The sequence below is a fragment of the Lactuca serriola genome, chromosome 6 (assembly GCF_051521515.1).
Source record: "Lactuca serriola cultivar US96UC23 chromosome 6, Lser_US96UC23_V15, whole genome shotgun sequence".
NCBI lineage: Eukaryota > Viridiplantae > Streptophyta > Magnoliopsida > Asterales > Asteraceae > Lactuca > Lactuca serriola.
In genome coordinates, this window is record NC_136413.1 from 167,674,462 (window position 1) to 167,746,550 (window position 72,089).

General features: G+C 38.8%; 1 protein-coding gene and 1 pseudogene across 1 annotated transcript; both read left to right on the forward strand.

Annotated features, from left to right (window-relative positions):
• Window positions 1-33,469: 33,469 nt before the first annotated feature.
• On the forward strand, window positions 33,470-36,702 carry LOC145060385 (uncharacterized). Its single transcript, XM_079008066.1, has 6 exons — window positions 33,470-33,648; window positions 33,694-33,843; window positions 33,886-34,169; window positions 34,278-34,346; window positions 34,575-34,864; window positions 35,620-36,702. Exons 1-6 carry the CDS (start codon window positions 33,470-33,472, stop codon window positions 36,700-36,702), a joined length of 2,055 nt encoding a protein of 684 aa, XP_078864192.1.
• Window positions 36,703-36,754: 52 nt separating this feature from the next.
• On the forward strand, window positions 36,755-37,387 carry LOC145060386 (secreted RxLR effector protein 161 pseudogene; annotated as a pseudogene).
• The last annotated feature ends 34,702 nt before the right edge of the window (window positions 37,388-72,089 follow it).

The window sequence follows — 72,089 nt, forward strand, 5'->3', positions numbered from 1 at the left end:
TGTTGGTTCTTCCAACACGCCATGTCCAATCATCAAAAGGGGATTTATTCCCAACATTTGTTCCTCAAGATTCCGGGTGTTACAATTTTTTTCAGGGTTTTCTTTATAAATATAAAGAATAATTCTTTTTTTTTTTTCAAATTTTCATGATTGTGCTCATTTTGTATAAAATTAAATTTTAAAAACTTTGAACTTTTCAAAAAAAAATTTCAAAAAAAAAAAAGTTACGGCCGAAAAACTAAGTGGGTGGAAAAAAATACACTAGCCAGGGATGTACACTTGTCATGCTGGGTGGGGGCACGTGTCAGTTTCTAAAGAGGCCTCATGGGACAATTTTTATTTCATTTAATCATTCTGCATTTGTCATTTGTACCCTCCAAACAATTAACTTTCCCCAAAATTTATCACAATCTCGCAATTAATTACCAAAATGTCATATCATCTCGCAAGATTTTGACGATAAATAAAATTAAATCCATTCCATTTATTTTTTTAATCTTAAGGCGAAAAATTTTCCTCACGATTCTTACCATTTTTTGAGTTTTTACTTATATATATATATATATATATATATATATATATATATATATATATATATATATATATATATATATATATATATATATTCAGGTTCATTTTAGACCATGCTAATCTTGTGAGACCGTGAGACCAAATATAAAAATAATTTTAAAATGCAAAATAAAAGGAAAAATCCAAAAAAAAAAAAAAATTAGTTATTATTTTCGAAACTTTAATTACCTAAAAAATAAAAAAATTAACGATTTTTTTTTGAAAATACGTGAAATATTCAAATAGAATATTACACTGTAAATATTTTAATGTGATTTGTATAATGTTAGAATATTATGTTAGATTTCTCAGATATTTAGAATATTCTACTTATTCTACTACAATATGTAAGAAAATGTATTTTTTTAATTTTTTTTATATTTTTTTGGTACTTTTTTTTTGGAAAATATAAATTTCGAAAATTATATTTGAAAAAAAATTTAGAAAATTTTCAATTAATTTTCATTTTAAAAATGTTTTTTGTTTTATCTACCAAATAAATGGTTAGAATTGCGTCTCACGGTCTCAAAAAATTAGGCAGTCTCACATTAACGTGAACCTCTCTCTCTCTCTCTCTCTCTCTCTCTCTATATATATATATATATATATATATATATATATATATATATATATTTCCAATTTATATCCTTTTGAATTTTGAAAAATTATTTTCAAACATTATTACTTTGATTTAATATATATATATATATATATATATATATATATATATATATATATATATATATATATATATATATTAAATCAAAGTAATAATGTTTGAAAATAATTTTTCAAAATTCAAAAGGATATAAATTGGAAATAAGCTTTAATTTTAAAGGGCAAAGATATAAAAATTGTTTAATGTTTTATAAATTAATTCTTTGATAGGGTGCGATCCATTAACATGATTCAAAATCTCAAATAACAATATTGCAAAGTTATAATATGGCAACGATATGTAATTGTTATAAGGTTGTGTTTGGCACGCCACAGCTAGCTGATAAGCTTGCTTGTTTTTCGAGTTTTTTATGTTGTCGGGTTTGGTAAGCCAAAAAGTAGCTTATAAGTTACTTAGACTAGCTTTTTAGGAACTTTTTTAAAAATTTTCAGATACACCCCTTAATTAATTATAGAAACACATCCTATCACATGTCCTTTTATTTAATTTTATATATTTCAGCTAGCTTTTCAGCTTGTTTTACCTAACGCCATTTTTTATCAGCTACTTTTTATTTAACAGATAGCTTTTCAGCTATTAGCTAGTTTTTCAGCTAGTACGCCAAACATAGACTAAGTCCCATCAAATTGGTTTATTTAACCCCAGTCAAAAGTGGTTTTGTGGTCGGATGACAATAACAACATCCTTTTTTTCATAACCAATTCAAATTGCATATACAGTCTTTCATCCCACATAAATGCCTACACTAATTGAAAAAATAAAAAGTAGCTAGAGATTGGAGTTTCAGATCATTAGAAAACAGCAGATTTTAAGCTAAAGATACACTAAATAATATATATAAAGAGATGGGGATAGGAGATGATTCTTGTTGTTGGCTTCGCCTTGAATCATGTATCTATAGACATTCTGGGAAACCCAAAATTGGCGGCGGCCGTGGAGGAGTAGAGGGTGGCCAATAGATCATTTGAGACTCCAACCATAACCTCGATTCCATTGCCCATGAGAGCTTAGAGACATTCTGGGCCAACATCAAAAAGTTTCACCTTTTGAATCTTGTGGTCGATGGTTAAATATGGTACCCCAGTTCACTCTATTTTAGATTCCACCATTGTGGCTGAGCCACCCAACACCACCTCCAACACGGGTACCACCGCCATAACTTTGGGGGTGAGGTTTCCTTTACCCATTTGAATAACTAATTTATAGTGATCCATATTAGTGTTTGTGGTTATCAGGAAAGTCCATAAAAGTGATGTATTAGACCAGCTAGAAACCGGATGGTGGGAAGCTAAATCAAACTCAAACTGAATCAAAAGTAATGTCACGGGACAGTCACTTCTTTTTTTTGTCGAAATCGAGTTTTGAGATGTGTTTAAAAAGGAGAAGGTGAAACTTCAATCAAATTAGAAGACTAAACAATAGCCGGAAGAGATTAAGGATGCCCATTTTCGGTCAAAGGCAGTGAGAGAGTCGATTTGGGGTTCGATTGGTTGGATGAAGGAGGAACGGTGGTATAGTCATCGCCATGTCAAGAAGACGAACACATAGCATTCAAAATTGACAAGGAAGAAACATGTAGCATAAAGATGAGACAACAGTGATAGCGAGATGGAGTAAAAGTGTAAAACCATTGGATGCAATAGTGGTGTAGCGGACGGACAACGAAAGAAGAACACGTTCACAATAAAAACTACACCGGACACAATTATGTCACTATTATTAAATGGGAAAAATTGGACGAATAGGGATAGCACATTGTTTATCATGGTTTGCATATATATATATATATATATATATATATATATATATATATATATATATATATATATATATATATATATATATATATATATATATATATATATATATATATATATACGAAAATAATCAAATGAGAACACGTAAAAGGTTAAGAACGCCAGAACAGTTCTGGACCAATCAAAATATAAGAGTATATTAGTAATTAAGTATATTAATTAAATTATAATAAAATTAAACAAAATTGTATTTTCAAAAATCTAGCGATTCTATTACCAAAAAAAAGAATTATTTATTTATTATTGTTTTTTTCTTTATTAATATTTTGCAAAAATTATTTTATTAACTTTTTTCCTTTCAAAATAAAAGCAACGCTTTTTCCTTCTATAATTTGATTTATTTGTCATCTCATTTCATAGATGAATATACAATACAATATGACTTCATAATTATATTAATTTCTTTTAACAAAAATAAAGATTCAACATATGTATTCATTATATTTGGAAGTTCTATCATACATAAATATATCGATTCATAAATGAATACATATGACATAATTATTACATTTATTTTCAATGAATATAATACAACTGAATTCATAAACTTATATTAATTTAGTTGTATCCATAAATAAATATATCAATGACCAAATTCATTCGTTTATACTACAAATTCATATATTTATATTACGACTGGATCCAATACAATTATGATCAGAAATGAATACACTAATACTATATTCATAAATGGATATACTAAGACTAAATTCAATACAATTATAATCATAATTTAATAAAATTTAATTGCGTCGCTCGACTTCCTTTTTCCATAACCTTCGGCAATATTTTTTTCGGATCGCACTTCCTTTTTCCATAGCCTTCGGGAATATTTTTTTCGGATCGCACTACTCTATCGGTATCAACATAAAACCCAATATTTATATATGAATAAGAAATGAATGAGAAAAAAATGTAATATATTAAGCCAAACTGTGATATCCACTATTCACAAATAAATAAGGTGTTAGTAGAATGATAACTTATTATGTAATCATTTATGATTACAGAATATATAATCATTTACAAAAACATTAATGATTAATATAAAACTAAGTGATAAATCATTTACGAATAAAAGTAATCTAAATGTATTTCAACAATATAATTTTGATTTAACACATACCATGTTTTTGTCATAATGTACAAACGAAAATTCCCAATCCTCAATAAATCGAGCATAGTTCTTGCATACACGTGATAAAAACATCATGTAATAAAAGATTTTGGCTTAGTTGTGTTATTTCTTATTCAGAATTTCAAAAAGTTTAATAATTTAGTACAACATAATCGGCCCCTTTTTCAATGTTTTTTTTATTTTTTATTTTTAATTTTTTTATTTTTTAGTTTACAACTAAACATATTTAGAAGCCATCCTCTGAACCATAACCAAATCTTTTTCATTAAGGCAACACAAACAAATAAAATACAGAAGCTCTTACCACCTTCTTGAAATCAAGAAATTAAATATTTTTCTTAAACCAATGAACAAGATCGAGTTGCAGGTGTAGATTTTTCTGCTTAAAATCAAGTTGTAGGTCTTAAAATCGAGACCCATTCCATTTATGCAAGTTCAAGAGCAAACTGGAAGATCATTATAAGGATCGATCGGGGATGCGGAGAAGGCGGACCATAGGTGTGTTGGAGGTGAACATCACCTTCTTGGTAGTGGTAGGTGATGATGGTGGCACACAATGATGGTGGTAATTGATTTCACGTTTTTTTTAGAACGTGGTCTCCTCCCGTCGACGATGAAGGCTATGGGGAAGATGATGAAGGCGGGCTGTTGTGAGATGAAGATGGAGATGAGTGCATATGGTGAAGAGGGTAGAGGTGTGCGGATGGCGTTCTCAAAACAATTAGATTAGGGTTGCACATGAGTTAAAAAGAAAGAGAGAGAAATAAGGATTTTGTTTATTATATCTATTATACCCTTATCACCATTTCAAAGTTACATATTTTACACATTATTTTTATAATTTACACAAATGGCCCGATTAATAATAGCCCTAGATCTAATACCTTTTAGGTGTTCTCATTTGATTTTACTCCTATATATATATATATATATATATATATATATATATATATATATATATATATATATATATATATATATATATATATATATATATATATATATATATATATAGGAATGAGTTCTATGGAAAACAAATAACTAAGACAACATCTACTGGAACCAATAATCAAATGACACATGTCCATTTCTTTCTTCACAAGTAATGTATTGTGGAAGTTATTGTGGAAGTGATGTGTTATTATGTTTTCATTGGTTCAAATATGTGTTGCCCTAATCATTCATTTTCCGTATAACTCTTCCCTATATATATATATATATATATATATATATATATATATATATATATATATATATATATATATATATATATATATATATATATATATATATATATATATATATATATATATATATTAAACCATATAACTCTTACGAACAATTTACTTTCTGACCTTTGGAATTTAACCACAACTTTTAGGGATTGTCACTTTTTATCCTTCATTTGTAGTCTTTATGTTTTTACCACAATCATTTGTGCATATTTATTTATTTATTTTTATTAATTATCGGTTGTTTTTACCCTTCAACTGCTTAGTCATCGCACTCAACCGTGTAAGCCAATAAAAATGAGATTGGTGTTTCTGTCTTCCACAAGCTAATCCAATGTTTTAAAACCGGTTTTTTAGTTGAACCGGTATAATGAATGGTTTCCGGTTCAACCGGTTTATAACCGTTTCGACTGCTGAATAAGCCGGTTTTTATAAATTTCATAATTTTTCATATTCTCCTACACATAAATACATACACAAAGAAATAATTTAATGTCCACAAGTGCAAACATTAAAATACACATGAAAATAAGTTGTAAATCAATCTAAATATATTAAAATAACTCATAACCGTAAGTTTTATATAAGTCCACAGCATTAAAAAGATAATGTCCTAGATGAATATAAACACATCAAAAAATTTCATAACATTTATAACGTGTTTTTATTAAGAATTTTTTTAATAAATGTGAAAAAATACTAAAGATTATTATGAAAAAAGTTTCATATCCATGTGTTTTTATTAAATTTATCCTCAACCGGTTTAATTGAACCGGTTTAACCGGATTTTTGTAAAAACTGGCCGGTTTGATCCGGTTCAGAAATAGACATAAAACCGGTAATATTTGAACCGTTTTCTTCCCCGGTTTCCGATCCAACCAGTTCGACCGGTCGGTTCAAACCGGTTTTTAAAACATTGAGCTAATCTTCGACCACCTCCTGCCATTTCTCTTGCCTTATACTTCCAACTTCGAAATACAACTCTCACCGGTATTCCCTCTCCACCGTTTCGCACGTGTAGAAGAAGCCCCAGAGAGTCAGGCGGAAGAAAGATGGGATAAAACCCTATCCCTCTAACCCACAACTATCTTCTTCGTTCCGAGTCAATTAGGGCTGAGAGGAAGGGCCTGAAAATCGGCAAGGACACATCCTTCATCACCATAGTAAAGTATCAACACTACTACAAAATCACAAATAGAACGTGGTTAAAAATGCAATTAGAATACGCACAATGAACCGTAATCTAATAGAGCGTGTTCTTTAAGAAGCAATAAAATACGGTTGCAGAATCGTAATCTATTAGATGATATAGTACGACAAACTATGCATAGAATACAGTTGTAGAACTGTAGTCTATAAGATATATTACACTAACCTAAGCAATAAATATTGTTGTAGACCTGTAATGTATCCTAATTAAAAAAATCAAATAGGAATCAATCTTGAAGCAGGTTACTCATCTTCGGGTTGAAGCACGGATATTCCAGTCTCTAAGGTCCTAAACTTTTATCGTGAGAAATTATAGAAATAGCAATTACAATAAAAACAAAATAAACACAAAGACATTAGCTGTTACGAACGATATATAAAAACAAATCATTTCAAACAATAATAAGTAACTATTACAAATTTTGAACCGCAATGTTTGCTTAAATTAAACTATTCAGGCACAATCATGCTTATAATCATTCAAAAGACAAGAGAAGGACTATCCTTTTCATTACAAGACTGATACCTATAAAAACAAATACAAAGAAACATCTTCTATTGGTTTTGTATTTTCTAATCACTATGGCTCCAACATTCCTTCAGAGTTAGCATTGACAAGTGAACTCAGAACCAAACACCAACAATGAGAAGCTGATCTAGCACCAAAAACAAAGAGGAGTCAAGATTCTATTTTTCTATGTGAAAAAAGGGAGGATATATTATATCAGACTCTGTTCAAATTTCAAAGTCCAGAAGGTTAGAAAATTTTGGAACAAAATAATTAAGATCTTAATGTAAAAATCATAAACAAATATTCAACTACTATAAAGAACTTAGACGTCAATAAAACGTTACTAGAAAAGCAAAACAAACAATTATGTACTTCTTGTCTTCCTGTAATGCATTTTGCAAGCCATCAACATCTACACTAAACAACAAGATATAACCTAAAACAACGACTAGACTCAAAAATTAATTACCAAAAATAAATTCATACCCTCACATAGACTTCCATACAATATAAACCAAGAAACAATGATCACAACCTACCTCCTACCTGGACAAACCATTTTTAATCATCTTTGAGATTACCTTTGGTTACACTAGTAAATAAATAAAAAGCAAAGTGGTACTAAAAACTGTAGGTAAATGTTATTTAACCAAAAAGATGATTTACTACAATATACAAAATGAAAAACGATCATACAAAAGTTACTTACATAAGAGAACGCAGGTTTCTGATACATCACAAGTTCACACATCCATTTTAATACATAGTAGCCACACTCCCGATTTGGATACATCATAAACTGTTACATTGTCAAATGACCATATCCCAACAATCATACCAAATGAAAACTATAATGAAAATGAGATATATGACTACCTGAGATGGTCTAACCACATGTACCTTTTCAAGATCTCAACTTTAAAAAGAAAACTTTCTTGCAAAGAAATATATATAACTGCTCATATAAATATAGCATAAAAGAGAAAAAAGGTTTGATCGTAGATATGAAGAATCTTTTGGATAGTCGGCCTACTGAGTTAAAAAAAAAAAAAAAAAAAAAAAATCAGATTTAAACATCAGGGGAGGCATTGAATCCAAAAGCAAAAACACAAAAATAACAAAGAGGAAACAAATACATAAGGAACTCAACGTAAGTACCAAATGATTCCATTTCAGCACCTCTTTCACCAATGATTTAACTCTAACCCCTTCAAGCCAATTGTTAGTGACAATATAATTGTCTGCGAAAGTTAAGCATTACAAGGTTTAATTTCATCTAAATATTGATAAACCACATAGATATTAACTCTGAAGATGACAAACATTCTCACACAAACCTGACTAGTCTCATTATTAGCATCTATTACTAAAAATGTGTCCCAAATTTCATATCCTTCTGTTAAATACAAAGACATCGGAATTAAGAGTTTGACAAGAACTACAAAATAATTAATTAATAAGTTGTTGACATTTATACCTAAATTGGTTTTTTGAAAACAAAAATACCCAGATTTTAAAATATACAACTCCTTAAACTGTGTTCGACTCTTCAGTGCGTAAGAACTCGGCACTTGCTGCTCAATGCTTTACCTGTCAGAGAATGTACATGCAGCGGCATGAAATATAAATACATGAGACAAATAATATTAAGCAAAATGAAAATTACGAACAAAGACTATAAGAGAACGTCAAACGAGGAAATCAAAGGGCGACACATATCTTTTATATGGCGTTTTCTTTTCTCATTTTGTAGTAGTATAACTCATTCCTTCTGAATATGGTGCATGATTTATCCCGTGGTTTAGGTTTTCGGTTGACGGTGATTTCCGACTATCCACCGATTTTGGTATATTCGACTTTTCTTTTGAGTAATTACTATGTTCCTTCCGCATCAAAACCGTTTATATTTTTTTTCCCTTTTTATATAACAGCCAACCTTTTTTTTTTTTTTTGAAGAAGGCGAATATGTATTAATATTAGACCAAATGGAAGCAAGAAGCTAAGTTTGGTGGAACAAGTAGTCAACAGGGATATAAAAGAAACAACAAGAATAAAAACGGGAGTACAATTCTTAAAGGATTACATCTCCATTCCACCCAGCTTCTACTATTATTTCCCCGGTATTTGCTCCATTCAAAAGTTTGTGAGATGATAATATCCACCGTTTTGTAGGGGAGACCGCCTTAATTTTGAAGAATTTGTCATTTCTTGCAAGCCAAATATTCCATAGTGTGGCATAAATGATCATTGTGAGAGTTTGTTTCTTCCTTGCGGTTACCCCATCATGCAACATAATCTAAGAGACCCCTTACCGTATTAACTTGCAAGTTTTGTAATCCACACCATCTATTGATCCAATGTAGTACTGTTTTGGAGAAGTCACATTCCACCATTAAGTGATTTACTGATTCGTTATGATTCCCACAGAGTAAACAGGTTGAGGATTGGACCATTATACCCCTATGAGAGAGTGCCTCGGAAACTGGAATTTTCTCTACATAGCCCGCCAAACAAAACATTTAACATTGAGGGGGATTGGTTTATCCCAACATATTTGATAACTACAAGTGGAATGGTTTAGCTTAGAATCAATGATCCTTCTCACAATGTTAATAAGATACATGCCATCTTTGTTGAGATTGAACCAGAATCCGTATTTTTTCAAAGATCTAAATTCCCAAGAGTTAAGGAGGTGAAACTGATGTAATTCAGCTGCAGTTTCTTGATTCATCGAGGTTTTTTTCCATTGCCACCTGAAGCCATTATTGCTTATTCTTTCCGTGAGCAAACATCTTTTCATTGTTTCCATTTCGTACAGAAGAGGAAAAAGGATTTGTAATGTTGCGTTTCCACACCAAACATCCTTCCAGAACAGAATTTTGCAGTTCGGTCTAGGTATAAGAGAGAAAAGGTTGTTTTTGTCTGTATTGATTTTTTATAGACTATCGACAACTTTATAGATGTTGCTCCATACCCCTTTTGTGTCTTTTCTCATGAGGTAGGTGGATGGCTTTCTCCATTCACCAGACCAAAGTCTTCCTTACTCTTTTTTAGTTGTTACCACCACTTGATGAGTAAAGCCACATTTTGAGCCTTCAATGTACCCACTCCAAGGCTTCCATCTTTTTTTTCTACAACAACTTTTGTCAACCGACCCAATGTATTTTGCTTTTTTAACCTGTGCCACCTCATAGGAATCTGCACCTGAGTTGTTCAAGAGAATCTAAAATAACTTGTGGTGCTTTAAATAAGGATAGATAATAGGTAGGAAGGATTCTAAGTACGGATTTGATGAGTCTCAGTCGCCCCCCGAATGACAGTGTATTTGCCTTCTAAGAGGAAAGTTTTCGCTGAAATTCCTTCATTATGGGTTCCCAATTATTTTTTACCAACATGTTGGTGCTAACAGGTACGCGCCGAGGTATGTAAAAGGGAGCGAGCTCTTTAGACATCCAAGAACTTGATCCATGCTTTGTAGGTCAATATTCATAGTGCCAATTCCGAACAGACAAGATTTGTCGAAATTTACTTTCATCCCTGAGGATATTTGAAAGCATTTGAGTATACATGAGAGATTTTGAATGCTGCCTCTATCCCAATTTCATACAAAGATGGCATTGTCAGCATAAATGTAACACCCGGATTCCCAGGTATTATTTTTTATTCTTTTATTTTTGGGTGATGTGAGGAGACTCGGCGAGTTGGAGTCTAAACTCGCCAAGTAGGATCGCGATTTTGCACGCGGGTTCGCGTCTGGACCCGGCTAGTCCAAGAGTGGACTCGGCGAGTCCACGCTGTTTAATGAAAACCTAATTTCCAGGGTTTGAGAAGTATTTAAAGGGGCTTATGGCCGTCATTTGCGGCCACCAACCCCAGAGAGAAATGCTAAAGAGATCTTGAGCGTTTTGGGAGAGAGAGGAGGCCATTGTTAACCTTTGAAGCATTGTTTGGCAAGGCAAAAGAGGTTCTAGCTAAGAGGAGGCAAGGGAGGTGGACATCCTTCGAATTTGGAGCTCAGAGCATCACTTTGGAGGTAATATTTTGGCTCCCTTTTTGTTGTTATGGTGAACATGGGGGTTTAGGGTTTCTTGACCCCTTTGTTGGTTAGATTTGATGTCCATTTCGTCCCTATTTGTGATGAGGCTTGAAATGGGATCCATAGAGGTCCAGAGAAGCTTTATTCCTTAAGCTTTATGAGGATTCATGGGAGTTTTGACCAAGGGTTATGAGATATGGGGCTAAAACATCATACAGGAGCAAATAGATGTTGTTTGAGCATCAAGGTTTGGACTTTACATGATTTTCATGCTTGGGGAGGCCAGATCTATGATTGTATGGAATAGATCTGACCTCAGAAGTGGTTTTGAGTTTATGCATGGCATGAACTCGCCGAGTCTGAAGAACAGACTCGGCGAGTAGTATGAAGTTTGCTCGTAACCACTCAGTGAGTGGTCTTGTCGAGTTGAGGGAACGACTGAGTGAGTCAGGGTGAGTCGGGGGGACTCAGTCAAGCCGGAACTCGCCGAGTTGTTCTTGAGACTCGGCGAGTTGAGTCGTGGTGGCCCCGTGATTCATGCCAGGTGGAACTCGTCGAGTCAGGGAGGTACTCGGCATGTCAAGAGAGGATCCAAGAGAGTCAGTGGACATGTATAGACTCGCCGAGTCGCCCTAGTGCGCTCGTCGAGTCCGGTTAAAGTTGAATGTTGACCTTGTTGACTTTTAGGGTTGAGTGCAGTTGCATTTACGAGTATATTACTTTGTGTGATTAGGCGGAGGCTAGATAACATTTATTCCGAGAGATATATTTACTGAGACATCGAGGTGAGTCTTCTCACTATACTTACCTAGAGTGGTATATTGTGTAGACCAGAGAGTCTTATGTGTTATGTATGAGATTATGAGCTATGTGTTATGTGTATGTTGTATGTTGTTATAGACCGGACCGAAGGGTCCAACGATACAGACCGGGCCGGAGGGCCCAACGAGCTATGACCGGACCAGAGGGTCCAACGAGCTACGAGACTGGAGGGTGCCGCTGAGACATATCGACCGGAGGGTCGTATTATAGCCTTGAGTGGTGTATATGTTGTATGCGGTATATTTGGGGAACTCACTAAGAATTTATGCTTACAGTTGTTGTGTGATGTGTTTTAGGTACCAGTGATGAGCGCGGGAAGGCGCCGGCATGATCCGTACACACTTGAGGAGTTTATGTTTCGGATTATGGGGAGATGTCTTTGTGATAAATACATTTGAAACAATATGTTGAGGTTATTTTGTGAAAAATGATTGTTTTGAAAATGAAAATTTTGTTTTGAAAATTTACGTTGTTACAAGTTGGTATCAGAGCCTTGGTTTGAGGGATTCATATGCATTTTCGGGCGTATCTGAACTCAAACTGAAGAATTGAGAAGAATTTTATAATAAAGTAAAATTTTTGAAAAGAGTAACAGAGTTTTGAGACAAACAAAGCAGAGCCGTGTGTACGATCAGCCAGCGCCCGAACGACGAATGCCCCAAAAGTACCCTTACTTTATGTGTTGTGAGATATGTTATATTATGCATGCTAGAGTAGGCTAAGTATACATATTAGGACTAGAGTGGCTTGATTTGTGATGCCTTAGCCTAGGAGTTTTATGTTGCTGAGATGCTTTGAGGGCGAGTGATAGCAGTTAGGAGCTCATGAGAATAGAGTACTTGTAATCCAAGATCCAAAGAGGAGGACTTGAAGTGAATGCTGGTGCGGTGTGGTCAGTAGTATTGGGCCCATACTACTGAAGACACCGGATCAGTGGGCATTTCAAGTAAGAATCTTTTGGACGACGGAGGACAAGTAGGGTTGCGTCATCGAGTATGAGCATGTTCGATCGAATCTCTGATAATTTTTGTTGTATTTTAGAGACATCATGGTTAGGACTCGACACACACCTGAGACTCGTGGTGTCAGCGACGAGGAGATCCGTCGGATGATTCATGAGGAGGTGGCTGCTGCCATCCGGGCTGAGATTCCTGAGATGTTTGGAGACATCAAGACCACATTGATCGAGACTTTTGATGAGCGGTACGCAACGTTGACTGAGGCTGCTGCAGCTGCAGCTACTGCTGCTGTTGCTGCTGCCAAACCTCAGGGAGGTGACTCGTTGTTGTTCCGGGAGTTCAGCAACACGAAGCCACCAGAGTTCGACGGGACACAGGACCCGATTGCCACTATGAGGTGGATCTCTGACATCAACGGATGTTTCTATACGTGCTCTTGTCCAGAGCACTTGAGGGTTCGGTTCGCCTTGAACCAGCTCCGCCTGGGAGCGAAGGAATGGTGGAAGTTCGTGACGGCGAAGTTTACTTTGGCTGAGATTTCTGAGGTGACCTCGGAGAGGTTCACCACTATGTTCCGAGATGAGTATGTTCCCCCAGTAGAGAGGGAACGGTTGATCCAGGAGTTCTTGACACTCAAGCAGGGTACTGATTCAGTGATAGTCATCACCAGGAAGTTCCATGAGAGGGCGATTGCCCTGAGTAGGTGTCAACTGAGCAGGCTCATATAAGCCGTTATCTGGGTGTTCTGAGGAGAGATATTCGAGAGTTCGTGGCGAACTCGACTTACTGGACATTTGCTGAACTCCAGGAAAATGCTCGGAAGAGGGAGATTGAGTTGGAGACTCAGGCTAGGGAGGAGGCCGAGTCTCAAAGGATGGATCGGCGGCCGGCCCAGTCTCAGCCGACAGCCAAGCGGGTTAGACCCGCTAATTCGAGATCTGGGGGCGCAAAGGGCCGCACTTGTGGGAAGTGCGGTAAGAGCCATGAGGGGTCGTGCAGGGCTGGGGTATGTTACAAGTGTGGGAAGGAGGGGCATATCGTGAGGGAATGCCCCAAGGGATTCTCGGTTTGCTTTAATTGCAACCAGACCGGCCATCGTAAGGCTGAGTGCCCGCAGCTTCTTCAGGGATCAGCGCAGGGATTTGCGCCTGCTGCTAGCATTACTGAGGCTCGGCCGGTGAAGGCCGAGGCCCCGAGGGCTCGTGGGAGAGCGTTTCAGTTGACCATGGAGGAGGTCTGCGTAGCGCCCGATGTTGTGGCTGGTATGTGTTTTCTTTTCATCTTTTATTTGAGTTGAGATTTTATGCTTATATGATCATATGCGTAGGTACTTTTTCTTGTGAATTATGTGCCTGCATTGGTGTTATTTGACTCGGGTGCGAGTCGGTCGTTTGTTTCCATAGCATTTAGTCAGCATATTAGTACTAGTCGAGAGGCATTGGATCGGCCTTTGCGAGTTTCCATAGCTGATGAGCGAGCTGTGTATGCTTCGGATGTGATTCGAGATGTGTCCTTGAGATCTTCGGTGTGGAGTTTCTGATAGATCTGGTCCCGATCGTGATGGGGGACGTGTGTGTGATAGTGGGTATGGATTGGCTGAGCCGTTATGGAGCTGTGATAGACTGCAAGCGTCAATTGGTGTCGATTCGAGACCCTAGTGGGGGAGTTCTTACGGTGTACGGCGACGGTACGCGTTCGGGGTCAACATTTTGTTCGGCCGCCAGAGCGAGACAGAGTCTACAGCAAGGCTGTAGGGGTTTTGTGGCATATGTGATAGATGTGAGGGCTGATATTGAGAGACCGAAGTTGTAACGTCCAAAATTTCAAAACAATTAAAACTTTTCAAAATCACCCATTTTATTAACGTTGTTACAAAAAGGTTTTCAATACATTATTTAACAGAGTAATTTCCCAGGTTCATATCATAAAACACCAACGCGAGGAACGGTACGATCACGCCTTTGCCTTGCCACAGACTCTTGTGAACCTGAAACATAAAATCACAACTGTAAGCCCGAAAGCTTAGTGAGATACCCCCAAAATACCAACCACATATATGCCTTTCCAGGCCCTGACCTTCCGGTCCATGTGTCTCAGGGGACTTCCATCCCTGCTGGGTAAACCTTCCGGTCCTACCCACGCCGACCTTCTGGTCCACAACACAACGCCTTCCGGCCCATAACATAATCGCCTTCCGGCCCATAACATATTGCCTTCCTGCCCATAACATATTGCCTTCCGGCCCATAAGCATAAAATGCATATATAACATAACAAGTAATCATGTAGCAGTTCATAGACAACAATCGATCAACAGATCATATATCAAAGCATTACTCTAAACAAGATACCGGTCTAGCCGACCACTAGCATAACATTACCCTACGAATCAGTCAACATACTAAATGCATACATACGCCTTTCCAGGCCATGACCTTCCAGTCCACATAGCAATGCCTTCCGGCCCATAACATGTAATGCCTTCCGGCCTATATCATAACAATGACAACTACACGGATTTCCATCCGATAAAAGGGTCGGCTTTGGTGCCATAAACCCTAGCGATATAGTGAGGATAACTCACCTCGAAACTGCCGACTTAACAGATAGCTCAAGCTGCTCCGATCACTGATACGATCTCCACCTCTGGACAGCCACCAATGCCCTGAACTCAAACGATAAACAACAATTACCAAAATACCCCTGGAACCACTGGTCAATCCTTGGTCAAAGACAAGGTCAAAGTCAACCCCTGACTGACCTTACTCGCTGAGTCAACCCTATGACTCGCCGAGTCCCCATACTCAGAACTTCACTCAACCCGCGATCTAACTCGCCGAGTCACCCCAAGACTCGCCGAGTTCAACAACTCTGAGTCCACTCGCCCTCAACTCACCGATTCCTTAAGATTCCCTTTCTACACGTCGAGTATCCCCCTTGACTCGACGAGTTCCTCCTGGATGAATCGCGAGGCCACCCCTACTCAACTCGCCGAGTCTGAAGAACAACTCGACGAGTCCCAGCAAATCTTCAAGCTACTCGCCGAGTCTGTTCATCGGACTCGGCGAGTCCATGCCATGCAACCGCTCAAACTGCCTTCTAAGGTCAGAACTGCTCCGACCATTCATAGGTCTGGCCTTCCTAGACTGATTCATCACGTAAGGCCCTCATTTCGGTGCTCATAATACACTCCATGACTCATAAATTACATTTTGACCTAAGGCATAAGGATTCCAATCCAAAACCTTCATTGATTCCCGAAATGCTCAGGCATGGGACATTCTGGACTTCCAAGAGTCCCAATATAGGGTTTCAATCGCTTGGGGGACTAAGGAAACACTCAATCTAGCCACAAAAGGGTTCAATAAACCCTAAATCCATATACACATCATTATAGAAGAATGCAACTCGAAATTATTACCTGAATAACGTTGCTCTGTGTCTCCAATCCTCAGAATGTGGCTTCCCTTGTTGTTCCCTTAACCAAGCCTCCTCTTCCTTGCAAAACAACACTCCCAAAATCAACAATAGTCTTCTACCTTGCTCCAGATGCTCACAATCGAATTAGGGCTTCACTCGCAGGACTAGGGTGAACAATGACGGCCATAAGGTCCCTCATATACGTCCCAACCCTGAACGGTTAGGGTTTTCGCTAAACAACGCAGACTCGCCGAGTCCATATCCAGACTCGTCGAGTCCACTCGCGAACCCGCGACCAGATCCGCGATCCTACTCGGCGAGTCTTGGCTCCAACTCGCCGAGTCCCCTCTTAAAACACCCAAATTCATAAATATAACAATACCTGGAATTCCGGACTGTTACAGAAGTCAGTTGATGAGGTTCCGATAGTGCGTGAGTTTCCGGATGTGTTTCCAGAGGACTTGTCGGGTGCGCCTCCGAAGAGGCAGGTAGAGTTCGGTATTGAGTTGGTTCCAGGAGTTGCGCCTATCGCTAAGGCGTCGTATCGCCTTGCGCCTCCGGAGATGCAGGAGTTGTCCTCGCAGCTTCAAGAACTGCTGGGGAAGGGGTTTATCAGGCCGAGCAGTTCGCTTTGGGGAGCGCCTATCCTTTTTGTTAAGAAGAAGGATGGATCGCTCCGGATGTGCATCGATTATTGTGAGCTGAATAAGCTAACGGTCAAGAACCGTCACCCGTTGCTAAGGATCGATGATTTGTTTGATCAGTTGCAGGGATCATCTTGGTTCTCCAAGATCGATTTGAGGTCTGGGTATCATCAGGTGAGGGTGCGGGAGGAGGACATACAAAAGACAGCCTTCCGAACTCGTTATGGGCATTACGAATTCGTGGTGATGCCTTTTGGACACACCAACGCACCCGCGGTGTTCATGGATCTCAAGAACAGGGTGTGTAGACCAATGTTGGACCGCTTGGTGAATGTGTTCATCGACGACATTCTGGTGTATTCGAGATCCAGAGAGCAGCATGAGGAGCATTTGAGGGAGATCCTCAGAGTTCTAAGATCGGAGAGGCTTTATGCCATGTTCTCCAAATGTGAGTTCTGGTTACGAGAGGCCCAGTTTTTGGGGCATCTCGTTAACTAGAAGATGATTTTAGTCGACCCGGCCAAGATTGAGGCGGTTTATGAGGTGGGAGGTGCCGAGATCACCCACCGAGATCAGGAGTTTTCTGGGATTGGCCGGCTATTATCGGAGATTTATTAAGGATTTCTCCAAGATCGTTGTGCCCCTCACCAAGTTGACCCGGAAGGGTGTTGCGTTTTTCTTGGGGTCCGGAGCAACAGACCTCGTTCGAGACACTTCGCAGGAAGTTATGCGAAGCCCCAGTGTTAGCCCTTCCGGAAGGGATGGAGGATTTTGTGGTTTATTGTGACGCATCGATATCCGGATTGGGAGCAGTGCTTATGCAGAGGGGGCATGTGATAGCATATGCATCGAGGCAGCTTAAGCCTCATGAGTCGAGATATCCCACTCATGATTTGGAGCTGGGAGCGGTAGTGTTCGCTCTCAAGATCTGGCGACACTACCTGTACGGGGTTCGATGTACGATATACACGGACCAGAAGAGCTTGAAGTATTTGATGGATCAGCCCAACCTAAATATGCAACAGAGGAGGTGGTTGGATGTGGTCAAGGATTATGATTGTGAGATCCTGTACCATCCAGGCAAGGCTAATGTTGTAGCCGATGCACTTAGCCATAGGGCGGAGAGCGCCCCATTGCGAGATGTATGTTTGAGATTGACAGTGATGACCCCGGTTTTGGATGCTATTCGAGGGGCCCAGGGTGAGGTTGTGCAGCCTAAGAGCCAGAAGAGGGAACGAGTTGCCGGGCTGGTATCGGAGTTCATTACCGATAGCCGGGGGCTTATGATATTTCAGGGTCGGATTTGGGTACCGTCTGTCACACCCCAAAACCGGAACGGCGGAAACGTTCTGGGGTGGATGACGTCATGTCAAGTATCACAACACATGCATTATAGTAAATCAAGTACAACAAAACATTGCATTAATAGTAATAGTTTTACATGGTTTACATTACAATGTATCAAAGTATACAAACAAATATAGTAAGTACAGCAAGGTACTAAGCCATCTTCATCAACAGCTCCGGGGGTGTACCTGTTTAATTGCTGACCTGAGAATACAAGTTATTTGAAAAGCGAGTATCATCATTTTTACAAAGGCTGGTGAGTTCATAAGTATTTAGTGACATTTATTCAAATAACTTTATAATGTAGTAGTTTAAGTGTTTACAGTGCATTAGGGTTCTTTCCAGAAAATCCTATATTTTCTTTAATAAAAGCAGCCTTCTACCAAGACTGGTCAGTGTTATGTGGTAAAAGTAGTTTTTCCCTTAATTGCTATCATTATCAAACTACGGAATTTGATTATTGAAGAAAGTAGAGACAACAGGGAAATAACAGAAGCCTCAACAGTGAGGACTGCCGACTAAGGCAAAGGAATCATAGACTCTAGGAGAGTATCGAACAAACGACACGCCTGGTTCAGTCTAACAAATAGAGACTCAGACCCCAGAAGGTACCAAATGAAAGGTACAGCTGGTAAGGCCTAAAACAATGAATACAGACCCCAAACAGTATAAAATGAAAGATACGTCTCGTAAGGTCAAAACAGAGAAAGCAGACCCCAGACAGCATCAAATGAAGGATACATCTTGTAAGATCAAAACAGAGAAGACAGAACCCAGCCAGTATCAAATGAAAGATACGTCTTGTAAGGTCAAAACAGTGTGACTCTGAAAATGAATTACCAGAATACAGTGTAAATTGCTGGCGAAATACCGTTACCTTAAGGCCAATGAATTATAAGGTAACCCGTGATACTCGTAACCATACTGACTAGAGTACCAGACGCCCTACAAGCGTCTAAAAATATGACATTGTCACCCCTTGGCTTGGTAGGCCGTGGACTGTAGCTAGCAGTCAGGGTGCGGGGGTGTCCATCCCGTATAGATCTATACACACAATGTCTGCTCTCCCTACAGGAGACTCTGGTTACCAACTAGACGACGGAGAAGGCCGTGTCCTGAAGATGCATCCCAAATAGTGGGTAGAGACTTCCAAATAGTGGGTTTCTAATGTAAGTGTAGACTAAAGGTAGAGACTCTTAACTGAACTGACTAGAGCATTCCTGTACGCCCATACTCATATACATAGTATATAACTAATGAACCAAACGACCTTCGGACGGCCATCCGATCCCACCAGACCACATCTCAATGAAGAAAAGGAAATAGGGCGGACGAGCCTTCCTAAGTCTTTCAATCATTATTTATATGTACCTATACAAGTACAAACATACATCTAACTACTACTGAGTGTGTATTAAGTGGAAATGTGTCATTGTGGTGTGAATTCATACAGTGTCGAATAAATCGAGTCGTGAAATATAAGCATACAGAGTGGGATAATCGAATCGTGAAGTATAAGTGTACCAAGTATAAGCGTATCGCGAAGTGGAAACGACAACTAGTGAAGTAAAAGCGTCTATCAAGTATAAGAGGCTACCAGTATAAGCGATATAGAGACAATAACCGGTATAAGCGTATCACGAAGGAAAAAGCGTTATCAAGTAGGAGTTTTAAATAAGTAAAAGCGAAGCAGCAGTAACAAACAAGTAAAGGTATACATTGTAAAAGGGAACTTCAGTGAAAACCTTGGAAAAACCTTTATACTCAGGGAAAATCACATTTGCTAATCTTTAATAAAATAAGTTTGAAAAGCTTTAAAAAACCTTGGAACTTTTATAACCAGTGTAAAATGAATTCAGACAAAACAGACTAAGTAAGAGTTTTGAATAAGTGAAAACATTTTAGAAAACCATATAGCGTCCTACTCGGTAAAACGGTTTACAGTGTGGTAAATCATTGTGCATGCGGGTTATCAATCACATGTGAGTGATATGATAACTGGCATGTATAACTTGTATTCCCCCCTATGAAACATGTAAAAACATTTAAAATGTTCATTCAGGGGTATGAACTCACCTGGTGTAAGTCGGTCTGACGAAGGTGCCTTTTGGGCGTTCGGTGTCACGTAAGGACTCAAACACACTCAATGACCTATTTAACATATGATAACATATGTTCACATACAATTAGTATATTTAATACTAAGTAACACGTATACGCACTCAAAGGAGCGGAAAACACTTTGGTTAAGTGTTTGGGGTGTCCCGGGTAGCGTCTAAAGGTGTGTATGGCTTAGGAATGGAGTTTACTCTCCGAGAGTAAACCCTTAATATGTTGTTTACGGCCCATGGACTATTCACCATGAGTTTACGGCTGTAAACTCATGGTGAAGGGTTCTAGTGTGTTTTAAGGCTTCAATCTTGATAGTGTGATTTTTCTAGGTCCAATTCCAAAAGGCATGAGTGGGTTTAAGGTCTTTAAGGGCATCTTAATGGAATTTACGGCCCAGGGACAACTCCTAAGGGAGTTTACGGCCGTAAACTCTCATTCCTTGAGTTTATTGAAGTTTCGAGCCCCTAATACCTTGCTAGTAATTTCTAATGAAGTGTGAGGCCATTTGGGGGAATTAAAACTGTCATTTGGGCATGTTTAGGGGTGTTTACGACCTCGGTACATACCTGGGCCGTAAACTCCCTTTAATCCCCCAAATCTTTGTGTTTAAATGGTTTAAACCCGAAATGTTAAGCCCCTAATTTATGTATTAAGTCCAAGGGTGGTTTGGGAGTGTTTTTGGGGCTTTTTGACATGTTTAAGAGGTGTTTACGGCCTTGAAATATGCATGGGCCGTAAACTCTCTTTTACCCCCTAAAATCATGTGATTTAATGTTTAAACACTCCTAGGCAAATCCCTTAATTTATTTCCAAGCCTTTAGGGACTTTTGGGGGTCATTTTGGCCTTTATTTAGGGGTTTACGGCCTAAGGAGGAGCTTAGGTCGTAAACTCCTCTTCCTTAGCTTCTAAGTCTGATTTTTAAGCTATAAACACAAATCAATATGTTTAGAACAAGCTAGGATAAGCGGACTTACGATTTGGAAGCGTCTGGTTGCGGATTTGGCTCGAAAACAGGTCTAGAGAGAGAGTATAGAGAGAGAGGGTGGAAAAGCTCCAAATGGAGTTTACTCCCCCTTATATATGGGTGGGAGTTGGAGCTCAGTGGAATTCTACCCAATACTGCCGTTAGACGGGGCTTTTGGTTACACCCGATTTAGTGTTGTAATAATAAAAACTAACTTTTTCCAATTAAATGGAAATGTGTGTTATGTGTTTTTATTCCCTTTTATCACGACTTAACGGCATATTAAATATAAACAAATGAAATGTTTATTTAATTGACGACCTCTAATTAACAGAACTTTTATAAACTGGAGTATTCCATTAATGGTAATGGGGAAATGTAACGGAACAATTTGGGTTGTCACATCATCCCCCCGTTAGAGGGAATTTCGTCCCGAAATTCAGGTCTAGGCAAAGAAGTAGGTATGAATGGCCAAGTAGAGGTAAGAAAGTACTTCCTATACGGTTTGTCCTCGCATTCCCAAGTGAACTCTAGTCTGTGTTTGTCATTCTAACAGACCTTCACGTACGGGATGCGAATTCCGTCTCGTGTAGCTAGTGGGTTCCAACTGGTGTATCTATGAGGTTAGGGTTCTCAATGGTTTCTATCGATATGAGTGGGGTATGAAGAGTTATGTCGGGCAATCGCATATCTAGTCTAAGAATTGGATCGATCAGGTGTGAGTCTTGTGGTATATCCGAAGGTAGTAGTGGTCTGAAAAGGGTTGGACCAAATCTCCATGAGAATTCTCATATGGTCCTAAGCTCTCGGAATGGTAGAGCTTTTCAGTACTAAGAACATAGTGTACTTCTATGGCAAGATCATCACTGGCGTGATCGCCATTCCGAAGTTCCTAACGTTCTCACTCGTACTGTGTGTGTAGTCCTTTAGGTTGGTTCTTAGGAATCTCGAGTGGTCTTTCGGTTTCGTGTTTCCTGTCAACTGGCTGACAGAGACTTTCTAGGTCGTCGAGTGGGTTGCGTGACTATGGTTATCGGTTTGCTGTAGAGTGTCTATCTCAAGCTTGTGCAAAATGAATCTGCACTAAAGGCTCTTGAGATGCGGAAACTCTGAGGGTCGGAGAGATAGAGTTTCACCAGACGAGTGTTGGACTATCTCGGGAGGTGGTTCTACTATCTATGCGTGAGATAGTATTCGTGGAACACCTAATAGTCCAAGGATTTTCCAAGGCTTTGGTTTATTCCAGTGCGGAAAGCGCATGTTCCTGCATAACCCTTCGACTAACACTAGGGCTGGCGTCCAGTCGATAATCTCTTTGGGATCTGCGTCACAAGGTTTAACACAACTACTTTTGCACTTTGACCAAGTATTCTTGGCTGCGAAGGTTATCCTGTGGTTCTCGGTGTCCTAGTGTTTACTTCGGAAAAATGTATTTTATCGTCTACAGGGCGACGACGGTTTTCTCCATGCGAGAGGGTGGAGGATGATAGGCACTGTTTGTCTATAATAGGGTGGACGAAGTGCCTAAGTAGTGCGAACATCTACTGTAACTACTCTTCCAAAGGTTCCGAGTTTCCTCGGTCAAAGTCAAATCTAGTGAGTATAGAGTCTCATTGCTCGGAACTTTAAAAGCTCAACCCGCGGTGATTCTCTTGACTCCGGCTCCTATGTTATGGAATAGGGTGAAGGGTTTTGCTAACAGGTTCGTGGTAGAGCTCATACTTAGCCTAACCACCAATACTTGGTGTATGCAGGCAGTATACAATTGAGGTCGGTAGGATGTTCAGCTGTGCGACTCCACCCCAAACCCACAACCCAACGAGGAACAGGGAGTAGGGAGGAAACACACACCTTAAATCTTTTTGATCTCAATTATATGCCACCTTTATGCATATGTCGAGTTATAGTGGTCAGTCTCATGAGTTCTATTCTCTAGGTTCACGAACCGGATGTGCGAGGTGCGAAGGGTCTCCCGGGGGAATCTACGGAGTATGCTCTAGATGGTTATTGTCTTCTGAAGTATCTACAATGTTTTTTGTTTCGGTGTTCATCTGAGTAAGAGGGGTCGGTCAACGGCACGCAGTACCCTTTCTTGGGTGCTTCGGAAGGTTTGAGATAAGAGAGACGATTGACGGATCGCATTAGGTTTGATTATTTGTGTTAGGTTTAGGTTCGGGAGAACCTTTATTTGTCGACATGGCTATGGAGAAAGTTCTTTTTACACAACACTAAGAATGTACACATGGTTGCATGATGTCGAACCATGATCAATAGGGTCGTCGAAGACTCCGACATGATGTATAATGAAGATCGATAGAGTCATGTGCCGAATAGGCACACAAGTTCTAGGCGTCTCGGGTTTCGTCCTGTATATCCCTACCGCGGATACCTGGGCCGATAGAGTCGACGCGGAACTATAGAGAGTTCTAGGTGTTTCCGAATAGAGTACCTTTTCATGAATGGATTCTCACGAGGCATTACTATAATCGCCTCACATATACTAGTCATGTATATTTAAGGTGGGGAGGACTGTTGACTGAGCGACCCCGCCCTAAATCCACAACGAAACGAGGAACAGGAAATTAGGTGGCATTCGCTCACTCTAGGTCTGTCCATCTTAAATATACATGGCCGTAATATATATGTTTAGCCATTATAGTTTTACCTGATGAATTTTTAAATCTTATAACAGTGCTGCGACTTTCGCCTTACTGGGAAGAATTTACATTTTGAATTAATCTTTTATTGTTTTTAGTTTAGTTATCCGAGATCGAGAGACGTACCATAAATCTACCGAGTTCCTTGACGCTTCTCCCTAAGCAGTAGAGTCAGGCTCCTTCTGTGTCTTTGTTGTTTCCTTCAGTTGGGCAATCCTTCTTGAAGTGTCCACTCTCACCACATAGACGGCAAACTGGATTGGTCATCACTTTGGTGATTGATGCAATATGCTCCACCGGAGTTTTGCATACACGAGCAGTATGCCCCTTCATGTTGCACCTAGCACAATAGTGTTCCCGACAGGCACCATGATGATGGTAGCTGCACTTGCTGTAATGGGGTAGGTCTCCTAGGTATGGTCTTCTTGAGGTCGGGAGGGAAGGATTGACAGGAGTCTTAGCTGTCTCAACTCGTTGCCCTTCGAAAGGTCCTTAAGCCGAGGTACTTCCCTCCTCAATCTTGAGCTTTCTCTTTAATGGGTTCGGTTGAGGTTCTTGGATGACTGGGTAAGAAGGTGTTGGTTGCTGCCGTCCATTGCCAGGGTCAAAAATCCCGATAGGGCCCTTGCTAACATTTGTGGTGTTAGCATTTAGGTGAGCCATGACAGCTGCTACGGCTGCGGAGACTGCAGCTTGAAACGTAGCTTCATCAAATAAGAGAGTGGGTTTCTTGCTTGAGGACTGGTTATGCTTCTTCGGTGGCATGGTTTTTCCTACACGGAAATGAATACAAGGTAATGAGAGACGACGGTTAACCCTGGACATTTCTGTCCTTAACGTATTAGGCATAAATTTTTCCGTGCCTCTGGTACTGGTTGTCTGAGTGTCGACCTACATCCCTATGATGTAGTCCTGGTATTCAAGGTAGGTGTACGAGTATCGAAAGAAGGCTATAAGATGCGAGTTGTTCCTACTACGTCACCTTTATACTGGGAAAGGTTTCACTCTCCGATCTGGAGAGATTTGAGAACGGTTAGGAACGAAACGGCGGAAGGACAGGTTCATGGCTAAACACTCTCAATAGAGGTGCGGGGATCTACCCTAATCGTGTATCTGGCAACGGGAAACGACGATTTACCTAACACATAGCGTGAGTAGTGTAACCACTAACTCACTAAATTGTATTATTTTATGGGTGTATTAGCGTGACGAACACGAGGGAAAGACACTTCCCGGGTTCCATGTACTGGCTCCCTCGGTCTGCCTCGTATCTTTGACTGGAATTGGCGTTGGTTTCCTTCGGGTAGTTTCCTAGGGTTCTCTTCTCGTATGGACATATTGAATTTCTATTTTACCTCACTTCCGAATCCGACAACGGGTGTCATCACCTCATAAAGGGTGACTGGGAATCTCGGAAGTTTAGGCAAATTTCGCACCGGCGTCCCTAGAAGAATATAAGCACTTGGTGCATTTAATAGTCTCGACCCAGTTCATTTATTTCCGAACAGGAAATCTTCTCAATGAACCTCTTCTGGGCCTGAATCAACTTCTCTGTCATGCACTGAAGTGGATAGGGTTGTCTACAGGGTTTGTGCGAGAATGGAAATGTCTAAAGAATCCTAAGAGATTATTAACATTTCACTAGATGATCCATATCGAGTCCTACTACAATTACATAGGGTATACAAATCATATATAACTTAGATCCGATAGGCCTTCGAATATGTGATACTACTCTATATCCACATCCCAACGAGGAAAAGGAAGTAGAGCGAAACCACACATTCTTAGCCTATGGGATCCTTATTATATATAACCTTGGGAGTACACCCTCTGTAGTTGTAGGTATATCAATAAGGATCTTTTTAGTTCTACACACAAAGTTGTTTATGCATCCCAAAATACCCCTATGGTATTTTAATTCTTGTTTGTTTCTTATCTTCTGAGTATCATTCTGGGATTAGTGTGAATCTTTTAGCATTCTAAAATACTCCTATAGTATTTTAACTTTATGTTTGGCTCTAGCAATCCTAGTTGGTATGTTTCAGACCTGTTGTACACCACTATCACTCCCAAGAACATGTTCATCGCATCTCAGATAAATGTAGTTGATCAGGTTACATTTATCCTAACTTACGTTTACATAACTGCCTAGGTTTGACGGTAATGCTCAACATCCGAAGACTTTTATTCTTGTTGTTCTTGTGATACTTGTGTTCGAGTGTTTAGGTTTTGGATGTTATTATACTTTGGTAAAATATGGTTATATTTTAAAGTATAATTCTTGGTCAGAGTGTTTTATCCCATTGTATTTATAGGCTGTATATCTTTTATGAATTAATATACTTAGCTCACTATAAACAATGCTCTGATACCAATCTGTCACACCTCAAAACCGGAACGGCGGAAACGTTCTGGGGTGGATGATGTTATGTAAAGTATCACAACACATGCATTATAGTAAATCAAGTACAACAAAACATTGTATTAATAATAATAGTTTTACATGGTTTACATTACAATGTATCAAAGTATACAAACAAATATAGTAAGTACAGCAAGGTACTAAGCCATCTTCATCAACAGCTCCGGGGGTGTACCTGTCTAATTGCTGACCTGAGAATACAAGTTATTTGAAAAGCGAGTATCAACATTTTTACAAATGCTGGTGAGTTCATAAGTATTTAGTGACATTTATTCAAATAACTTTATAATGTAGTATTTTAAGTGTTTACAGTGCATTAGGGTTCCTTCCAGAAAATCCTATATTTTGTTTAATAAAAGCAGCCTTCTACCAAGACTGGTCAGTGTTATGTGGTAAAAGTAGTTTTTTCCCTTAATTGCTATCATTATCAAACTACAGAATTTGATTATTGAAGAAAGCAGAGACAACAGGGAAATAACATAAGCCTCAGCAGTGAGGACTGCTGACTAAGGCAAAGGAATCATAGACTCCAGGAGAGTATCGAACAAACGACACGCCTGGTTTAGTCTAACAAATAGAGACTCAGACGCCAGAAGGTACCAAATGAAAGGTACAACTGGTAAGGCCTAAAACAATGAATACAGACCCCAGATAGTATCAAATGAAAGATACGTCTCGTAAGGTCAAAACAGAGAAAGCAGACCCCGGACAGTATCAAATGAAGGATACGTCTTGTAAGGTCAAAACAGAGAAGACAGACCCCAGACAGTATCAAATGAAAGATATGTCTTGTAAGGTCAAAACAGTGTGACTCTGAAAATGAATTACCAGCATACAGTGTAAATTGCTGGCGAAATACCGTTACCTTAAGGCCAATGAATTATAAGGTAACACGGGATACTCGTAACCATACTGACTAGAGTACCAGGCGCCCTACAAGCGTCTAAAATATGACATTTGTAACCCCTTGGCTTGGTAGGCCGTGGACTGTAGCTAGCAGTAAGGGTGCAGGGGTGTCAATCCCGTATAGATCTATACACACAATGTCCGCTCTCCCTACAGGAGACTCTGGTTACCAACTAGACGACGGAGAAGGCCGTGTCCTGAAGATGCATCCCAAATAGTGGGTTTCTATTGTAAGTGTATACTAGAGGCTACCAGTATATCAAGTATAAGAGGCTACCAGTATAAGCGATATAGAGACAATAACCGGTATAAGCGTATCACGAAGGAAAAAGCGTTATCAAGTAGGAGTTTTAAATAAGTAAAAGCGAAGCAGCAGTAACAAACAAGTAAAGGTATACATTGTAAAAGGGAACTTCAGTGAAAACCTTGGAAAAACCTTTATACTCAGGGAAAATCACATTTGCTAATCTTTAATAAAATAAGTTTGAAAAGCTTTAAAAATCCTTGGAACTTTTATAACCAGTGTAAAATGAATTCAGACAAAACAGACTAAGTAAGAGTTTTGAATAAGTGAATACATTTTAGAAAACCATTTATAGCGTCCTACTCGGTAAAACAGTTTACAGTGTGGTAGATCATTGTGCATGCGTGTTATCAATCACATGTGAGTGATATGATAACTGGCATGTTTAACTTGTATTCCCCCCATATAAAACATGTAAAAACATTTAAAAGGTTCATTTAGGGGTATGAACTCACCTGATGTAAGTAGGTCCGACGAAGGTGCCGTTTGGGCGTTCGGTGTCATGTAAGGACTCGAACACACTCAACGACCTATTTAACATATGATACCATATGTTCACATACAATTAGTATATTTAATACTAATTAACACGTATACGCACTCAAAGGAGTGGAAAACACTTTGGTTAAGTGTTTGGGGTGTCCCGGGTAGCGTCTAAAGGTGTGTATGGCTTAGAAATGGAGTTTACTCTCCGAGAGTAAACCCTTAATATGTTGTTTATGGCCCAGGGACTATTCACCATGAGTTTACGGCCGTAAATGGCCGTAAACTCATGGTGAAGGGTTCTAGTGTGTTTTAAGGCTTCAATCTTGATAGTGGGATTTTTCTAGGTCAAATTCCAAAAGGCATGAGTGGGTTTAAGGTCTTTAAGGGCATCTTAATGGAGTTTACGGCCCAGGGATAACTCCTAAGGGAGTTTACGGCCGTAAACTCTCATTTCTTGAGTTTATTGAAGTTTCGAGCCCCTAATACCTTGCTAGTAATTTCTAATGAAGTGTGAGGCCATTTGGGGGAATTAAAACTATCATTTGAGCATGTTTAGGGGTGTTTACGGCCTTGGTACATGCTTGGGCCGTAAACTCCCTTTAATCCCCCAAATCTTTTTGTTTAAATGGTTTAAACCCGAAATGTTAAGCCCCTAATTTATGTATTAAGTCCAAGGGTGGTTTGGGAGTGTTTTTGAGGCTTTTTGACATGTTTAAGAGGTGTTTACGGCCTTGGCATATGCCTGGGCCGTAAACTCTCTTTTACCCCCTAAAATTATGTGATTTAATATTTAAACACTCCTAGGCAAATCCCTTAATTTATTTCCAAGCCTTTAGGGACTTTTGGGGGTCATTTTGGCCTTTATTTAGGGGTTTACGGCCTAAGGAGGAGCTTAGGCCGTAAACTCCTCTTCCTTAGCTTCTAAGTCCGATTTTTAAGCTATAAACACGAATCAATATGTTTAGAACAAGCTAGGATAAGCGGACTTATGATTTGGAAGCGTTTGGTTGCGGATTTGGCTCGAAAACGGGTCTAGAGAGAGAGTATAGAGAGAGAGGGTGGAAAAGCTCCAAATGGAGTTTACTCCCCCTTATATATGGGTGGGAGTTGGAGCTCAGTGGAATTCTACCCAATACTGCCGTTAGACGGGGCTTTTGGTCGCACCCGATTTAGTGTCGTAATAATAAAAACTAACTTTTTCCAATTAAATGGAAATGTTTGTTATGTGTTTTTATTCCCTTTTATCACGACTTAACGGCATATTAAATATAAACAAATGAAATGTTTATTTAATTGACGACCTCTAATTAACGGAACTTTTATAAACTGGAGTATTCTGTTAACGGTAACAAGGAAATGTAACGGAATAATTTGGGTTGTCACACCGTCCGTGGGCGGGATGCGTACCATTTTGATGGAGGAGGCTCATGGATCGAAATTCTCGATCTATCCCGGGGCCACTAAGATGTTTTTGGACCTGAAAAAGGATTACTCGTGGCCCTGTATGAAGAGGGATGTCGCATGGTTTGTAGAGATTGACCTGTCGCAGGGTTAAGGCCGAGCATCAGCGTCCACATGGTAAGTTGCAGCCATTAGAGATTCTCGAATGGAAATGGGAACATATTACCATGGACTTCATCACCAAATTGCCAAGAACTGCGAGGGGTGTCGATGCAATTTGGGTGATTGTGGATAGGTTGACAAAGAGTGCTCACTTCCTGGCCATCAGTGAGAGCTCTTCCGCGGAGAAGTTGGCGGAGACGTACGTGAGAGAGGTGGTATCGCGGCATGGAGTGCCGATTTCGATAGTCTTAGATCGAGATGTACGTTTCACTTCCAGATTCTGGAAGAAGTTTCATGAGGAATTGGGTACGAAACTGCATTTTAGTACTGCGTACCACCCACAGACCGACGGGCAGACTGAGCGGATGATTCAGACGCTCGAGGACATGCTCCGAGCATGTGTGTTGGATTTTGGCGGAAGTTGGGACACGTATTTGCCCTTGGCAGAGTTCTCTTACAACAACATCCATCATTCGAGCATTGGCATGCTGCCCTTTGAGCTGTTGTATGGGAGGAGGTGTCGGACCCATATCTGCTGGGGAGAAGTAGGGCAGCGCGTGATGGGTAGTACCAAGATTGTGCTTCAGACGATAGAGAAAATCCAACAGGTCAGACAGAGGTTGTTGACCGCTCAGAGTCGTTAGAAGAGTTATGCGGACAGACGCCGGTCCGAGCTTAAGTTTCAGGTCGGCAACTTTGTGCTCCTGAAGGTCTCTCCTTGGAAAGGAGTGATGCAATTCAGGAAGAGGGGCAAGTTGGGGCCCCGTTATATTGGTCCTTTCAGGGTGATCGCGAGGGTAGGCAGGGTAGCCTATCGTTTGGAGTTGCCAACAGAGTTGGGTCAGATTCACGATACTTTCCACATGTCGCAGTTGCGAAACTGTATAGCCGACGAGTCGGCAGTAGTGCCACTAGTAGATATTCAGGTGGATGTGAGCCTGAATTATGTTGAGAGACCAGTGTCGATCAGAGATCGGAAGATCAAGGTCCTGAGGAATAAAGAGGTGCCACTTGTGCAGGTCCAGTGGCAGCATCGGAAAGGGTCAGAGTTAACTTGGGAGCCGGAGCGTGAGATGCGTGAGCAGCATCCGGAGTTATTTGTAGAGTGACACTTCGAGGGCGAAGTCTGATTCTAGTGGGGGAGAATTGTAACACCCGGATTCCTAGGTATTATTTTTTATTTTTTTATTTTTGGGTGATGTGAGGAGGCTCGGCGAGTCCAAGAGTGGACTCAGCGAGTCCATGCTGTTTAATGAAACCCTAATTTCCAGGGTTTGAGACCTATTTAAAGGGGCTTATGGTCGTCATCTGCGGCCACCAACCCCAGAGAGAAACCCTAAAGAGTTTTTGAGCATTTTGGGAGAGAGAGGAGGCCATTGTTAACCTTTGAAGCATTGTTTGGCAAGGCAAAGGAGGTTCTAGCTAAGAGGAGGCAAGGGAGGTGGACATCCTTCGAATTTGGAGCTCAGAGCATCACTTTGGAGGTAATATTTTGGCTCCCTTTCTGCTGTTATGGTGAACATGGGGGTTTAGGGTTTCTTGACCCCTTTGTTGGTTAGATTTGATGTCCATGTCGTCCCTATTTGTGATGAGGCTTGAAATGGGATCCGTAGAGGTCCAAAGAAGCTTTATTCCTTAAGCTTTATGAGGATTCATGGGAGTTTTGACCAAAGGTTATGAGATATGGAGCTAAAACATCATATAGGAGCAAATAGATGTTGTTTGAGCATCAAGGTTTGGACTTTACGTGATTATCATGCTTGGGGAGGCCATATCTATGATTGTATGGAACAGATCTGACCTAAGAAGTGGTTTTGAGCTTATGCATGGCATGAACTCGCCGAGTATAAAGAATAGACTCGGCGAGTAGTATGAAGTTTTCCTGTAACCACTCAATGAGTGGTCTTTGTCGAGTTGAGGGAACGACTCAGTGAGTCAGGGTGAGTCGGGAGGACTGAGTCAAGCCAGAACTCGCCGAGTTGTTCTTGAGACTTGGCGAGTTGAGTCATGTTGGCCCCACGATTCATGCTAGGTGGAACTCGTCGAGTCAGGGAGGTACTCGGCGTGTCAAGAGAGGATCCAAGAGAGTCAGTGGACACATATAGACTCGCCGAGTCGCCCTAGTGCACTCGTCGAGTCTGGTCAAAGTTGACCGTTGACCTTGTTGACTTTTAGGGTTTAGTGCAGTTGTACTTATGAGTGTATTACTTTGTGTGATTAGGCGGAGGCTAGATAACATTTATTCCGAGACAGATATGTACTAAGACATTGAGGTGAGTCTTCTCACTATACTTACCTAGAGTGGTATATTGTGTAGACCAGAGGGTCTTATGTGATATGTATGAGATTATGTGTTATGTGTTATGTGTATGTTGTATGTTGTTATAGACCGTACCGAAGGGTCCAACGATACAGACCAAGTCGGAGGGCCCAACGAGCTATGACTGGACCAGAGGGTCCAACGAGCTACAAGACTGGAGGGTCCTGCTGAGACATGTCAACCGGAGGGTCGTCTTATAGTCTTGAGTGGGTATGTGTTGTATGTAGTATATTTGGGGAACTCACTAAGCATTTATGCTTACAGTTGTGTGTGATGTGTTCCAGGTACCAGTGATGAGCACGGGAAGGCGCCGGCATGATCCGTACACACTTGAGGAGTTTATGTTTTGGATTCTGGGGAGATGTCTTTGTGATAAATAGATTTGAAACAATATGTTGATGTTATTTTGTGAAAAATGATTGTTTTGAAAATGAAAAAATTGTTTTGAAAATTTACGTTGTTACAATAAAATAAGTGTGAAATGGTTGGCCCTTCATGAGGAAGCTTGACACCTTGAATTAAGGATTTATTTCAAGCGCCCTTGATGGCCACATAAAGACCCTCCATGTTGGTGATTTTAGTGTCACCATGTCATTTTAAGTAACTGGAACTCACATGTGAGCTAAGGGGCTTCATAATTTGTATACTAATATATGTACGGGGTTGTGCAGAGTGCACGCATGTATAAGATCGAATTAGAAGTCGTTTCGACGACTAGTCGGGGGTCCGGGGGCAGCGCTCTTGGGTCCGGGGTTTCCAAAGGGGAAGTGCCCCTAGAAGGGTCCAAGGCGCAAAGCCCTTGGCTGGGATCCCGTTGCCAGGTCAACGAGCAGGGTAGAGGGGCAGTGCCCCCGCGGGGTTTGGTGCAGCGCCCGAAAACCTCACCGGATTTTACATATGGGAACATAGTGGAAAATTCAATTTCTTGAGGATAATTATGGTAAAACAAACAAAAGTTGTGAGTTTTGGTAACCCTAATCCAAATTATACTGACTTGCTTCCAAAGCAACTAATGACAGCCTAACCCTAATGAAACCCTAATCTCGTTTAATATATAAACGATTCTTCCTCTTCAAAAGAATGTTATGAATTTAGCTCTCATTTTCATCGAACTCTCATAGAATCTCTCTATCAAATTGGCTTACGATTCTTGTGCCTAGAATCATAAGTGTCCACATGGATTATCGTAGGCTGAATTTCTTGCAACCCAGACATAGGGTAGAAATATCAGTTTGGAAAGTGTTCTCACGATCCAAGTTGGTATCCAAATCTCCACTACAAACCCTAATATATCTTACATTCGAATTGATATTTTCTGTTCCTGGATATGGGTGAATCAATCCGCGAGATGACCACTAAGTTTGCTAAACTAGAGAAGTTTGAAGGCGTCGACTTCAGGCGTTGGAAGAAGAAGATGCACTTCATGTTGTCTACTCTGAAAGCAACATACGTGCTGACTACTCGAAGACCAGCGGAGCCTGAGGAAGGTGTTGTTGAGACGATTGAAGAGATAAGAAGGAGACAGAAGTAGGACAATGATGACTACCTCTACAAAGGTCACTTTCTGAACAGTATGTCTGATGCTTTATTGGATATCCATAGTGAAGCCTTGTGTGCGAAGGAGTTGTGGGCCACCCTTGAACTGAAATATATTAGTGAGGATGCTTCTAGCAAGAAGTTTCTGATTAATCACTTTAATAATTATAAGATGGATGATTCAAGGTCTGTCACTAAACAATACAATTAACTCCTTGGCATATACAGTCAGTTTAAACTGCACCATATGACTATAGATGAATCCGTTGTTTTGTCAACCATCATTGACAAACTGCCTCCATCTTGGAAAGACTTCAAACATAACTTGAAACATCAAAAGGAGGAATTGTCCTTGGTTCAACTTGCTAGTCACATTCATATTGAAGAATCTCTTTGTGCGAAGGAAAGTGACAAATCTGAAAAACCCAAAGGAAAAGTTGAATCTGGACAGCACTCGGTTCATATGGTTGTAAAAAAACCAAAGAATTTGAACAACAAAGGACATATCAAACGTAAGTAGGAACATTTCCCAAGTAAATCCAACGAAAGGAGAAAGGATCTGGTTTGTTGGAGGTGCAATCAAGTTAGGCATTGCAAGCATGATTGTCGTGTAAATTTAGGCAAAAATGGTGCTGGAAACAGCAGAGCTAATAGGAAAGTGAACGGATCTTCGGCCCAAGTTAAAGGAGGTCAGTTTTTGAATAACATTGATAATTCTAATCAGAATTATGTTTATTATGTTTCATTTATTCCTGAATCATTCTATGTACAGGAGGATGATGTTGCTTGGTGGATCGACTCTGAAGCAACGAGCCATGTATGCAAGGATAAACGGATGCTTGAAACATTAACTCCGATTGAAGATGGGTCGGTGCTGAAAATATGAAACAATTCTTTTATTCCTATTTGTGTTTTAGGTGTCGTGTGTCTTGAATTTACTTATGGAAAGACAATTAGGTTATTTGATGTTTTGTTTGTTCCCAAGATTCGCAAGAATCTTGTTAGCTCTAGTTGTTTGAATTCTGATGGTTTTAAACATGTTATTGAGTCGGATAAGTTTGTTTTGACTAAGGGTGGAATGTTTATTGGTTTTGGATATTTAAATAATAGAATGTTTCATTTGAATATTGTTGACAACTTACTAATTGTTCAAAATTCTGCATTTGTATCTTCTGCTGTTAATGTTGATAAATCTATGCTATGGCATGTAAGATTAGGTCATGTCAACTTTAGAAGGATGCATGAGATGTCAAAAGATGGATTAATTCTAACCTTTGATATGACATCTGATAAATGTAAAACGTGCATGCTTACAAAAGTAACAAAACAGCCCTTTCCTAGTGTCACTAGAAATTCAACTATTTTGTAACTCGTACACAGTAACTTGTGTGATTTTCACTCCACTCTTTCTTTGGGAAATAAAAAATATGTAGTCACCTTTATTGATGAATGCACTCGGTTTTGCTATGTGTATTTGTTACATTCTAAGGATGAAGCGTAGATAAATTCAAAATATACAAAATCGAGGTCGAATTGCAATTGGGCATTCCGATTACACGTCTCAGGACTGACAGGGGGGGTGAATATATGGATCCCATATGTTTTAAATCAGTGGGTATCATTCATGAGACCACGACACCTTACACTCCCCAACAGAATGGTATTGTTGAACGTAAAAATCAAGTTTTAAAGGAAATGGTAAACTCGATGTTATCATACTCGGGATTGAGTGAAGGATTCTGGGGAGAGGCCATGTTAACAACCTGCTATTTATTAAATACGGTTCCAAATAAAAGGAACAAAACAGTCCCACATGAATTTTGGTACAAGAAAAAGCCGGATTTGAGTTATTTTCGGGTTTAGAGATGTCGGGCAGTTGTAAAACTCATCGAGCCCAAAAATAAAAATTTGGGAGAACATGGAATTTATTGCATATTCATTGGATATGATGAAAATTCCAAGGCATATAGGTTTTATGTAATAGAACCTAATGATTCGGCTTCAATTAACATTGTTATTGAATCACAAGATGCAATTTTTGATGAGATGCGGTTTTCATCGATTCAAAGGCCTAAGGATTTGAATTTTGGTGCTAATAAAGAGAAAAATTCAGAAAGTCAAAATGGTGCTATCGTGCAAGAACCACAAGAGCTTCGTAGAAGAAAAAGAGGCCAAATTGCGAAAAATTTTGGATCCGACATCCTACTATATTTGGTGGAAGGTTCAAGAGATGAAATTAATCTTGAATACTCCTATTGCTATAGTATTGAAGATGATCCTAAGACATATCAAGAGGTCATAGAGTCTCATGATAATGCCTTTTGGAAGGAAGCAATTAATGATGAAATGTCATCAATTCTTGAGAACAACACATGGGTGTTGTCTTATTTGCCTCCGGGTTCTAAATCTCTTGGTTGCAAATCAATTTTCAAAAAGAAATTGAATTTTAATGGGACTATTGACAAATTCAAAGCCCGGTTAGTCATTCAAGGTTTTAGACAAAAACCCGGTATTGACTATTTTGATACGTATGCTCCAGTTGCACGTATTTCTATTATTGGATTGTTGGTTGGCTTGAGAAGTATCCACAATCTATTTATTCACCAAATGGATGTAAAAATAGCCTTTTTAAATGGTGATCTTGAAGAAGAAGTTTACATGAAACAAACGGAAGTTTTCATTATGCCCGGTAAAAATCATATGGTTTGTAAACTTGTCAAATCTTTGTATGGGCTAAATCAAGCGCCTAAACAATGGCATCCAAAATTTGATGAGGTGATTTTGCCTTTTGGTTTCAAGAAAAACCAATGTTACAAATGTTTTTATAGTAGATTTGATGTTGCTACTAGAGCTGGAGTGATCATTTGCTTATATATAGATGACATGATGATTTTTGTTACCGACCAAAATCAAGTCGATGAAACAAAGAAATTGTTATCATCCAATTTTTCCATGAAATATTTAGGAGAGGCTGATGTAATTCTTGGAATAGGAATTAAGAGGATGAAAAAAAGGATTGGTAATGACTCAAAGTCATTATATTGAGAAAAATCTCAAGCGGTTTAATTTTACCGATTGTTCTCCTATGAGTACTCCTATGGATCCAAGTGTGAAATTAATGCCAAATAATGTTGTTCCCAATTCACAATTTGAATACTCTAAGGCTATTGGTAGCTTGATGTATGCCATGACAAGTACCAGACCTGATATTGCTTTTGCTGTGGGTAAGTTGAGCAGGTATACTAGCAATGCAAATGCTCAACATTGGCAAGCGGTAAATAGAGTGTTTAAGTATCTTAAAGGAACTATGGATTATGGTTTTAGCTACTTAAGGAGTCCTTCGATTATAGAAGGTTATTTGGATGCAAGTTGGATAACCAACATGGAGGGCTATTCCTCAACTTCTGGTTGGGTATTCTTGATTGGGAGAGGTGCCATTTCTTGGGCTTCAAAGAAGAAATCTTGCATTACAAAATTGACAATGGAATTTGAGTTTGTTATGTTAGCATCTACTGGTAAAGATGCTGAGTGGCTAAGGAATTTTGTCTATGAGATTCCTTTGTGGTCTAAACCGATAACACCTATTTCTATCCTTTGTGATAGTGCAACTGCTTTGGCTAAGGTATATAGCCAAGTTTATAATGGCAAGTCTAGATACCTAGGTGTTAGACATAGCATGATTAGAGAACTAATCATTAATGGTGTGATTTCGGTTGAGTTTGTGAAATAGCAACAAAATTTGGCAGATTACTTGACTAACGGTCTGACAAGAGACATAGTGCACAAGTCTGTAATCGGGATAGGATTAAAGTCCATTTAATTCTGTAATGATGAGACACCTAATTCCCTCATAATATAATGTGAGGAATTGAATTCAATGTGGAAAGTGTTGGAATAGTGTCTAAGGCTGCAACTATATTAGGCAAGTATTTGACCCGATTGTGCATGGTCCTTTTGGGTTGCCTTCACCATAGCAACTTGATAGGATGATTTATTATGAGAGAATAGATATTATTAACATATTATGAAAATAATATAAGGAATAATAATATTATTATTTGATTAATATAAGTCATAGAATTAATTAGAATTAATTTGGTGACTTAAACAGATTAATTAAATAAGAGAGTATAAACTGTCAATTGTTTGATAGTTACACTTTAGACTGTAAATCCTTAAGAGATAAGGGTTGGACGGATTCTATAGCTAAGGATAGCTCAAAATCGTCCAAGGCTTATCCATGGTAAGGATTTGGATTGCTTTAAGGAAAGATTATCCAACTAGGGTTTAAGGTGAAACCCTTAAGAAGTCTACAAGTATAAATAGACCCCTAGAGCTAAGCGGGTCGGCATCTCATCTAAAGTAGAGAACCCCAGGCCGATTTCTTCCCTCAACCTCTCACTCAAATCATCCTCCTTGCTAGTTGGTGTTTGTAAGCCATTAGAGGAGTGACAATTGTGACTCTAGAGCTCCAAGACAACAAGATCAAACAAGAGATTCAAAGGTAAACTTCTAGATCTGATTTTGTATTGTTTTATACCTAATTAGTCATTAGATGTCTTGGATTCAAAGCATGTTTAATTAGAAAGCCTAGATCCAAGCATTAGGGTTTTGCATGCGCACATAGGAAAGTTCTTATGGCTAAAACCCATCAGTGGTATCAGAGCCTAGCTTGGTTTCTATTAAATTGTTGCTTGCTTATTTGATTCTTAACTGCAAAATTCAATTTTCATGTTTCTGAGTCATGGACTCGGCGAGTCGTATTGTGGACTCGGCGAGTTGGCTTGACTCGGCGAGTCCCTTGGTGCACTCGGCGAGTCTAAGCGTCAGGAAAGGCCAGATTCAGGATTTTTTGATGATTATCTTATGGAAACTTACATTAATCATATTAGATCAACCCTAATCCGATTTTTTGATATATATGACTATAATCTTGATCTAATTAAAGATATTTATCAACTAATAAAATATTTAATTTCCTTATATGATAATTAATTAATTATTTTGATTAAATTGGTAATTATCTTGCAAGAAATATTGAATAAATCAAATATAGATAATTATGGAATTAATTGTTAATTGAAATTATTTGTTATTTGATCCTTCATGTTTTAAATGTTTAAAACTTGTCCTCAAGTTTTGAAATTTATGTTTTGTGATTAAAAGTTTTAATTTAGACAATTTAAATTTCAACCCTAGATTTTTAAAAGTTTAAAATACAACCCTATACTAATATTATATTACAAGATTAATATATATATATATATATATATATATATATATATATATATATATACATATATATAACTAAAATGCTAGTCTTACTGTTAGTAGGCCTCATTCACGAAGCCGACCTATAAGGTGGGTATAAGGTTGCGGCCTATAAAATAGCGCTTAATGGGTGTACATTCACACCCACTGCTTGCTTGATCGGTGGAGGGTTGTTAGCCGAACGGGTAGGATAGGGCAACCTCATCCTCTCATTAAAAGTATAATAAGAAATATAAAGTAACTACATGTTTTTAAAATTTCCCAATCTTAGTTACTTTAGGAAAAGTAAATTGATGCAATCCCATTAAATTACACTTTTCACCCTTGCTAAGAAGTTAGTGGAGCGTGTGTGGTTTACCGACACACTAATTGGTTATAAGCAAAGGTGGCAAAGGGTGATTCATTGTTTATCATAGTTCGATGGAGCGTGTGTGGTTTACCAGCACATCGAACAGGTGATCGTTACAATGAAGGCACCATGTGAATTTGCATGGTAATTCACACCCGCTTTGTGATCCTCGGTATCTCAGTCACAAACAAGAGGGGCATATCGAGATTTAAACATGACATTGAATAGTTTCATTGAATCTCATCCAAACCTAGGAATTCTCAATACATTTAGGACTTAAAGTTATGTTTTTGTGGTGGAGAATTAGTGAATCGTCATTCACTTACCTTCATATTATTTGCATGTTGGATTACGGCATCCCTTTTCTAATATGTAAATATTGTTGTTGTATCCTAGCCCTAATTTTTCTTATTGGGTGATAATTAGGGATTCATATTCTAATCTATCTTTGTCCTTTCTATTTGTAGATGTCGAACGCAAACAGTGCTGCTGCTAGTTCTTTCACATTGATGAGCCTTTGTCAAAAGGTCACTTTCGATGGGACGAACTTTAGCGAATGGATAAGATACATTTGCACCATTGCTCGCTATGAGGATAAGGAGTATGTCCTCGATGAGAAGCTCGAGAAGATTAACCCTGAAATCGCTACTCCGGCTGAAATGACCGCTTTTGAAACTCATGAGCGTGATGCAACGAAGGTACATTGTATCATGATAGCCACTATGAACTCCGAATTCCAAAAGTCCTATGAGGACATGTACCCATACGAGATGCATCAAGACTTATTGGAGAGATACCACCAAAACACGAGACAAGAGCGTTATGAGATTTTCACTAACATGATTTCCGCTAAGATGGGTCATGGAGAATCTCTTACCGTGCACCTGCAAAAGATGCAAAGGTATGTCGACCGTCTTCGAATGTTGAATGTTGACTTTGGGGAAGACTTGGCGATTGACATGGTGCTTCACTCTTTGCCTCCAAGCGACAATCAATTTAGGATGACCTACCACATGAACAAAGAGGAGGTCACCCTAAGCAAACTCCCAATCCACCCGCTGCTCCTGTCTTGGCTATTGGACAAGGAAAGGGAAAGAAGAGGAAGGATTCATCTAAGAACTATCGTAAGGTTAAAGCCCGAGATGGTGCCTCTTCTAGTGGGACCAAAGTCGATCCTACTAAGCCTTGCCCTAACCCAAAGGAGGCAGAGTTCCACCACTGCCACAAGATAGGACATTTGAAGAGAAGCTGCCCAGAGTACCTGCAAGCCATCAAGGAAGTAAAGATCAAGCCGTCTTTCGCAGGTATATACACAATTAAATCTAACGATTCATCTCATGCTATTTCTTGGGTTCTTGATACCGGTTGTGGTTACCACATTTGTTCTAATGTGTAGGGACTAAGAAGAAATAGGGATGTGGAGGCTGGAAGAATAAATCTAATCATGGGGAACAGAAGATCGTCGCCTGTGACCAAGATTGGAGTGTATTCTTTAGTACTTAGGAATGGTTTAAGTTTAGATTTGAACAATTGTTGCTATTCGCCAGAAATGGCTAGAAACATCATTTCATTTCATGGTTTGTATAGACAAGGTTTTAGATATTCTTTTAATAATGAGAATGGTTCTATTTTAGCTTATCTAAATGGTGTTTTTTATTTTGAAGCTATACCATGTAATGGAATTTATGAAACTGTTATGATTGTTGATAACTTAGGAAATGATGTTTTGAATATAGATTCTTCCAATAGTATGGATAAGGCATCCTTGTGGCATTGTCGCCTTGGACATGTCAACAAGAAACGCATAGCCCAACTCCAAAAGGATGGAGTGTTGGAGTCATTCGACCTTAGGGAAGATGACACATGCGAATCTTGTTTGCTTGGAAAGATGACTAAGTCACCCTTCGCTGGTTCTTGCGAAAGGGGTGAGGGTCTATTGGACCTAATACATACTGATGTATGTGGACCATTTAGATCAACCACAAAGGTTGGGAACCGCTTCTACGTGACTTTTACCGATGACAATAGTAGATATGGGTATATCTACTTAATCAAGAATGAAGTGGAGAATCAATTGGGCAGGAAAATCAAGATGCTTCGATCCGATCGAGGAGGAGAGTACCTAAGTCTTGAATTCCACGATTATCTCAAGGAGTGTGGAATAGTTTCACAATTGACGCCACCTAGGACACCACAATTGAATGGTGTGGCAGAAAGGCGTAATCGAACCTTATTGGATATGGTTCGCTCTATGATGAGTCGTGCTTCACTACCTATCTCTTTTTGGGGGTATGCCTTAAAGACTGCCACCCATATCCTTAACCGAGTTCCTACTAAGAAGGTTGCCAAAACACCTCTCGAGATGTGGATAGGGAAAGCTCCCTCGTTAGCACATATCAAGGTTTGGGGTTGCGAGGCTTTCGTAAGACGAGATATTCACGACAAGCTCGAACCTCGAAGTGAGCGATGTATTTTCATCGGCTACCCGCAGAAATCCTTTGGATATCTCTTCTATAGACCGAAGGACAATGTTGTCTTCGTTGCGAGGAGAGGAGTTTTCCGAGAGCGAGAACTCATAAGCCAAGGAGACAGTGGGAGGCAAATCGAGCTTGAAGAGATTCAAGAGTCGATAGATGAAGGAACCTCTACCGCTGGCACTCAACCTGAGGAGGAAACTCCGGTTGAACCAATTGACGAGTCCTTACCTCTTAGACGTTCCGAAAGAGTTAGAGTTCAACCCCAGTTTTATGGTTTTCATATTACTACCGAAGGGGACACGTATATTAGTGATGGTACACTAATAAACCTTGATGAACCTAATAGCTCTAAGGAAGCCATGGCAGGCCTGGAGTCTGCAAAATGGAAAGAGGCAATGGATAGCGAGATCCAATCCATGTATGATAACCAAGTTTGGAATTTGGTTGATAATGTGCCCGGACGTAAGACCGTTGGGTGCAAATGGATCTTCAAGAAGAAGACCGACGTGGATGGAAAAGTACACACATATAAAGCGCGATTGGTCGTGAAGGGCTTTACTCAAACTCCCGGAGTTGACTATGATGAGACCTTCTCACCAGTTGCGAAGATAAAATCTATTAGAGTGATGCTAGCGATTGCCGCATTTCATGATTATGAGATTTGGCAAATGGATGTCAAGACCGCTTTCCTTAATGGGAAGTTGGTTGAGGATGTTTACATGGCTCAGCCAAAGGGGTTTGTGGATCCGAAGCATCCGAATAGAGTGTGTAAGCTTGAGAAGTCCATTTATGGACTTAAGTAAGCATCTCGCATATGGAATCTTTGCTTTGATGAGAAAGTCAAAGAGTTTGGATTTGTACGAAGCGAAGATGAATCTTGTGTATATGTCAAAGCCAGTGGGAGTATAGCTAGCTTCCTCGTTCTATATATCGACGCCATATTACTCATAGGAAACGACATCCCGACTCTGCAGGAGGTTAAGTCCTGGCTTGGGAAGTGCTTCGCTATGAAGGACCTTGGAGAGGCTTCTTACATTTTGGGAATAAGGATAGTGAGAGAAAGGAGTAAGAGACTAATAGGACTTAGTCAGAACACTTACTTAGAGTAGGTACTAAAACGTTTTAGTATGGAAAACTCGAAGAAGGGAGAACTACCAATACAAAGTAATGCCAAGTTGAGTAAGACTCAAAGTCCGAGTACCAAAGCTGAAATAGCTGAAATGAGCCGAGTACCATACGCTTCCGCAGTTGGCTTAATCATGTACGCTATGACTTGTACTCGCCTTGATGTAGCCTTTGCTTTGAGCATGGTTAGGAGATATCAAGGGAATCTTGGTAGAGCCCATTAGATTGCGGTGAAGAATATCCTTAAGTACCTTCGGAGGACGAAGGAATGGTTCTTAGTCCTATGAGGGAGTGATGACTTAAAGGTGCGAGGGTATAGTGACGCCATCTTTCAGACCGACAGGGACAACTACCGTTCGCAGTCAGGCTGGGTCTTTAACCTGAATGGAGGAGCAGTGACTTGGAAAAGTTCCAAGCAAGAAACCGTAGTTGATTCAACGTGTGAATCAAAGTACATTGCAGCGAGCGAAGCGTCGAAGGAGGCAATATGGCTGAAGAACTTCATCGCTGATCTTGGAGTTGTACCTGCCATAAAGGAGCCCATGGACATTTTCTATGATAATGAAGGAGCGGTTTCCTTGACCAAGGAACCGAGAGATCATGGTAGATCACGACATATCGACATAAAATATCATTTTATCAGACATCATGTAGAAGAAGGACAAATCGTAGTGAAGAGGATATCATCAGAAGATAACCCAACAGATCCGCTTACGAAGGGACTGAGTAGGGTTAAGCACTTGTAGCATTCTAGGAGTATTGGACTGAGGGATGATATTAGCATAGATTAGATAGTATTAGAAACGTGTAATAGATAAATGTAATTAACATTTGATGGTTAAATAAAAGAGTATTATTTATGAGTAATGTTGCTATCTTATGTTAATTGTTAACTATTGTTTCACATTGCATGTTTTGACTTCCAGAATAATTGAATTTCTTAAGAATAGTTGAATTATTCAAATTGTCCACAATTGTTCATATGTTGGACGTAGATATGAATGAAGATTGTTGTGAATTGGTGTGTAGATTGTCTAAATGGTATTAGACATAGCAAAGGGTTGCTGCAACGTTCATGAGTGCTTATGAACTGGTTTTGAGCATTGGAGCAAACCCGTGCTTGCTGGAATCACCTTATGGAATATGATATAAAAGGGTGATCGCAAGACGATAATATCATATAGTCTTAAAACCCAGATATATGGTTTGTTATTTGTTAATTGGTTGTACATTGATAATGCAAAAATGCATTAGTAACTCGGTGTTATAAAACGCATTGTTGTGTATAATTGGTTAATGAATAAGTAAATTCATATAAGTCGAAGTTTATCTGTAACTTTTATTCCAAGAGGGTAAAAGCCATATCTCGGCCGCTCGATGATTTGTTTTGACTTATGTGCCGGGCCCGGTCAGAACTGAATTGATGTGTTCGATTAAGTTCTATGTCGAATAAATTGGAGATCGAGAAACCTAAATGCTTGACTAGTCATTCCATAGAATTGTCAGCATGATATCTAACAGAGGACTGTACGATCCCTTATCTAAAGGACAAGATTGATTAGATCAGAGTTTGATAGCGTCTTTGAGAGCTATGATTGCAAATCAGATTGTACTTGTCCATATAGTTACTAGACTTATCAAAGTGGGAGACTGTTGGAATAGTGTCTAACGCTGCAACTATATTAGGCAAGTATTTGACCCGATTGTGCATGGTCCTTTTGGGTTGCCTTCACCATAGCAACTTGATGGGATGATTTATTATGAGAGAGTAGATATTATTAACATATTATGAAAATAATATAAGGAATAATAATATTATTATTTGATTAATATAAGTCATAGAATTAATTAGAATTAATTTGGTGACTTAAAGAGATTAATTAAATAAGAGGGTATAAACTGTCTATTGTTTGATAGTTACACTTTAGACTGTAAATCCTTAAGAGATAAGGGTTGGACGAATTCTAGAGCTAAGGATAGCTCAAAATCGTCCAAGGCTTATCCATGGTAAGGATTTGGATTACTTTAAGGAAAGATTATCCAACTAGGGTTTAAAGTGAAACCCTTAAGGAGTCTACAAGTATAAATAGACCCCTAGAGCTAAGGGGGTCCGCATCTCATCTAATGTAGAGCACCCCTGGCCGATTTCTTCCCTCAACCTCTCTCTCAAATCATCCTCCTTGCTAGTTGGTGTTTGTAAGCCATTAGAGGAGTGACAATTGTGACTCTAGAGCTCCAAGACAACAAGATCAAACAAGAGATTCAAAGGTAAACTTCTAGATCTGATTTTGTATTGTTTTATACCTAATTAGTCATTAGAATTATTGGATTCAAAGGGTGTTTAATTAGAAAGCCTAGATCCAATCATTAGGGTTTTGCATGCGCATATAGGAAAGTTCTTATGGCTAAAACCCATCAGAAAGATCATACTTATAGATTAGAACACATGAATTATTCATCCCAGGTATGTGTTCGGTTCTGCAAGTTAGCCAGGTTGAAGTTTAACTTCTTAATAATTCCTTTGATAATGTATGTGCAGATACATGGAAAGGAGTTACCTATGTGATTGTGAAGTGTAGCCGCATTTCAAGAGGTTGTGGACTTGACCTTGATACGATCATGAGAGGATTGGGACACACGACTTTATAATAGTGTCAATTTGTATTTTGCTAGAAATTCAATAAACTAGTATGTATTTTACTTTCTAGTATTCAAATGGGTTGATGGGTTCAATTCTTAGAACACCCTAATTCTCAAGTATTTGCAAATGTATGATACTAAGTGGAACTTCAATCATTTCGAAATTTTCATTATGTACTAGTTTGGTTTGTTTGATAAGGTTATGTATGTTCAAGGGTTAAACTAAAATGGGGAGAATGGTTGGTGATTTTAGTGTCACCATGTCATTTTAAGTAACTGGAACTCACATATAAGCTAAGTGGCTTCATAATTTGCACGCTAATATATGTACGTGGTTGTGCAGAGTGAACACATGTATAAAATCGAATTAGAATCTGGTTCGACGAGTAGTCGGGGGTCCGGGGGTAGCGCCCCAGGGTCCGGGGTTTCCAAAGGGGCAACGCCCCTTTGGTGGGATCTAGGGGTAGCGCCCCTAGAGGGGTCGATGGGGCTGAGCCCCAGGCTGGGGTCCCGTTGCTAGGTTGGTGGGCGGGGTCGAAGGGCAGCGCCCCTGCAGGGTTTGGGGTAGCGCCCGAAAACCTCACCGAATTTTACATATGGGAACATAGTGGAAAATTCAATTTATTGAGGGTGGTTATGGTAAAACTAACGAAACTTGTTAGTTTTGGTAACCCTAATCCAGATTATCCTGACAAAGAAACTAATGACGACCCAACCCTAATGACACCCTAATCTCATTTAATATATAAACGATTCTTCCTCTTCAGAAGAAGGTTACAAATTTTAGCTCTCATTTTCATCAAACTCTCACAAAATCTCTCTAGAAAATTGGCTTACGATTTTTGTGCCTAGAATCGTAAGTGTCCACTTGGATTATCCTAGGCTGAATTTCTTGCAACCCAGGCATAGGGTAGAAATATTAGTTCAGAAAGTGTTCTAACGATCCAAGTTGGTATCCAGATCCCCATTACAAACCCTAATATATCTTACACTCCATGGCAAGTATGAAGAGAAAAGGGGAGAGAGAGAGAGAGAGAGGATCCCCTTGTCTCACCCCCCGTAAAATTGAGAATTCATATGTAGGTGTGCCATTTACAACAGCTGAAGCTTTGGAGTTGGATGGATACGCACGAAGCCAGTTTCTCTATTTACTCCCAGAAACCATATGTTCCATCGCTGGGTCAAGATAACCCCATTTCACTGTATCAAAGGCCTTTTCGAAATCAACATTAATCATAAACATCTGAGTCTTAGATTTCTTGGCCCAAGTGTATAATTCATCAAAACGATACAGTCAGTAGTGACCTTATATTATTCACACAACTTTAAATAACACTGATATGACTTATTTTTTGGGCAAAATTACTTTTAAATGCTTTATGGTAACAACTTTACAACAATTAAAGAATTTTTTTTTCTTTGCAAGTATGGTTATGGATCATAACATTAATCCTTAGTTAATGGTCAAATCAAAGTCAATTTGACAAAGTTATATGGTAGATAAGATTAGTTGAATGTAACCCTTTATATGTAACTCCTGGAGCATATGACCTTTGGAGTTTTATTAATTTATTGCCAATATCTATTATTTTGCAGATGACATGGTGGTTTATATATTTTATTGTTGTATTTTTCTCTCAAATTTGTATATAATATTTGAAATTCAAAATTCTACTTATTTTAGTTAAAAAAACTCTTTTAATTCTAAAATGACGCACAAAATTAAATTTTTTTCTTTGAATTGTACATAAGTACCAACATTCATATAGAACTCCTTTGTAACATGCAATTTTGTTTGCTCCATCAATGTACAAGTTTTCTATATAATGTATCGGCAAAAAACACCTTACTGCTCCCCATGTCATGACGTTGAATAAAAATCAGCTACATGTACTCAATGATTACCTCTATGAATGTTATTATCGGTACATTGTGTTCATTACCAAAAAAACCAGGAAGAATTATGGAATATAAATGTTGAGCACATTCCAAAGGATGTTAGGGAAATAGGGTTTTTCTCATTTTGCATTATCAATGTTGGTAAGAACCTCACATGTGGTCAGGGTTAGCCGACAAAATGTTTCTTCAAAATCAGACATAATACATAATTTGCATGTATGCTTGAACAAACTTTTAAATGTTCGGTTTCGACCAACTCTTCGGTGCACATGAATTGCTACATTTTTACAATAATATTCATGGTAAGAATCATGAAATACGTGACCTAGGGAAGAGGTTATCACATTGTATATATTGGTTATGAACAATACTTCCCTAGCGTTACTGAAAGCTTCATTTAACCTCATCAGAAACCAAGTACAAGAGTCGACATGATTTGTCACACCCATGCAAAACGAAGATAAAATGATATAGACACGGTTGTATTCCTGCATAGCAACTATTGTAAACATTTTATATAACCAGTCCCCTCTTAAATAGACACTATATATAAAGATGAAAAATATCTAACAACCTATGAATGCATAGAGCTACATTTTTCTAGGAAAAACAAAACAAGTAGTTGTAAAAACATAATAAATTTTAAATAAACTACTCAAATTTGAAACAAAATTATTTTACCACATATCCATTCGCCACAAAACAGAGTTAGTGTCAATTTTGATGTTTGTCTAACTATAAGGGTTTGTCCTCCCAAGGTTATACGGGTAAACGAGAAAGTTTGCAAAGTTTTCTTCATCACGCTCTGATAAATTCATCTTCAAACAGTTATAATAGAGAATTATGGATTTGGTTGTAGGTGAATAACTAAATGGAAAAATATCTGTTATATAGGGACTAATATTATAAAAGCCCTAAATTTTTAACGTGTAATTGGAAAAAGCCCTAATATATATTTTTTTTTATTATTGCTCGGCCACAACTTTCTTGCAGAATTATCACTGTAGCCCACTTAACAAGTTTCATGGTTAACTTGGTTAATTTTTTTGCAAAATCAATCCTAAAAAGTTCAAATTTGGTCCCTAATGTTTGCAAAAAATTACACCACATCGCTTTTTAAGTTTATTTTTCGTTTTTTGTAAACTTTATTTATTTTCTTTTTTTTTTTTATAAATATATATACATTTTTTTATTTCTTTTTATATACTTTATTTATTTTCATTTTTTAACTTTATTTTTCAACAATTTGTTTATTTGTTTTTTTTACCTTTTGTTTTCTATTTTTTCTATTTTAGTTATTTATGGTTTTTCTAATATTTTTATTTATTTTGATTCAAGTAAACGAACTTGAGTTTAATTTAAATTACTATAACAAGTTTTTTTATAGAGACCGACGATGATTATATATTTTGTTCTTTCTTTTAGTGTATTCTCAAATTGAAAAACATTATTCCGCGTTACTAAGTTGACAGTCCACGTAACTGACTTGGTAGCCCGCGTTACTGATTAATAGTCTGCGTAACTGACTTGTCAGTCTGCATAACTGAGTTGACAATCAACATAATTGACTTGTCAGTCTGCATAACTGACTTCTCAGTCCGCGTAACTGACTTGGCAATCCACATAACTGAGTTAACAGTCCGCATAACTGACTTGTCAGTCTACGTTACTGACTTAAAAGTCCGCATAACTGACATATTAGTCTGCGTAACTGACTTGGCAGTCCGCGTAACTGACTTGGCAGTCCGCATAACTGAGTTGTCAGTCCGCATAATTGACTTGACAGTCCGGATAACTGAGTTGACAGTCCGCATAACTAACTTGTCAGTCCGTGTTACTTACTTAACAGTCTGCATAACTGACTTGGCAATCCGCATAACTGACTTTTCAGTGTACGTAAGTGACTTGGCATTCCGTGTTACCTATCTTTTTATATATAGTAAAAATTGCATCTATATGAAATTCACATATTTAATTCACAAAAGGGATCATTTCTCAAAATAGCATCCAATGTACTAACTTCTTCGAATGCTGAAAATTCGTCAAATGCGTCAGCTCCAACAAATGAAACATGTCCATGAACGACAATAGGGGTGTTTGGCCTAACATGATGCTGGATTACCGTTTACGAAGGTCTACCAGTAATGGCTCCCCTTCATTGCCTTGAGGTGATGAATGGTCCTGCCTAATAGCTTTGTTCAACTATAAGGTGAGATAAGGACAAGAACGGATAAAACCCGATATTGTTAGTAGATGGATGGATTTAAAGAATAAAGTCACATGGTTCAATCGACGCTACAGTTATGAGGAAATGTGACGCTCTCATGTAGACGATGAAGAACTTCTTGAAGACGTGAACGAATATTACCTGTGAGAGTTTGATGGAACTGATTTCGAGTATACAGACGTTTGGAATTTGGGTAAAAATAAACCTTTTTTTTATGTAGACGACTCTTTTATTTTTAATGTTTTATATAATGTTTGTAAGTCGTACATCTTATTCATAATGTTTATTTTTTGTTTATTTTTTGTTTGAATGTATCGTAATATGTGTTGGTGGATCATGTTTCATAAAATAAAGGATAAATAACATAATAAACACGTAAATAAAAACCCAACCATATTAGATATAAATAATGCAATACAAGCATAATACAAAATGTAGTAATAATTAAAAATACGGGAGCTTTTTCTAAATATTCCAAGGGGCTTCATAGTAGAAACTCTCTTCGTTCCTATTGGATTTGTATTCTTCTTTGTCCGCCTCCAAGATGTATTCCTCAGTATCATTCAAATGTGTGTTTCCAATCTTTTATATAGATCGTCGAATAAAACAACTTATGTTTTCAATTCATACCATTTTGCTGCTATATCAAGCGTGCTGCGATGGTTTTCTATAGTGGTTTCTGCATCAGTGTTGAAGGTATTGGTTAAAAGGAACTAAAACATTCTATCATCCAAATTGCTGTTGTAACAACGTAAACTTTCAAAACAATTTTTCATTTTTAAAACATACATTTACTCATAAAATAATGTCAAAACATATTGTAACAAATGTTATCATCACAAAACATCTCCCCAGAATCTCAAACATAAACTCCAATGTGTGTGTGTACGAATCATGCCGGCGCCTTCCCGCGCTCGTCACTAGTACCTGAAACACATAACACAACAACTGTAAGCATAAATGCTTAGTGAGTTCCCCAAAATACCACATACAACATATACGCCACTCGAGGCTATAATACGACCTTCTGGTTGATGTGTCTCAGCGGGACCCTAAAGTCCCGTAGCTCGTTGGACCCTCTAGTCTGGTCATAGATCGTTGGGCCCTCCGGCCCGGTTTGTATCGTTGGACCCTTCGGTCCGATCTATAACATCATACAACACATATAACACATAGCACATAATCTCATACATAACACATAAGACCCTCTGGTCCACATAATATACCACTCTAGGTAACGTATAGTGAGAAGACTCACCTCGGTGTCTCGGTAAGTATCTGACTCGTTAGAAATGTGATCTAGCCTCCGCCTAATCACATGAAGTAAATACTCTCATCAATACAACTGTACTCAACCCTAAAAGTCAACAAGGTCAACAGTCAAACTTTGACCCGACTCGTCGAGTGCACTAGGGCGACTTGGCAAGTCTACACGTGTCCACTGACTCTCTTAGACCCTCTCTTGGCACGTCGAGTACTTCCCTTGACTCGACGAGTTCCTCCTGGCATGAATCACGGGGCCACCCCGACTCAACTCGCCGAGTCTTAAGAATAACTTGGCGAGTTCCATCTTGAACTCAGTCCCCCTGCCTTTCCCTGACTCACCGAGTTATTCCCCAACTCGGTAAGTCCAGTCACTGAGTGATTTACGGGAAACCTTAGTACTACTCGCCGAGTATGTTCTTCTGACTCGGCGAGTTCATGCCATGCACAAACTCCATACAACTCCTAACGTCAGATCTGTTCCATACATTCATAGATCTGGCCTTCCTAAGCATGATAATCACGTAAAGTTCAGACCTTTACACTCATACAACATCAAAATGGTCTAACTTGGTGATTTAGCCCCAAAAATGACATCCCAAGCTCATGGCTCCCAAAATTACTCACAAAGCTCCAAGGATTAAGGCCTCTGGACCTCTTTGGGTCCAGATCCAAGACACAAACTCGAGAAGGGACCAAATGCTCCACTTAATCAACCTCTAAAAGGGTTAGAAAACCCTAACACTAAGAATCAACACCAAAACTGAAGAAGGTCCGAGAAAAATACCTCAAATTGCACCTCCTTCAGCCTCCTCTTGCCTTGGTCACTTCCTTCTTGCAAAAACACCCACAAAAGGATCAAGAATGGCCTCTCCTTCCTCACAAACGCTCTAGATCTCTTAGGGTTTCTCTTTGGGGGTTGGTGGCTGCAAATAACGGCCCTAAGGGCCTTTAAATAGGTCTCAAACCCTGAAAATTAGGGTGTCATTAAACAGCGTGGACTCGTCGAGTCCACTCGTGAACTCGCCGAGTCCAGCTGTGAACTCGCATACGAATCCGCGACCATACTCGGCGAGTTTAAACACCAACTCGCCGAGTCTCCTCACAACTTACAAAAATAAGAGAATAAAATATAATACATGGTGTAACGCTCGCATTTCTAGGCTAGGCATTATCATTGATGTAATAGTTTAGGTTAACCCTTGTAACTCTTTTTGAACTATTAATGATGAAATATTTGAGTATTATGTGAATTATGTGAATTATGTATTTATTTTCTTAATTATTATGATTTCAAGAATTAAGAATAAAATAAGCGTCAAAATTCAAGTATGAGATAAGCCCGATATCTTTGCATAAAGATGTAGTGGTCGAAACAAGGATTCCGAAGATATAAAGAATGCCGAAATCCGAGTTATAACGAAGAAGTTATGACCTATCGAAGTTTCGCGACAGAACCAACAACACTGAATGACGTAAAAAGTGAAATTTACGTTAGAGCAATATTTAGCCTTAATGATCTAAACGAAAGTCGTGGAGTTCGTTAAACCGAGAGCGTGCATAAAAAAAACGCCCAAATCTGACTTCGTATGAGGAAGTTATGATTTTTCAAAGTTTCGACTTAGCAGTATGCAGCCCGAATACTCGATTTGAGATCGAGCGGTTTTTAGCCGAAACAATCTAAACGAGAATTGAAGATCTCGTTAATTGTAGTGAAACGATGAAAAGCTAGGCGAAAACGGACGTCGGATGAAGAAGTTATGATTTTATAACGGAGTTTTCATGTCCCGGCCTACTAAAAATAAATAATAAAAATAAATTAAAAATTAGCCGATAGAGTCTAAAGGAAAGTTGTAGAGCGTAGTCTCCCTACGTGGGGATATAAAGAACATCGAAAACGGAGTTCGTATGTGGAAGATATTAATTTTTGAAGTTTATTAAATATTTTCGATATTTAATTTATATATATATATATATATATATATATATATATATATATATATATATATATATATATATATATATATATATATATTCCGATATTATCCGAAGGGGGGGGGGGGAGGCGGGGAGTCAGCGAGCTGATCCAGCCCCTATAAAAGGGTGTCGAGGGCAGCCGAGTTCTTTGCTCATTTCTTGCCTTTCTCTCGCGTTTTTACATTGTTTTTCGTGCAAGAATTATCCCGAAGCCCCTGTATCATTCCCGAGCCCCGAAGCAAGTCCCGAGGTCCTGAAGATCCCGAGAAGTGCGATTCCCGAGCCGAAGCTCTGTCCGCGAGGAGTCCGGTTTTTGTGAAGATCTTCCAGATCTGCCGAAGAATACTACATCTACAAGCCGTAATGCTGTCCGATCATCTTCTGATCAAGTGAGTGTGTGGTTACTTTCTTCTAACGCATAATTATGAAGTATTTTATATAAAATACGTGTTATGTGTATATTTTGTTGTTATATGTGTGAATGTATATTCACTTTCTTCTATCTCATAGATCTGATTTATTCCCTTTGAAATACGTGTTATGTGGGTGTGCCTCATCTGTTATGTGGATTATGTATTGAATGAGAATGTTATACAGGTTTTAAACTATGTATAAAAATATCTATTTTTATCTACTAATATGTTGGGTAGAACATGGGTAAATAGTTGACATGTGATAAACAGATGAGAGGTCTCGATGTTGTTTTTGATTCAGTCATCTAGCGGAGTTTAGATGATGACCACAGACTTTTCTAGACAGTCCTGTGGAACGCTAGCAGGTTCGCCACCTATAGGTGTTAATGAACTTGGGTGTTCATTCGTTGTACTCCATCCCCCTCATGGTTGCCTTATTTGACTTATATTGCTGAGGAACCCCCGAAGCATGTGTTGTCACCCCGATGAAATATTCTTAGACTAGGTCCCTTATGTTAGTTGTCATAGGGACGTAAAGTGAGAATAACGGGAATGGGTAATTGGGTTATTATTCGTTGGTGGAAATTAAATATAATTATTTATTGTGGGTTAAAAACCCTATATGCTCACCAGGCTCCCAAGCCTGACCCACTCAGTTTTATTTGTATTACAGGAAGTGGCGGAAGGGCATAAGATGGATGCATCATCAATTTGTTTTGTTTACAAGTCCGTATATATATATATATATATATATATATATATATATATATATATATATATATATATATATATATATATATATATATATATTTGTTGAACGACTTGTAATGTTATCGTTTATGCTTTATGGTCTGTATCGGAACATGACATCCCGAGTTTTGATTATATAATGAAAATACGTTTCTTTATGAAATGCTTTGGTAAATATTATTTTATCATACTTTGTTTTTGGGAAAAAATTCCACAACTCTTTCAAATCAAAAGGATTTACACTGAAATTATTTTTAAGCATAAATGAAAATCGGTCTTTTCTGGCCGTGATTTTGGGGATGTCACAGTTGGTATCAGAGCATTAGTTTAAGCGAATTAGGAAATTGTAGGATTTCTAGACTTAAACTTAGAATGCTAAGTGAAATTTTGAGATGTGTGTCTGTGATATTTTAGACACGAGCACTAGTTTATTTTAGGAAGGTTGCCTAAAATGCTTTTATGTGCTAAATGTTATATGTTGCCATATATGATATTATTTGTTCGGATCTATGGTCTGTTGCCGACCGGATCTAAAAACCTTATGTGTATAGGATTCTAAGCGTACGTCTACGATATTAGAACTAGCATGTAAACGTTTTAGAGTGATAAGGATGATTTGAATATCTATCGTGAATGAGGATCTAATTTCACCTTATTCGGTGTATAGATCAAAAATGGTGAGAACAACAATTGGAGTTGGAAATGCTGATGAAAACATGAATCAACCACCAGTGATTGAGCAAATACATGTCGTAGCAGCAACACCAGAGCCAATAACCATGGATGGTGTGCAAATGATGATTCAAACAATGTTGGATCATCAAATAGAGGAGACTAGGCGGTTGCTTCAACAGAATCGTGAAGAAATTTCAATTCAAGTGGAAGAGCCCGAATTAAATGAAGGGCACTCAGAAGGTTGAAACTTCAGTGGATCTGTTGGTCAAGCCAACCCACCAATAGTTAGGCAAAACAACCATGACAGAAGGAATGATGGAATGGGATGCAAGTACAAGGACTTTCTAACTTGCAAACCATCGACCTTCAATGGAAAGGAGGACCCGATCGGAGTGATGGATTGGATCTCCGAAATGGAGTTAGCCTTCACGACTTGTGGCTACAGAGGAAAGTTGCAGACTACCTATGCAGTGCATCAGTTCCGAGGTGGAGTCGTTCGTTGGTGGAACACTCTAGGGAAGACTTTAAGCCCTAATGAGCCACTGCAATTGTCATGGGCAGAGTTCTTGGTGCAGTTCAAGCACAAGTTCTGCTCGGCTCAAAATCTCTTGGAGTTGGAGAATAAGTTTTTGGCATTGACGAAAGGTAGCATGTCAGTTGATGAATACACTAATAACTTTACCGATAAGATGGAGTTTGCGTTGCGTATCGTCCCAGACGAGCTGACAAAGGTGGATCGGTATGCGAAGGGATTCCCATGGGAGTATGAGGTGCCAGTACGTCAGGCACATACTCTAGAGGCAGCTATCTGGGCTGCCAAGTCTGTTGAGAACATGATTAAGGGGAGAACCACCAACAAGGTTGAGGTTGGTGAGAAGAGAAAGTTTGAGGGAACATCTGGTTCTGGTAAGAAAAGAAAATTTTCGAAATCTGATTCGAAAAAGTTTGGTGGAGGAAAAGGAGGAGAAGCGAAGTGGTGTGATAAGTGCAAGAAGAAGCACTTTGGAAAATGTAGTGAGGACGTAACCTGCTACAAGTGCGGAAAAATTGGGCATTTTGCCAATGACTGTCCGAAAAACAAAAGGATGTGTTTTGGTGGTAATGAAGATGGGCACATTTTGAAAGACTGTCCCAAGAAGAAGGAGGTAGCTAAGCCCAACATTCCACCAAAGCCGAAGGCGAGAGCCTTCCAGATGACACTTGAGGCTGCGGAAGATGAAGCTGATGTCGCTTCAGGTACCTTTCTCGTAAACGAATTACCTGCTCAAATTTTGTTTGATTCTGGAGCCAACTACTCCTTTATTTCTCATGAGTTTGGTAGAAAACTTGCTTTGCCTATTGATTGACTAGATAATGCTTTATTAGTCGAAGTTGCTAGTGGTAAGTTTGTACCTGTTAGCCATCGTATGAAAGACATCTTAATCGACCTTAATGGGAATAAGTTTCACGAGGAATTATTGCCTATCGAACATAATGGTTTCGACATCGTGTTGGGAATGGATTGGCTTAGCGCCAATGATGCCGAAATTTTATGCAAGAAGAAGATAGTAAAAGTAAACCTGCCTGGGAAGGAATCGTTTATGGTGTATGGAGACAAACGGCGAGTAAATTCTGGAATCATTTCCCAAATGAAAGCCAGAAAGTGTTTAACCAAGGGGTGTACATCATATTTAGCATTCGTGATCGATGCTAAGAAGGAAAAGAAGGTGATGCAGAGTATACCAGTGGTGTGTGATTATCCAGAAGTATTTCCCGAAGATCTTCCTGGATTACCGCCTGATCAACAAGTGGAGTTCCGGATTGACTTGTTACCAGGAACCACGCCAATAGCAAAAGAACCTTATCGATTAGGACTGACGAAGATGAAGGAGCTGATGATGCAACTTCAGGAGTTATTAGAAAGAGGTTTCATTAGACCTAATTCATCACCCTGGGGAGCTCCGATGTTATTCGTGAAGAATAAAGATGGAAGTATGAGAATGTGCATCGATTACAGAGAGCTGAACAAGGCAACAATAATGAATAGATATCCGTTGCCGTGGATTGATGACCTATTTGATCAATTGCAAGGTTTGAGCTATTTCTCGAATATCGATCTAAGGTCAGGATATCATCAGCTAAAAGTAAGAGAGCAAGATATCGAGTAGACTGCATTCAGAACACGATATGGACACTATGAGTTCTTGGTTATGTCGTTTGGACTGACCAATGCTCCAACAACGTTCATGGATTTGATGAATAGGGTTTGTAATTCGTTCTTTGATAAATCTGTGATAGTGTTCATAGATGACATTCTGATTTACTCGAAAAGCCAAGAGGAGCATGGCAGACACTTGCGAGAAGTGTTAGAAGTCTTGAAATAGGAAAGCTGTATGCAAAGTTCTCCAAATGTGATTTTTGGATTCGAGAAGTCCAATTCTTGGGTCACGTGGTCAACCAAGAAGGGATAATGGTTAATCCAGCAAAGATTGAAGCTCTGATGAAGTGGGAACAACCAAAAAGTCCCACGGAGATTCGAAGCTTTTTAGGATTTGCCGGATATTACTGAAGGTTTGTCCAAGGCTTTTCTTCGATCGCTAGTCCATTAACAGCTTTGACCCACAAAGGCGCTACTTATGCTTGGAATGATAAGCATAAAGAAGCATTCGAGAAGCTAAAGAAGAAGTTATGCGAGGCACCGATACTTTCTTTACCTGATGGATTTGAAGACTTCGCTGTCTATAGTGATGCGTCTGGGGTTGGATTGGGTTGTGTTTTGACCCAAAGTGAAAAGGTGATAGCATATGCATCTCGACAACTAAAGGAGCAAGAAAAGAATTACCCGACTCATGATTTGGAGTTGGCAATGGTAGTTTTCGCTCTGAAAATATGGAGGCATTACCTCTACGGCACGAAGTGTAAACTTTTCACTGATTATAAGAGTCTCCAATATCTCTTTAATCAGAAAGAGTTAAATATGAGGCAACGACGCTGGCTAGAGTTACTCAAGGACTACGACTGTGAGATACTTTACCATCCCGGTAAAGCTATTGTTGTCGCTGATGCTCTTAGTCGAAAATTTAGTGTTGAGAGAAAAAGGCCAAGAGCGTTGAGAATAGAAGTTGTCTCGACAATTGTGGAGAGTATAAAGAAAGCTCAAGAAGAAGCTTCTGAAAAGAATGATCGGAAGGAGGAACGTTTGGGCAAAACGTTGGTGTTTGATACAAACAGTCATGGACTGAAGGTATTCCAAGATCGTATTTGGGTACCTAGGTCAGGAGGAATAAGAGATCTTCTGATGGAAGAAGCTCACAAAACCATGTACTCGATTCATCCTGGTAACACTAAAATGTATAGGGACCTGAAACCCTACTACTGGTGGCCAACGATGAAGCTTGATGTTGCAAAGTATGTGGCCGAGTGTGTGACTTGTACGAGAGTCAAGAAACAACATAAAAAACAATACGGGAGTTTAGAACCTTTACCTGTGCCTATGGGTAAATGGGAAGACAATGCTATGGATTCTGTCACTAAACTGCCCAGAACGAAAAGTGGTCACAACATGATTTGGGTGGTCGTTGATCGATTCACTAAGAGTGCGCATTTCATAGTAGCCAATGATAAATGGTCTATGGAAAAGCTTGCAAATTCTTACGTGAAGAAAATTGTGAGGCTTCATGGTGTTCCGTTAACGATTGTGTCAGATCGTGACAGCCGTTTCACCTCAAGGTTTTGGAAAAGTCTACAAGAGGAAATGGGTACCAAGTTGTGTTTAAGTACAACTTACCATCCACAGACTGATGGTAAGAGTGAAAGAACGATACAAACACTTGAAGATATGCTGAGAGCATGTACCCTGGAATTCCTAGGTAACTGGGATGAATATTTACCTTTGGTAGAATTTTCCTACAATAATAGTTTCCACTCGAGCATAAAGATGGCACCTTATCAAGCTTTGTACGGACAGAAGTGTCGTACGCCGTCTTGTTTGCTTGAGGCTGGGGAAAAGCAGTTTGTGGGACCCGAGATGGTCCATCAGACTGCTGAGAAGTTGAAAGTGATCAGGGAAAGAATGTTAGCAGCTCAAGATCGTTAAAAGAGCTATGCTAACAAGAAGCAAAGGCCGATGACTTTTGAAGTTGGAGATACGGTCTTGCTTAAACTCTCTCCGTGGAAGGGACTTATAAGATTTGGTAAAAGGGGAAAGTTAAGTCCAAGGTTTATTGGACCGTTTAAAGTTCTCCAGAGGGTTGGGAACCAAGCTTACAAGATCGAATTACCTAAAGAACTGAATGGAATTCACAACACTTTTCATGTATGTTATTTGAGGAAGTTCACTAGAGAAGTTGCTGACATAATTCCAATTTCTGAATTGAGAATTGATGAAAACAAGAGGTTAATTGAATAACCAGAGGCAATTGTTGACCGAAAGACTAAAAAGCTTCGACGCAAGATGGTCGAATTAGTGCTTGTCCGTTGGAAACATACGAATGGGCCAAATCTCACTTGGGAAACGGAGAGTGACATGTTGAGTCGCTATCCGCATTTGTTTGTTGATGTGTGATTCCGAGGACGAAATCATCCTAAGGGGGAGAGAATTGTAACGACCGCGTTTCCAGGCTAGGCATTATCATTGATGTAATAGTCTAAATTAACCCTTGTAATTCTTTTTGAAGTATTAATGATGAAATATTTGGGTATTATGTGAATTATGTGAACTATGTGTTTATTTTCTTAATTATTATGATTTCATGAATTAAGAATAAAATAAGCGTCAAAATTAAAGTATGAGATAAGCCCGATATCTTTGCATAAAGATGTAGTGGTCGAAACAAGGATTCCGAAGATATAAAGAATGCCGAAATCCGAGTTATAACGAAGAAGTTATGACCTGTCGAAGTTTTGCGACAGAACCGACAATGCCGAATGACATAAAAAGTGAAATTTACGTTAGAGCAATATTTAGCCTTAGTGATCTAAACGAAGGTTGTGGAGTTCGTTAAACCGAGAGTGTGCATAAAAAGAACGCCCAAATCTGACTTCATATGAAAAAGTTATGATTTTTCGAAGTTTCGACTTAGCAGTATGCAGCCCCAATACTCGATTTGAGATCGAGCGGTTTTTAGCCAGAACAATCTAAACGAGAATTGAAGATCTCGTTAATTGTAGTGAAACGATGAAAAGATAGGCGAAAACGGACGTCGGATGAAGAAGTTATGATTTTATAACGGAGTTTTCCTGTCCCGGCCTACTAAAAATAAATAATAAAAATAAAGTCAAAATTAGCCGACGGAGTCTTAACGAAAGTTGTAGAGTGTAGTCTCACCTACGTGGGGATGTAAAGAACGTCGAAAACGGAGTTCGTATGAGGAAGATATGAATTTTTGAAGTTTATTAAATATTTTCAATATTTAATTATATATATATATATATATATATATATATATATATATATATATATATATATATATATATATATATTCCGATATTATCCGAAGGGGGGGGGGGGGAGTCAGCGAGCCGATCCACATTACGCCCAGTGTAATTCGAAGTTCCAGCCCCTATAAAAGGGTGTCGAGGGCAGCCGAGTTCTTTGACTTGGTCCGTTATGTTAGTTGTCTTAGGGACGTAAAGTGAGAATAACGGGAATGGGTAATTGGGTTATTGTTGGTTCGTGGAAATTAAATATAATTATTTATTGTGGGTTGAAAACCCTATATGCTCACCAGGTTCCCAAGCCTGACCTACTCAGTTTTATTTGTATTACAGGAAGTGGCGGAAGGGCATAAGATGGATGCATCATCAATTTGTTTTGTTTACAAGTCCGTATATGTAAATATTTGTTGAACGACTTGTAATGTTTTTGGTTATATAATGAAAATACATTTCTTTATGAAATGTTTTGGTAAATATTATTTTATCATACTTTGTTTTTGGGAACAAATTCCGCAACTCTTTCAAATCAAAAGGATTTACTCTGAAATTATTTTTAAGCATAAATGAAAATCGGTCTTTTCTGGCCGTGAATTTGGGGATGTCACACCTGGGAATCTAGATGTTACAATTCTCCCCCACTAGAATCAGACTTCGCCCTCGAAGTCTCACTCTGCAAACAACTCTGGATGCTGCTCCCGCATCTCATGCTCCGGTCCCCAAGTCAACTCTGACCCTTCCCGACGCTGCCACTGGCCTGCACTAGAGGCACCTCCTTGTTCCTCAAAACCTTGATCTTCCGATCCCTGATAGCCACCGGTCTCTCAACATAATTTAGGCTCACATCCAACTGAATATCTTCTAGTGGCACCACTGCCGACTCGTCGGCTATACACTTTCGCAGCAGCGACACATGGAAAGTGTCATGAATCTGACCCAACTCTACTGGCAACTCCAAACGATAAGCTACTCTGCCTACCCACGCGATCACCCTGAAAGGACCAATATATCGGGGTCCCAAATTGCCCCTCTTCCTGAATCGGATCACTCCTTTCCAAGGAGAGACCTTCAGGAACACGAAGTCGCCGACCTGAAAGTCGAGCTCGGACCGGTGTCTGTCCGCATAACTTTTCTAACGACTCTGAGCGGTCAACAACCTTTGTCTGACCTGTTGGATCTGCTCTATCGTCTGAAGCACAATCTCGGTACTACCCATTACACGCTGCCCTACTTCTCCCCAGCAAATAGGGGCTCGACACCCCCTCCCATACAACAGCTCAAAGGGCGGCATGCCAATGCTCGAATGATGGTTGTTGTTATAAGAAAACCCCGTCAAGGGCAAATACGTGTCCCAACTGATGGGTTTTGGTCATAAGACATCCTATGTGCTCATACAAACCCTAATGCTTGGATCTAGGTTTCTCTATTGTACATGCTTTGAATCCAAGACTATAAACCCTAATTCTAGCATATGGAAATCAATATTAACATATAATTAGGTTTATGGTATTACCTTGATTGTTATGTAGCAATAACAATTCCAATTCCTCCTTGAATTGACTTTGGAAGGCTTAGAGTCACAAGTGTCACTCCTCTAATGGCTTACAAACACCAAGAGCAAGTGGAGAAGGTATAAAGAGAGAAGAGAGAGGTAGGAATTCGTCCTTAGGACTTCTTGGGAAGGGTTAGACGAATTCATGAGCCTTAGGGGGTTTATATAGGTGTAAAGATTAGGGTTTTAATCCTTATCCTTATCTAGTTGTTTGCCCACCAAGAAACCATAAGATAAGTCTTAGAAACCCTTATCCTAGTCGAATTCTAAGGCATTATCACCTTAAATTCGTTCACCATATATTTAAGATAATCCTTACCTTATTTTGTAACTATCACATAATTACGATTCAGCCCCTCTAGTTTAATAAATTACACTTGATTACAAAATTGATTCTTAATTAATTATTGACCAATATTAATTAAACAAATATGATTTCTCCTTTAATATATTATTCTTATAACATATTAATAAATCATAATAACCTCTCTCTCTATTTATTTCTCCAATCAAGTTGCTTTGGTGAAGGCAACCCAAAAGGACCATGCACCATCGGGTCAAGTACATACCAAAATAGTTATGGACTTAGACACTAATCCAACAGTCTCCCACTTGGATAAGTCTAACAATTATTATGCGTATGACTTCGGATCCCGATCTGCAATCGTAGCTTTCCAAAGCCGTTGTCAACTTTGATCCTATCAGATACGCGTGTCCTTAGATAAGGGATCATATATTCCTCCATTCTAGATATCATATGAGATATGATTTCAAATCATTCTCTTTGTACTATATCTCGATTCCCGATTTATGACGACTGACTAATTGAACAAATCAAATTAGCCCTAGCCCGGCCAAGCATTTACGTTTGTCATCACTAAATCATCGAGGGGCCCAAAGATATCGCCTTTATCCTACTTTGAATAAAAAGAATGGATAAACTTTGATACAATGCTCGCTTGCACTCACGCACCGAATCACACACAACAATATGTTTTATAACACCAAGTTACTAGTGCGTTTACATATTATCAATGTGCAACGGATTCGCAAGATACAACTCACACATCTCGGTTTCAAGAATATAAGATGTTATCATCTCACCAATCACTCGTGATACAATTCATGGAGTGATCCAAGTGAGCGTGGGTTTAATCCAATGCTCAAATCATATTCATAAGCACTCATGAACGTTGCAACAAACATTTGCTTATGTCTAATGCTCTTTAGACAATCCACACACCAATTCACGACAGTCTTCATTCATATCTACTTCCAACATATGAACAACTGTGGCTCGTTCGAATAATTCGATTATTCTTAATAAACTCAATTATTCTGGAAGTCAAAACATGCAAATGTGAAATACAAGAATAATACTAATCCCATATGGCCTCAAACCTTTGAGTATAAATAAGACGCCTTTTATTTATCACCATATTGATTACTCATTATTTGTCGTTTCGGGTAACCAACTTCTTACTTGAATTCCAACACTTGTCCCATGCTCCTAGCATGCACACAATGTTTACCTATGGTTCTTACTTTGTGAAATAGATCACATTGAACACATTTCCAATCCTTCTCATTTCGCAACTCCAAATCCGTTTTTCATAAGTTAAAGAATGTCAAATTCTTGTTACTTATAGAATATGCTAGATTCTAACATTCTATGAAACTATCCTTTCGTAATGTCACTGCACCAAAGTCACAAAGACTATTGCCAATGTTATTACAAAGTCCTTTATCGGAGATTGTTACAAGACAATTCCTTAGATATGATGTCTCTCACTCAAAGTACATTCCTTTGAACATCCTTTTGCATAAAAGTTTCTAATCTAGACATAGATTTTCAATATTCAATTCCCAATATGGACACGCTTCCATATTTTCCATATGACAACTCATTCTTAATAGAATCTTTTCTATTCATAATAATGTCGATATGGTCCATCCAATACTATGCTTCCAACTACTCACAAGCGACCAATCCTCGTCGAACTTTGGATTGTCCTTTGATAGTTGTTTAATTATTTTAGTCAAAACCGATTCTAGTCCTTTTTCCCTCTAAATGCGCTAGACATTTGGAAAATTTTAGAATGGTTAAACATTAAAGCATTTGCAATCGATCTTATACCCGAAGCGTATGGGACACGACGCATAATGTTTTATTTTCTATGTTCTCAAAATTCAAATTGTGAAGAGGAATGTTGTAATCATAATCGAAATTTTAAGAACACACTATGTACCTTTGACTAAGTTTATTAACATTTCTCAACCTAATCCTTTAGATTTGAAATGAAGCATAATATTCTCTCCCTTAATTATAGCAAAACAACCTTTCAACTCTTACAACTTTGCAAAGTATGACTCTTGTTTTCTATAATTAATATTGCTAACCTTGCAATACTTTCCTTAATAATCATACAATCATAACTTTTATGCTCCCACTATCATGATGATTATTATAACACTTATGCTCCCACTAGCTTCGACATGTATTTATGAACATCTTAACTTTCAGAAAAGCAATACCTATTGAAATTCTTAAGTCCATGTTTCTAATACTTAATGCTTTGACAATCTTTTATCAAGACCTCTTAAACTTATACACCTTTGCTTTAGATAGTTCATATGTGTGTCTAAACAATTAAGACTAATTGCCAAACCTCACAATTCAATTATGGAATGGGATACCGTGACCATAATCGAATTTGAGAATGCAATTTTACAATCACTATCTTCTTAAATCTTTCTTAGTGAAAGCATTTCCTCACAATCATTTTCATGAAGGAGGAAATCTTATGACACTTAGATTTAAACGGTGTATGTGTTCCTATCCATGTGAATTTGTTAAAAACAAAGTTTACGACAAATTCAAACTCATATGGACCGAACTTTCTTAATCTTGATTTATTGCCTTATGGTAGCACAGCTGCCCACCATGTCTTCCAAGTAGTTAAGCATCTCACCCTTTCCTATCAATGTACCTTTCATTGATTAAGGTGCTTTTCCTTTTATGCGTTCAAAATGAGAACTCATAGGATTCACATGCATAATTAACTCGATTGGATTGGCATAGAAATAAAATGATGTCTACACGATAGGTTGTAAACCTCAACTCGTGTGCTAGTGATGATCGATAAGGTTTATTTGATTTGTTCTTGAACCTTTCAAGACCATTAAGACTCCCACTGACTCCTTGACATATACGATTATCTTGTCAAAACATTTCTTGAAAAACAAATATTCAAGAGTTAGTGTAGCTTTTATCAAAACACTTCATAAATTGGTCTAAGTTGGTCTTTGTCTTATTCAAGACATCACAACTTTCCACATTTTATGAATGTTATAAACCTTTAATACTTTTCACTCATTGGCACAATCTTAACTTTAAGACTTGTTATTGGAACGAAGTATGATAGACTTCTTGATTTAACCATTTCTTCAATTCTTGATTCCTCTTCTTACATATACAATGTACTTAGAGGATCAATTGAAATATGGTTCTTAATCATTAAGACCTATCATAAAGCATAAAAGGTACTCTCCCTTCTTATTAGAATGGAGAAACTTTTATCTTTCTTCATACTTGATTCTTCTTATTCGTTTGCTATTGATTTAAACCTTTCTAATCAATTCCGAATTACACGTAATCTTATAAGTATAATAATATTTACTAAACCTTTAGTAAATCATGACGAATATCTCGTTACTCTTATGGTGGACATTGATCAACACACAACTTTGTGTACTCGATCTCCTAGTCCTTCACTTGACACTTTGTCAATGAATTAGTCTAATTTCCAAATACGAGATTTCTCATTCATTGTGCATCCACGTTGCATGATTCCAAGTTTCTGTCCAATTGAAACTTGGGCGATGAGAAGCTCTCCCTATTTGGTAAATTCTCGACTTTCACATAACATAAGAAGAACCAAATCCATTATTACTAATAATAGAAACATTTTAACATCAATTTTTCATACACACCATTGTAAGGATAAATAAATAAAATTTAAAATCAAAATTTATTTTATTGCGGAAAAATTTGTCCTTACAATGCAACTCATTGAAAAACTTATGCTAATACAGATTTCTTAGCAATCTAATTCTAACTCTAAGTAGTAGCTCAAGAATCTAATCTTCGAGTAATGCGATCGAAATCCATTTCTTCACGGTTAGATTCTGCTTACTTCTTCCCTTAAGCTTCCTTTCTTTTCTTCGATCCTACAAAATATCAATTGTAATCTTATCACATTATGTATTAACAATCTAGAATGAAGCTTAAAAGAGTTAGTCAATGGATTTTACCTAAATTAGACTCATACGTTTTGACTCTCCCATCTCTTAGATCTCTTAGGTAAATGGGGAAGCTTTGTCTCCAATGCCCCTTTTCTTGGCAATAAAAGCAAATTGACTCTTTTTGGAACAACACATGGAACTATTTCAGACATCGCCTTTCTCTTATGATCAAACTTTTCGATCATTGCATGTATTTCATTGCCATTGTCTATATCAATAGAGGTCTTGAAGGCAGATTCACCAATCAACTTTGCTTTTCTATTGTGCCAAGCCATTACTGATTCAGCAGCAATAAGCATATAGGTGAGATCTATAAGGGTCACGTCGTAGTTCATCATATAATACTCTCTTACGAACTCACTATATGAGTTGGGAAGTGACTGAAGAACCCAATCAACAACCATTTCCTCACAGACAACGAATCCCAACATTCTTAACCTATCAATGTGTGACTTCATCCCTAGGACGTGTGCACACACAGACTTTCCTTCTTTATGTTTTCTTGCCAAAAGGGCTTGAGTGATTTTGAACTTTTCAAGCCTTTGAACTTCTGGGTTAGGGAGAATAATTGGAGGAGATAGTGGAAGTGAAGCATGATTTCTTGTTCCTTGATCGAATCGTGGAATATCATCTTCATGTGGAATGCTTGTTCCACGGGATTTGAGAAGACCATAGTTGTCGAACTTTGACATCTACAAAATGGGAGAAAAACAAATTCAAGTTAGTTGGTAGATTGAGTCCTTAGTAAATCACCCATATGAGATACTAAGGCTAGGACCCAACACAATATTCTACAACTCGGGAGAGGGATGCCGTAACCCAAATTGCAGAACATTTGAAGGTAAGTGAATGACGATTCACTAATTTCCACCATGAAAAACGAAAAAGAAATTTAAGTTTTAAATCTATGAAAACCCCTAGATCCTTTGAGATTCATTGAACTTTCAATGGCATGTTTAAATCTCGATATGCCCCTCTTGTTTGTGACTGGGATGCCGAGGATCACAAAGTGGGTGTGAATAACCATGCAAACTTACATGGTGCCCTCACATGTTACAGTCACCTATTCGATGTGCCGGTAAACCACACACGCTCCACCGAACTATGACAAACATTGAGTCACCCTTTGCTACCTTTTCTTAGAACCATTTAGTGTGCCGGTAAAGCACACACGCTCCACCAAACTATGACAAACATTGATTCACCCTTTGCTACCTTTTCTTAGAACCATTTAGTGTGCCAGTAAACCACACATGCTCCACTAACGTCTTCGCAAGGGCACAAAGTGTAATTTCATGGAATTGCATCAATTCACTTTTGCCTAAGTAACTAAGATTGGGAATTTTATGAAAAAATTTAGTTACTTTAATAATTATACTTATAATGGAAGGTTTCGTCCTATCCTACCCGTTCGGCTAACGACCCTCCACTAGTCAAGAGTGCGGTGGGTAAGAGTGGATACCCATTCAATCGCCATTTTATAGGCAATTTCCTTAAACACCCCTTATAGACTAGCTTCGTGAATGAGGCCTACTAACGGTAAGACTGACTTTTACTCATACATATATATATATATATATATATATATATATATATATATATATATATATACATATATATATATATATATATATATATATATATAATGTTAGACTTTTAATGTTATATATAGTATAGGGTGTATTTTATACTTTCAAAATACTAGGTGGTCTAATTTAACAATTATACTTTTAATTCAATTAAATTGTAAACCTAAACTTTTATGGATTTATTAAATCTCTATTAATTATACACCTTAATTAATTAATAAAACCATAAGGGTGTGATTTGAACTTTTTCAAAACTATACTAGTTTTAGAATTTAACATTCCTAATTAAACTTTTGATCAACTTTTAAATTCCAAAACTTGAGGGCAAGTTTTGAAACATTTCAACACATTTGCGTTTAGAACTTAAATATACATCAAAATTAAACTATTAATCAAAATTTAAATTCCAAAACTTGAGGGCAAGTTTTGAAACCTTTTTCAAAACATTAGGGTTTCAACTATTTAAATTTCAAAACTACAAAACTACTGGGTTCAAATTTAAACTATAAAACCTAAAGGGAAAAATATGAAACTTTTCATAACAACAAGGATCAAATAACAAATAATCTAAACTAACATTTAATTACATAATTATCCATATTTGATTTGTTTAATGATTTCTTGCAAAACAATTTATCAATTTACTCAAAATAATTAATCAATTATCTTATAAGTAAACAATTATCTTATTAATTGATAAATATCCTCAATTAGATCAAAAAATAGTCAAATATATCATATAATCGGATTAATATTGATCTAACATGATAACGTAACTATCCCAATGCAAAAACAGCAAGAAATCCCGAGATAAGCTCTATCTGACGAGTTGACTCGTCGAGTCAAGCCTGGACTCGTCGAGTCACCTTGGACTCGGCGAGTTCAGCTATGGACTCGGCGAGTCCAGCCTCCAAAACACCAAAAAACGAATTTTTCAGATATACAATGCATCAATACAATTAAAACCAAGCTAGGCACTGATACCACTGATGGGTTTTGGTCATAAGACATCCTATGTGCTCATACAAACCCTAATGCTTGGATCTAGGTTTCTCTATTGTACATGCTTTGAATCCAAGACTATAAACCCAAATTCTAGCATATGGAAATCAATATTAACATATTATTAGGTTTATGGTATTACCTTGATTGTTATGTAGCAATAACAATTCCAATTCCTCATTGAATTGACTTTGGAAGGCTTAGAGTCACAAGTGTCACTCCTCTAATGGCTTACAAACACCAAGAGCAAGTGGAGAAGGTATAAAGAGAGAAGAGAGAGGTAGGAATTCGTCCTTAGGACTTCTTGGGAAGGTTTAGACGAATTCATGAGCCTTAAGGGGTTTATATAGGTGTAAAGATTAGGGTTTTAATCCTTATCCTTATATAGTTGCTTGCCCACCAATCAACCATAAGATAAGTCTTAGAAACTCTTATGCTAGTCGAATTCTAAGGCATTATCACCTTAAATTCGTTCACCATATATTTAAGATAATCCTTACCTTATTTTGTAACTATCACATAATTACAATTCAGCCCCTCTAGTTTAATTAATTACACTTGATTACAAAATTAATTCTTAATTAATTATTGACCAATATTAATTAAACAAATATGATTTCTCCTTTAATATATTATTCTTATAACATATTAATAAATCATAATAACCTCTCTCTCTATTTATTTCTCCAATCAAGTTGCTTTGGTGAAGGCAACCCAAAAGGACCATGCACCATCGGGTCAAGTACATACCAAAATAGTTATGGACTTAGACACTAATCCAACACCAACTCCCGCTGAAATACAACACACATGCTCGGAGCATGTCCTCGAGCGTCCGATTCGTCCGCTCACTCTGCCTATCAGTCTGTGGGTGGTATGTGGTACTAAAATGCAGTTTGGTACCCAATTCCTCATGAAACTTCTTCTGGAATCTGGAAGTGAAACGTACATCTCCATCTGAGACAATCGAGACCGGCACTCCATGTCGCGATACCACCTCTCTCACGTACATCTCTGCCAACTTCTCCGCGGAAGAGCTCTCACTGATGGCTAGGAAGTGAGCACTCTTCGTCAACCTATGAACAATCACCCAGATTGCATCGACACCCCTCGCGGTCCTTGGCAATTTGGTGAAGAAGTCCATGGTAATCTGTTCCCATTTCCACTCGGGAATCTCTAATGGCTGCAGCTTACCATGTGGAAGCTGGTGCTCGGCCTTCACCCTGCGACAGGTCAACCATCTCTCTACAAACCATGCGACATCCCTCTTCATACAGGGCCACCAATATTCCTTTTTCAGGTCCAAATACATCTTAGTGGCCCTGAGATGGATTGAGAACTTTGATCGATGAGCCTCTTCCATCAAAATGGTACGCGTTCCGCCTACAGACGGTACCCATATCCGACCCTGAAATGTCATAAGCCCCCGGCCATCGGTAACAAATTCTGATATCAGCCCGACAACTCGCTCTCTCTTCTGGCTTTCTGGCTTCACAGCCTTAGCCTGGGCCCCACGAATAGCATCCAACACCGGGTCATCACTGTGAATCTCAAACAAACACCTTATATTGGGGCGACCTCCGCCCTACGGCTCAGTGCATCGACTACAACATTAGCCTTGCCCGGGTGGTACAGGATCTCACAATCATAATCCTTGACCACGTCCAACCACCTCCTCTGGCGCATATTCAGGTTGGGCTGATCCATCAAATACTTCAAGCTCTTATGGTCCGTGTATATCGTACACCGAACCCCATACAGATAATGTCGCCAGATCTTGAGAGCGAACACTACCGCTCCCAGCTCCAAATCATTAGTGGGATATCTCGACTCATGAGGCTTAAGCTGCCTCGATGCATATGCTATCACATGCCCCCTCTGTATAAGCACCGCTCCCAATCAGGATATCGATGCATCACAATATACCACAAAATCCTCCATCCCTTCCGGAAGGGCTAACACTGGGGCTTCGCATAATTTCTGGCGAAGTGTCTCAAACGATGTATGCTGCTCCGGACCCCAAGAAAACGCAACACCCTTCCGGGTCAACTTGGTGAGTGGCACGGCGATCTTGGAGAAATCCTTAATAAATCTCTGATAATACCCGGCCAAACCTAGAAAACTCCTGATCTCGGTGGGTGACCTCGGCACCTCCCACCTCATGACCGCCACAATCTTGGCTGGATCGACCAATATCCCTAAAACTGAACCTCTCGTAGCCAGAACTCACATTTAGAGAACTTGGCATAAAGCTTCTCCGATCTCAAAACTCCGAGGATCTCCCTCAAATGCTCCTCATGCTTCTCTCTAGATCTTGAATACACCAATATGTTATCGATGAACACAATCACTGAGCGATACAACATCGGTCTGCACACCCTATTCGTGAGATCCATGAACACCGTCGGTGCGTTGGTGAGTCTGAAAGGCATCACCACGAACTCGTAATGCCGATAACAAGTCCGGAATGCTATCTTCTGGATGTCCTCCTCCTGCACCCTCACCTGATGATACCCAGAGCTGAAATCGATCTTGGAGAACCAAGATGCTCCCTGCAACTGATCGAACAAATCATCAATCCTCGGCAGTGGGTAACGGTTCTTGACCGTTAGCTTATTCAACTCATGATAATCAATGCACATCCGGTGCGAACCATCCTTCTTCTTGACAAAAAGAATAGGCACTCCCCATGGCGAACTGCTCGGCCTGATAAACACCTTCCCCAGCAGCTCCAGGAGCTGTGAGGATAACTCCTGCATCTCCGGAGGCGCAAGGCGATAAGGCGCCTTGGCGATAGGCGCAGCTCCCGGAACTAATTCAATACCGAACTTTACTTACCTCTTCGGAGGCACACCCAGCAACTCCGCTGGAAACACATGCGGAAACTCACGCACCATCGGGACCTCATCAACTGACTTCGGTCTCTCTGAATCAACCCTCGCATCCATCACATATGCCACAAATCCCCTACAGCGCTGCTGTAGACTCTGTCTCGCTCTGGCAGCCGAGCAAAATGCTGACCCCGTACGTGTACCCTCGTCGTACACCGTAAGAACTCCCCCCACTAGGGTCTCGAATCGTCACCAATTGACGCTCGCAATCTATCACAGGTCCATATCGGCTCAACCAATCCATACCCACTATAACACATACGTCCCCCATTGCGATCGGAACCAGATCTATCGGGAACTCCACACCGAAGATCTCAAGGACACATCCTCGAATCACATATGAAGCATACACTGCTCGCTCCTCAGCTATAGAAACTCGCAGAGGTCGATCCAACGCCTCTCGACGGATACTAATGTGCTGACTAAAAGCTACAGAAACGAACGACCGACTCGCACACGAGTCAAATAAAACTAGAGCAGGCACAGAACTCACAAGAAAAGTACCTACGCATATCATCATATAAGCATAAAAACTAAACTCAAATAAATGATGAAAAGAGAATACATACCAGCCACAACATCGGGTGCCGCGCGGACCTCCTCTGCAGTCAACTG

Coding starts and splice junctions, on each gene's coding strand:
- LOC145060385 (XM_079008066.1), top strand. CDS start 33,470: ATGACCACTAAGTTTGCTAAACTAGAGAAGTTTGAAGGCGTCGACTTC. Junction 33,844..33,885: donor TATAAGATGGATGATTCAAG/GTCTGTCACTAA, acceptor TGGCATATACAG/TCAGTTTAAACTGCACCATA. Junction 34,170..34,277: donor CAACAAAGGACATATCAAAC/GTAAGTAGGAAC, acceptor GTGTAAATTTAG/GCAAAAATGGTGCTGGAAAC.